At 42.5% G+C, this 72,089-nt stretch overlaps 2 protein-coding genes across 5 annotated transcripts; one reads left to right on the top strand and one right to left on the bottom strand.

Moving 5' to 3' along the window:
* The first annotated feature begins 6,406 nt into the window (after positions 1–6,406).
* LOC115787711 (uncharacterized) lies at positions 6,407–8,949 on the top strand. The gene is made up of 2 exons (XM_030740489.1): positions 6,407–7,726; positions 8,132–8,949. Exons 1-2 carry the CDS (start codon positions 6,532–6,534, stop codon positions 8,947–8,949), a joined length of 2,013 nt encoding a protein of 670 aa, XP_030596349.1. The 5' UTR covers positions 6,407–6,531.
* Positions 8,950–23,106: 14,157 nt separating this feature from the next.
* Positions 23,107–64,211, bottom strand: LOC115788113 (CMP-N-acetylneuraminate-beta-galactosamide-alpha-2,3-sialyltransferase 1-like). Of its 4 annotated transcripts, none has more exons than XM_030741025.1 (8): positions 64,080–64,211; positions 44,961–45,237; positions 38,794–38,993; positions 38,423–38,590; positions 36,800–36,845; positions 36,295–36,414; positions 26,313–26,476; positions 23,107–23,677 (listed from the first exon to the last, which is right to left on the bottom strand). In XM_030741025.1, exons 2-8 carry the CDS (start codon positions 45,204–45,206, stop codon positions 23,596–23,598), a joined length of 1,026 nt encoding a protein of 341 aa, XP_030596885.1. In that variant the 5' UTR covers positions 45,207–45,237; positions 64,080–64,211; the 3' UTR covers positions 23,107–23,595. The 4 variants fall into 4 exon arrangements, with proteins under 4 accessions (XP_030596885.1, XP_030596887.1, XP_030596888.1 ...); XM_030741027.1 differs by having other exon boundaries at positions 23,107–23,596; XM_030741028.1 differs by lacking the exon at positions 26,313–26,476.
* Positions 64,212–72,089: the final 7,878 nt, after the last annotated feature.

Genomic DNA, 72,089 nt, shown 5'->3' with positions numbered 1-72,089 from the left:
GACTTGAGAGAAGAACTCAAGAAACAGAGATGGGATTAAGTCTATAAAGATGATGTGAATATTGCTTATGATTCATTTTTGAATTTGTTAACTGGTTTATATAATAAGAATTGTAAGTTAATCAGAATAGTAGGTAATACTAAGAAAAATAATATTAATAAACCTTGGTTGACAAATGGGTTAAAAATGCTTGTAAAAAAAAGAATTACCTATATAGAAATTTTTTAAAGTTAAGAACAAAGGAATCAGAAGAGAGGTATAAAACATACAAAAATAAATTGACGTGGATCATAAGAAGACAGAAAAAGGAATACTATAGTACATTATTGGACAAGAATAAAGATAGTACAAAAGAAATATGGGGAATAATCAACAGAGTTGTAAAAAAGGAGAAAATGCAACTTAAAATTCCAAATCATTTTGTTCTAGATAATAGAGCTGTCTATGATCAAAATGATATAGCAAATGATTTCAATGCATTTTTTGTAAATATTTGTCCTAAATTAATATAATAATATAATTATTATTATAATTATTATTATATTATTATAATAATAATAATAATAATAATAATAATAATAATAATAATATTGATAAAACAAAGTTTATGATATTTTGTAGTAGTAAAAAAAGTATTGATGTTCGATTATATGTTGAAGGAGTAGAAATACAAAAAACAAAAGAAATTAAATTTTTGGGTATTTTTATAGATGAACATTTGTCATGGAAAGCTTATATAAACTATATTAAAGTTAAAATATCCAAAACTATTGCTGTCTTAAATAAGGTAAAGGAATTATTAAATAAAAAACCTTTGTATGTTTTGTATAACTCACTGATTGTTCCATATCTGACATATTGTGTGGAAGTGTGGGGTAGCACCTGTAAAACTCATACAGATTCGATTCTTCTTCTACAGAAGAGAGCTGTTAGAATTATAAATGGAAGTGGATATAGAGACCATACAAATCCAATATTTATACAACTAAATTTATTGAAATTTAATGAATTGATAGAATACAATTTTTTAAAAATAATGTACAAAGTGCATAAACAAATATTACCAATCAATATTCAACATAGATTTGTTAAAAGAGAAAGTAAATATAATCTAAAAGGAACTGAAATTTTAAAAAAACCAAGATTTCGAACAATGACTATGGAAAGATGTATTTCAGTTAAAGGTGTCAATTTATGGAACAATCTTGACAGTGAGATAAAGCAATCTCAGTCTCTTTCTATATTTAAAAGAAAATTGAAAATTATTATGATGAAGCGATATGGTACTGAATAAGTTGATGTTTTGTATTTTTTGTTGTGTATACTGTAACTGTATATTTGAAGTAAGCCACTAACAGTCTTCCAAGCTGAACAGCTAAAACTTATTTTTGTTTTGTTTTTTTTTGGTTTTTTTTGGTGTCAGTGTGTTTGTGTGAATGAGGGGCAGATATTATAAGTTTATACTTCTTTCTGCTCCTTTTCATTCATGATTTTTTCTCTTTGGTTATAAAAATTATTTATATGTTGATTGAATGAAATAAAAATGAAATGAAATGAAATGAAATAGTCACCTCAAGACACTTTGTATTGTAGGTAATGTCAGTGCGTGTTTTTTATTTGTGAAGGAAGACACCTAAAACACTTTAATTAAAAAAATAAAGCATTTAATATATTAAAGAATAAGAAGATATTGCATGTACAGGTGGGCTCTTGGTTCAGGGAGACAGGCCTTCCCAGCCAGCTGCCTGTGCTCCCCTCCTCAGAAGAGCAAAAATTCTAGATACCCATAACATTTTTATACTGCCTGTGGCTGCCGTTAGTGGCAGTTATACAGTTTGTTAAATTCATGATTTAAGTTACCATAAATAAATTCAAGGAAGGTAAAATAATTTATGTTTATTAAAATCTGATTGTAATATGTGTTGTTTAAAATTGCACATTTAAAAGTTCTACAAGCGTTTCCAGGGTGGAACCAATGTTTAATTTGTTGTTTGGGTTAGAGCGATATTTTCAGTTACACGTCACACTCAGTAGAGGGCAACATGTCTTCCTTTTTATCGCTAAGTTAGAGATTTGGAGAAGCGTGCGACAAAGCTTTCGACTCTTGGTTCAAGAAGACATAATCCGAGATGTGTTTTTGTTAACCCTTTCAAGTTAATGCGGCCAATGAGTTCTCACGGCATCGTTGGTGACACCTGTGTCCAATTAAATGCCAGTAAAAATCAAGAACGCCTTGTGTCCGTTTTTCAACTTGGAGGGAGTTATAGTGAGAACTCAGTCTGCTTGACATGAGGCGAGGAGACGAGGAACTGTGCCATTCATCCACTGAGCAACAAAGAAGATTCATCGCACTCTAGCATCAGACAGATAAGACTGTGCAACACAAGTAAACTAAGCAGCGAGCAGTTTGAAGTTTTACATTCATGGTCCAACAAGTGATACATTTAAACAAGTTAAATGTTTAAGAAGTGGATCAGCTTTGTTAATTACCTTAAAGAGACACTGCAAGTGCTGAAATTAAGTAATCTGTGCTCTGCACATTTTCTCCAAGTTCAAGGTTCTGTCTAAGATTTTGTAGGTGAAGTTATTTTGCATATTTCTGTCATTTGGGTGCTAAAGGTGTTATACAATTAAGTGCACAGTTTCATATGGTGTTGGTTCCAGAAACAGTTCATCACATTTGTGTAATTTAAGCTGATATTCATTCGGATGTTTTCTTAAGGTTTAAGGTGCTGTCAAAGATCTTTATCTCTATCCATTCTTAATGCTTTTTGACAAGTTAATCTAAGGGGAAATTTAAGCTTGTAGCTATTAACATTTAGTTGGCTGAACTGGTTAATTGTTAATCCACAAGTCTGTCAAATATAGCTATAAGTTATTTTGGTCCAAGTAAGAAGTAAACATTGGAGAATGGAGCAAATGGCTGAGAATGAAACTAAGAATGGCGACTTACATAAAGATAGTAATGGCGCAGACTCACAGCAGTCACCTGAAACAGAAGAGGAGCTTAGAAGAAGCCAGAGACCTCGAAAGCTTACTGAAAGGGCTCAAGAACAGCACGATAATAAATTAAAAAAACTGCAGGATCGTTTTACCATTACTTATGATAAATGGAAAGCGACTGCCAAGCAAGCTAAGAAAGTGATAAAGGGAACTCCCTCTATTGAGGTTGTGCAGGAGTTGATGACTAAGATAAGTTGTGCATCGGCAGATGTGAAACATAGCTATGAAGAACTGCGCAAATGTGCTCCCCCAGGCAGTGAGATCCGTCGCAGAGCTGACACCTGTGATGCTGTATCAAAAATAATCTTGGAAAATGCATCCGCTTATCTTCACAACAAGGATGCCAAAGACATCCAGACAGAGGATTTTGTCTGGCCTGAGTCTGGTTCTGTGTTTTTGTCAGCTTCTTCAGGCACAAGTAAAGGCTCTCAAAGAAGTTTAAGCGCTGCAAGTGGTTCAAGTATTAAGTCACGTCAGTCAAACCTGTCCTCTATTAAGAGACAGGAAGCTGCAGCCGAGCTAGCTGCCACGCAGGCTGCTCTAAAGGTCCTGCAAGAGATAGAAAGTGAACAACGAGAACTTGAAAGCCTTGAAGACGAAAATAGAAAGAAGATTGCATTACAAGAGGAAGAGAATGTGATACGAAAAAAGGCACTGGAAGAGAAACGCAGACAAATAGAGCGCCTTCAGACTGTTAAGAAGTTGAGTTCGGCAAGGGCACGGCTGCAGGTTTACGAACAAGAAGTAAGCTCAGATGAAGAAATAGCAGAGTTGCTTCATAACTGTGCAGCTGAGCAACACCGATCGACAGGAGCTAAAAGAAGTCCTCATGAGCATCCTGTGACATACCAAGCAGACAGTACTGCAGTCCTTGCTGAAGCAATAGCAGAGTCTATTAATGTGAGCCGTCTTCCAGTACCTGAACCTTCTGTTTTTACTGGAGACCCTCTAAGATACAAGGACTGGAAGATGTCATTTCAAACTCTAATAGGCAAGAAAAACATTCCAGTAAACGAAAGGGTCTATTACCTTCGTAAATACGTTGGTGGACCTGCAAAAAGAGCCATTGAAAGTTATTTTTTACTGGGAACAGATGCAGCTTATGATTCCGCATGGGCTATCCTGGAAGAAAGATTTGGAAGCTCATTTGTGCTAGCTAAAGCTTTCAAGGATAAGCTTGCATCATGGCCCAAAATAGGACCCAGAGACAGTGTTGAGCTGAGAGATTTTTCAGACTTCCTTAGAGGCTGCCGGGCTGCAATGTCTCAGATTAAGGATCTAGAAGTATTGAACACCTGTGATGAAAATCAAAGGCTTCTCACAAAGCTTCCTGATTGGCTGGTAGCCAGTTGGAACAGAAAGGTGATAGAGATCGAAGAAACTTGTAATGAATTTCCTACATTCAGTCAGTTTGTGGAATTCATCACAAAGGAAGCAAAAATAGCTTGCAATCCAGTGACTTCTCTTCATGCCTTGAAGTCTAGTGATGGTGAAAAGATAAAGACAACAAAGACACGAAATGTTGGTGTAAAGGTGCTTTTGAGCAACTCTGAAGAAAACACAGAATTCAAAGGGTGCATCTTCTGTGAAAAACAAAATCATGGCATTCAGAAATGTTGGAAATTCAATGAAAAACCAGTTCAAGAACGTCTCAAGTTTGTCCAAACAAAAAAATTATGTTTTGGATGTTTACAACTAGGACATCGTTCAAAGGACTGCAAAAGAAGAAGCCTTTGTGAAACATGTAAAGGTAAACATCCAACATGTTTACATGAAGATCGTGAAAGGGCAAACAGAAAGGAAAAGGGCAGTGATGAACATGGGGAGAGTGTAAAAAACTCTGAAAAAAATAAGTCAAGGGAAAGAACAGAGCACAAACACACCACTGAACCCTCAGATGAAGCTACATCCAACAGAGTGGTGCAAGGCATGGACAGCATGTACTCCTCTACAGTTGTTCCAGTGTGGTTATCCACATCAAGTAACCCGGAGAATGAAATTCTCGTATATGCACTCCTTGATAACCAAAGCGATACCACATTCATCATGCAAGATAAGGCAGAAGCTCTGGAAATGAAAGGAGAGCCTGTGCAGTTAAAACTCTCTACACTTTCATCCAGAAATACAATCATCCCAAGTCAGAGGTTAGTTGGACTGCAGGTGAGAGGTTTTTCTTCATCAAGGAAGATTTCTCTCCCTGTAACCTATTCAAGGGAGTTCATTCCTGCTAATCTAAGTCATATTCCGACACCAAAAACTGCAAGAGCATGGCCACACTTAGAGCATCTTGCGGAAGAGATCGCTCCATTGATTGAGTGTGATGTAGGACTGCTCATAGGTTACAACTGCCCACAAGCATTGTTACCCCGAGAAGTTGTACCGGGTAAAGACAATGAGCCATTTGCTCAAAAAACAGATCTTGGATGGAGCATAGTCGGTTGTGTTAGCCCATATGTCGACTATGGTGATGCCATTGGGAGCAGCCACAAGATCATCACGAAGTTCGTGAAACCTCAACCCCAAACATCTAACAACTTCACAACCGAAGTGAAATACATATACCGAACTCAAGTTAAAGAGTTAATTTCTCCACCAGATGTGTTGAGACTGCTGGAGTCTGACTTCAGTGAGAGAAGAGTTGAAGATGCAAAGTTATCTCAGGAAGATTTGCGTTTCATAACCATAATGGAAAAAGGAATCAAAATTAAAGTGGATGGTCACTGTGAAATGCCACTCCCCTTTAAAACGGATCGACCAAATCTCCCAGATAATAAGGTATGTGCAGTTCACAGGCTCCGATGCTTGAAACGGAGATTTGAAAGAAATAAACAATACCAAAAGGACTACACAACCTTTATGAATGAAATCATAACAAATGGGGATGCAGAAAAGGTCCCAGAAGAAGAAATCAACAACAGTCCTGCGTGGTACATTCCACATCACGGAGTGTACCACCCATACAAGCCAGGAAAAATACGGGTCGTGTTCGACTGCTCGGCAAGGTTTGATGGTGTGTCATTAAATGACTATCTGCTCACTGGACCGGAATTAACAAACAGCCTGATAGGTGTTCTCTCCCGCTTTCGTAAGGGACAGGTCGCCATAATGTGTGATATTGAGCGCATGTTCCATCAGTTTCACGTCAAAGCAGAGGACCAGGACTACTTGAGATTTCTCTGGTGGGATGATGGAAAGTTCCAGGCCCAACCATCAGTCTATCGCATGCGAGTACATTTATTTGGAGCTGCGTCATCACCTGGTTGTGCAAACTTTGGGTTGAAGCATGTCGCTGCCCAAGGACAAGGTCACTACAGTGAAACAACCATTCAGTTTATCGAACGAAACTTTTACGTTGATGATGGACTGACAAGTGTTGCAACCAAAGATGAAGCTATAAAGTTGGTAAAAGAAGTGAGGGAACTCTGCAGTGTTGGCAAACTGAGAATTCACAAGTTCATTTCCAACAACCATGATGTCCTTGCATCCATTCCGGAGGATGAATGTGCAGATTCAGTGAGAAACCACGACATGGCTCTTGGAGGGTCACAAATTGAGAGAGCTTTGGGAATCAAATGGTGTGTCGTTTCAGACCAGTTCCATTTCAGAGTGATTGTGGATGAACGCCCACTCTCTAGAAGAGGAGTTTTATCAACCGTGGCATCCATCTATGACCCTCTTGGGTTTGTGGCACCATTTATTCTGGTCGGGAAGCAAATACTCCAAGAGATGTGTCGAGACAAGATTGGATGGGATGAGCCATTGTCAGAAGATCTCAAACCACGGTGGGAGTCCTGGCTGTTGGATTTGAAGAATCTGGCTGATGTCAAGATTCGAAGATGTTATCTCCCAGAAGGTTTTGAGAAAGTTGAAAGATATGAATTGCATCATTTCTCAGATGCAAGTGTTAAAGGGTACGGTGAATGTTCTTACTTGAGAGCAATCAGTGTATCAAACCAAGTCAGCTGTTCCCTAGTTATTGGCAAGGCCAGGGTGACTCCTACGAAGATTACCACAATACCCAGGCTTGAGCTGTCAGCAGCTGTTATTGCTGTTCGAACTAGTGACCTGCTTAAAAGGGAGTTGGAAGTTCAAGCCCAAGAATTCTTCTGGACGGACTCGAAGGTCGTTCTTGGATACATTAACAACAATGCTAGACGGTTTCACATATTTGTGGCCAATCGTATTCAACGTATACAAGAAGGTTCCGATCCAGATCAGTGGAGATACGTGTCCTCTGAAGACAACCCTGCTGATCATGCTTCGCGGGGTCTGACAGCAAAGGGACTAATTACTTCCAACTGGCTCACTGGTCCAGATTTTCTCTGGCATGACAAACTTCCTGCTTATGATGTTAAGGTGGGAGACTTGGGAGCTGAAGATCCAGAACTTCGCAGCACCTTCGTCCATAAGACATTGGCGACAGAAGATTCGCTGCTTAATCATTTCTCAAGGTTCTCAAGCTGGACAAGACTAGTTAAAGCCATTGCACGACTCATGCGATGTGTCAAAGAGGTCAAGGGTTTGGTGTCTAGAACCAACGAAGTCACCAGTCTTGAGGAACGAAAAGAGGCGGAGCTTTTCATCATATCTACCGTCCAAAAGGAAGTGTTTTCTGAAGAAATCAAAGACCTAAAATCCAAGAAGCAGATAACAAGGGACAGCACAAATAGGCTGCGCAAACTGAATCCTTTCTTGGATGAAATGGATGTGCTCAGAGTAGGAGGTCGGCTGAAGCGTTCTGATTTACATGTACACATTAAACATCCAGCGATCTTGCCAAGCAAAACCCACATATCACAATTATTGATTGGACACTTCCATCAAAGAGTTCATCACCAGGGACGTGGGATGACCTTGAATGAGTTGCGATCAAACGGCATTTGGATAGTAGGCTGTAGTCATGCAGTGTCTTCCTACATTCACAAATGTGTCAAATGTAGAAAGTTCAGAAGAAATGCTGAAGCTCAAAAAATGGCAGATTTACCACGTGAAAGAGTTGAAACAGCGCCTCCCTTTGCCTATTGTGGAATGGACTGCTTCGGCCCATTTTACATTAAGGAGGGAAGAAAGGAACTTAAACGCTATGGCCTACTCTTTACTTGCCTGTGCTCTCGTGCTGTGCATATAGAGCTACTTGATGACATGACAAGTGATGCCTTTATTAATGCTCTGCGAACATTGATTGCCATTCGTGGAAATGTTCGGCAGCTTCGATCAGATCAGGGAACCAACTTTGCTGGAGCAAGACGAGAGTTCTTGGAATCTGTAAAGAAAATGGACCAAGAAGGCCTAAAACAACTAGGTTGTGAATTTGTCATGAACCCAGCGTCTGCCAGCCATATGGGTGGAGCCTGGGAAAGGCAGATCAGGACGATAAGGAGTGTGCTGACGTCCATCCTGGATCATTCGTCCAAAAGACTTGACACTTCATCCTTGCGTACATACTTTTATGAAGTTATGGCGATCATAAATAGTAGACCCCTAACAACTCACCTGCTCAGCGATCCCAGTTCTCCACAGCCTCTTACACCGAATCACATCCTGACCATGAAGTCTTCAGTGGTCTTGCCACCACCTGGTGAGTTTGTGAAAGAAGACCTTTATCTTCGCAAAAGATGGCGCAAGGTGCAATACCTGGCCAATGAATTTTGGACCAGATGGAAAGGGGAATACTTGCTGAATCTTCAGCAGAGAAACAAATGGTACAAGACACAGAGAAATGCCAAGATCAATGACATTGTGATTCTGATGGACAATAGTCTACCCAGAAATGAGTGGAAGCTGGCTAAGGTCACGAAAGTGTACCCTAGTGAAGATGGAGTCATTAGGAAACTCGAGCTGTTAATGAGTGATGCAGCACTGGATGACCAAGGAAAAAGAGTTAACAAGCCAGTATACCTTGAGAGGCCTATTCACAAAACAGTTACTCTAGTTGAAGCTGAATAGTGCAAACAGTGACTTATGTTAGTTCTAAGACATCATTTACATTTATTTTTCTTGCATTCGGGTTTAGTTGGAAATCACCAGTGATTTGGTGGGAGTGTGGCTGCCGTTAGTGGCAGTTATACAGTTTGTTAAATTCATGATTTAAGTTACCATAAATAAATTCAAGGAAGGTAAAATAATTTATGTTTATTAAAATCTGATTGTAATATGTGTTGTTTAAAATTGCACATTTAAAAGTTCTACAAGCGTTTCCAGGGTGGAACCAATGTTTAATTTGTTGTTTGGGTTAGAGCGATATTTTCAGTTACACGTCACACTCAGTAGAGGGCAACATGTCTTCCTTTTTATCGCTAAGTTAGAGATTTGGAGAAGCGTGCGACAAAGCTTTCGACTCTTGGTTCAAGAAGACATAATCCGAGATGTGTTTTTGTTAACCCTTTCAAGTTAATGCGGCCAATGAGTTCTCACGGCATCGTTGGTGACACCTGTGTCCAATTAAATGCCAGTAAAAATCAAGAACGCCTTGTGTCCGTTTTTCAACTTGGAGGGAGTTATACTGCCACTACAAGCAAACAGATAGTTTGAGCTACAGTCTGGCCTTCATCCTTTGTCTATCCAGTGGCTGGCTCTCACCACTTGGATTTCTCCCATAGATAATAAAAGCCTTGTACAAGAAGAACATCTTCCTGCCCTGATGTTTCCCTAATTATTACAAGGCATTTTTATCCAGCTTAATAACAGGATGTGGTGACATTTACTCTCCTGTACATCTTAATTGTACATACTGTGGAAGAACCTTCAAGGATACAACAAACATATTTTCCTCTTAGACTGGGAAAGCCATAAATAAGATCCCAAAGGCTGTGAAGTTAGTCTGGCACTATCTATCTGTCTGCTCATTGTCTAATTTATTTATTTATTAAATTGTCAATTATTTGCTTTAGCCACTACTACTAATCAATTTCCTGGACTTTTAAACATTTGTCATTTTATTCACTGAGTAAAAAGTAAACCCCAACAGTAAAGACTATAATACAGAGAAAACCCAACATTCAAAACGACCCCCTATGAGCAACCATTTGGCGACAGTGGAAAGGAAAAACTCCCTTTTTCTTTAAAAGCCTGTCTTGTCTGGCAGGTTTCTCAATCAGAATGATGATCTGAATGCACTGGCGTTCCTCTGTCATGGAACGTACTCAATACTGAGGGCAATAAGCTGCAACCACGCCCCTCAGGATCTAGAGGCAAACAGGGAAGGACCTAGGGGGCCCGTGCCCGCCAGGAGCCCAGAAGACCCGAGGCCACACATCCTGATATCAACTGCGCGCACACCCCAGAGGAGTAAGGATGGAGACCCCAGATGGAGCCTCCACGGTCAAAGGGCAAGAGCCCAGAGAGTCAGAGGCAAAGAGCAGCCCACCCCACCCCACCATAGGCCGGCACCCTCAGCACAAGCCGAGAACGCGGTCCTGAGGCCCCAGGCGCCTGAGAACTGCCTGACACCCAGCAGAGACACCCCCCCCCCCCCCCCCCCCCCCCACACACACACACACACACACACACACTCACACGGACCTTACATGAACACTAAGTGTGGGCGAGCGTGTACCAGCACACAGCCAGCAGCAACCCAGGGAAGCAGCCAACCCATCCCTAAACTACTAGCCAGTCCATAGGGTGCTTGAAACCGGGGTGTGGGAAGACCTGCTGTTTGGGGTGATGTGTTGGGTGTGTTTGTGAGTATACGTGTCAGATGAATGTGTATGACTGTGCAAAAGCTACAGTGCTATTGAAATTGGAGGGACAGATGTAACATGAGCACTGAGTAACAGTGCCCATCGACACCACCACCCCAAGGCCTTCAATGTCTAAGATAGGGGTATTCAACTGGCGGCCCAAGGGCCAGAACCGGCCCATCAGTCATTTTGGACCGGCCCACTGCCCATTTATTTCAATTAAATAAAAAATTTAAAAGAAGCTGTGACTAAACTGTAAGCACAGCATGTAGTTTTCTCGGTGATGTTGGCAACTTTTGGAGAGCTTTTTGTTAACCTGAAATCCTCCACTATCTCCGTGTTTTGTGTACATACAGCCTTCGTACTGCGGCCATTCAGACGCTTTGGCATCACCTGGACCCCCAAGTACCGAACTGTTGGTATGTACCGTAAGTCACATGACCTTAATAGCGGAAGCGAGTCTGATCGTGTCCTCATGATGCAGCCAGCCGATACGACGCCGCATTGAGTGGGTGGGATCGTTGCTGTGAAATATCAGCATATATGTCTATGGATTTACAAATCCTGCTGACTGAAGAATGGAATTTTGTTCATTCAGTCTGTTTACATATTTTGTTATCTTACACAGCAGGAAGCACTTTGGTGAAGTCTACTTAGCTGCACTCCTCCGTGAATCGCCACCTTATCGTGGTGGAGGGGTTTGTGTGTCCCAGTGATCCCAGGAGCTATGTTGCCCGGGGGCTTGTCCCCCTGGTAGGGTCTCCCATGGCAAATTGGTCCTGGGTGAGGGTCCAGACAAAGAGCGGTTCAGAAGACCCCTATGTCTATAAAAGCAAGGGAACAGTTTACCCTGCTCGGGATAGGGTTACCGGGGCCCCACCCTGGAGCCAGGCCTGGGGAGGGAGCTCGAGGGAGAGCGTCTGGTGGCCGGGCATTAGCCCATGGTGCTCGGCCGGGCGCAGCCCGAAGAGGTTACATGGGCCCGCCCTCCTGTTGGCCCACCACCCGCAGGAGGTGTCGTAGGGGTCGGGTGCAGTGTGTGTCGGGCGGTGGCCGAGGGCGGAGGCCCTGGCGGACCGATCCCCGGCTATCAAGACTGGCTATTGGGACATGGAATGTCACCTCTCTGGTGGGGAAGGAGCCTGAGCTAGTGCGTGAGGTTGAGAGATACCAGCTAGATATAGTTGGGCTCACCTCAACGCATGGCCTGGGCTCTGGAACCAGTCTCCTGGAGAAGGGCTGGACTCTGTTCCAGTCTGGAGTTGCCCTCGGTGAGAGGCGGCGAGCTGGGGTGGGTATTCTTGTATCCCCCCGGCTTGCTGCCTGTACGTCGGAGTTTTCACCGGTGGACGAGAGGGTAGTTTCCCTGCGCCTTCGGGCCAGGGAACGGGTCCTGACTGTTGTTTGCGCTTATGCGCCGAATGACAGTTCAGAGTACCCACCCTTTTTGGAGTCACTGGGCGGGGTGCTGGAGAGTGCTCCATCTGGTGACCCCATAGTCTTGCTGGGAGACTTCAACGCTCACGTGGGCAATGACAGTGAGACCTGGAGGGGTGTGATTGGGAGGAACGGCCTGCCCGATCTGAACCCGAAGGGTTTCTTGTTATTGGACTTCTGTGCAAACCACAGTTTGTCCATAACAAACACCATGTTCGAACATAAGGATGTCCATAAGTGCACATGGCACCAGGACACCCTAGGTCGCAGGTCGATGATCGATTTTGTAATCGTATCATCAGATCTGCAGCTCTATGTTTTGGACACTCAGGTGAAGAGAGGAGCTGAGCTGTCAACTGATCACCACCTGGTGGTGAGTTGGATCAGGTGGCGGGGGAAGATGCTGGACAGACCTGGTGCACCTAAACGTATTGTGAGGGTGCGCTGGGAACGCCTGGCAGAAGCCCCAGTCCGGGAGATCTTCAACTCCCACCTCCGGCAGAACTTCGACAGCATTCCGAGGGAGGCTGAGGACATTGAGTCCGAATGGACCATGTTCCACACCTCCATTGTTGAGGCTGCTGCTCAGAGCTGTGGCTGCAAGGTGGTTGGTGCCTGTCGTGGTGGTAACCCCCGAACCAGATGGTGGTCACCGGAGGTGAAGGGAGCCATCGGGCTTGGTTAGCCTGTGGGACTCCGGAGGCAGCTGACAGGTATCGACAGGCCAAGCGGAATGCAGCTCAGGCAGTGGCCGACGCAAAAACTCGGGTGTGGGAGGAGTTCGGTGAGGCTATGGAACAAGACTTTCGGACGGCATCGAATCGATTCTGGCAAACCATCAGGCGACTCAGGAGGGGAAAGCAGTGCTCCACTCACACGGTTTATAGTGCGGGTGGGGTGCTGCTGACCTCAACTGAGGCTATAGTCGGGCGGTGGAAGGAATACTTCGAGGACCTCCTGAATCCCACTGACACGCCTTCTGTAGTGGAAGCAGAGTCTGGGGACGAGGGGGATGACCTGGCCATCACTGGGGGTGAGGTCACTGAGGCAGTTAAACAACTCCTTGGTGGCAAGGCCCCTGGGGTGGACGAGATTCGCCCTGAGTTCCTGAAGGCTCTGGATGTTGTAGGGCTGTCTTGGTTGACACGCCTCTGCAATATCGCGTGGAGATCTGGGGCAGTGCCACTGGATTGGCAGACCGGGGTCGTGGTCCCCATCTTTAAGAAGGGAGACCGGAGGGTGTGCTCCAACTTTCGAGGGATCACACTCCTCAGCCTCCCCAGAAAGGTCTACGCCAGGGTGCTGGAAAGGAGGGTCCGTCTGTTAGTCGAACCTCGGATCCAGGAGGAACAATGCGGTTTTCGTCCTGGTCGCGGAACGCTGGACCAGCTCTTTATCCTCTCAAGGATATTCGAGTGCGCATGGGAGTTTGCCCAACCAGTCTACATGTGCTTTGTGGACTTGGAGAAGGCATTCGACCGTGTCCCTCGGGGTATCCTCTGGGAGGTCCTGCGGGAGTATGGAGTGTCTGGCCCATTGTTGCGGGCCATTCAATCTCTGTACAACCGCAGTGAGAGCTTGGTCCGTATAGCCGGTAATAAGTCGGATTCGTTTCCTGTGGGTGTTGGACTCCGCCAGGGCTGCCCTTTGTCACCGATTCTGTTCATAACTTTTATGGACAGAATTTCTAGGCGTAGCCAGGTGGCGGAAGACTTCTTCCTTGGTGGCCTCAGAGTCTCATCTCTGCTCTTTGCAGATGATGCAGTCCTGTTGGCTTCATCAGGGGGTGGCCTCCAGCTCGCAGTGGAACAGTTCGCAGCTGAGTGTGAAGCGGCCGGCATGAGAATCAGCACCTCTAAGTCTGAGGCCATGGCCCTCAGCCGGAAAAGGGTGGAGTACCCTCTCCGGCTCAGGAACGAGTTCTTGCCCCAAGTGGAGGAGTTCAAGTATCTCGGGGTCTTGTTCACGAGTGACAGGAGAAGGGAGCGGGAGATCGACAGACGGATCGGGGCTGCTTCTGCAATAATGCGGACGCTGCACCGGTCTGTCGTGGTGAAGAGGGAGCTTAGTGTAAAAGCGAAGCTCTCGATTTACTGGTCGATCTACGTTCCTACCCTCACCTATGGTCACGAGCTTTGGGTAGTGACCGAAAGAATAAGATCGGGAATACAAGCGGCAAAAATGAGTTTCCTTCGAAGGGTGGCTGGTCTCTCCCTTAGAGATAGGGTGAGGAGTGCAGCTATCCGGGAGGGACTCAGAGTAGAGCCGCTGCTCCTCCACATCGAAAGGAGCCAGTTTAGGTGGCTCGGGCATCTGATTAGGATGCTTCCTGGCCGCCTCTTGGGTGAGGTGTTCCGGGCATGTCCCAGCGGGAGGAGGCCCCGCGGCAGACCCAGGACACGCTGGAGAGATTATATCTCTAGGCTGGCCTGGGAACGTCTTGGGGTCCCCCCGGATGAGCTAGAGGTGGTGGCTGGGGAGAGGGAAGCCTGGGCTTCTCTGCTTAGGCTCCTGCCCCCGCGACCCGGCTCCGGATAAGCGGAAGAAAATGGATGGATGGATGGATACTTCACTGCAGACTGGCTTTTAAAAGAATCAGTCAGCCTTTGCTATTTTTGCTCTGTATCTGTTATGTTTACATTTTAATAGCACAGCTGGGAGTCTCTTGTTATGGAGAAAAAAGCATTAATTTATTTGGGGAGCATTATTATTTAAATATGCCAGTGGTTTATTTTTGAGCAATTTCTCATGTACATCTACAGCTGAATGTTAATAAAAGTGTCTGTGTGACATTTGGGACATGTAGCTTTGACTCAGAGTTGCCTTTTTGTTTATAACTTTGGGAAGAAAAAAAATATCAAGATATATTTCATATATATGTTTCATGTACATTGTATATAGTGTTAGTATTCATGTACATTGTATATAGTGTTAGTATTAGTAGTATTAAGGTTAATCTTGTTTGTTGATTTTATATATATATATATTCTTTTCTTAATAGTGTAAATTATCATATTTTTATTTATATTTATAATAACTGCAGCTGCTGTTACACCCAAATTTCCCCTCTGTGGGACAATAAAGGCTGTTTCTTCTTCTTCTTCTTCTTCTTCTTCTTCTATATCCCCATTCAGGTAAAAAATATTGAGATATTATTTTGGTCCATATTCCCCAGCCCCAGTAGTTCTAAACATATTTTTTCTTCACTTTTTGTCTCTCCAAAGATGTTATTCCTCTCTCCTACAGCCTCGATTGCAACTACGTACAAATAACCAATTATGCAAATTAGGTGATGATGTCATATAGCGACTTCTAGCGACTTTTAGGACATCCAATAGCTACTTTCCTTGCTGAGGAGTTGGCGGGAGGCCAGACAGCAGTTTCTGATGAAAACGTCACATTCAAAAGAGAAGAGACGTAAGGTGGACAGCGAAAATAGAAGATTTAACGACAACTGGACCGATAAGTATGCACAAGAGTAAGTGCCCCAAGAAATGTGTGGCCCACTGGCAAATAGCCTCATGACAATTTGGCCCATAGAAAAATGTAGTTGAATACCCCTGGTCTAAGATGTCAGTAAAATTGAGGAGCAGGCAGCAGTGAACAGAAATATGGGGCCACCTCACCAGCTCCACCCACCAAACACTGCATGACACACCTGCCCCCCAAGGCCCTATGTGTACCATCACATGTGAGCCATATGATGTAATTAAAAAGGAGGAGAGGGACATCATACAGCACAGCGAGCAGAGTCATGGAAGTGGACGTACTCACTGTGGCACGAGCCCCCCTCCCCCAAGACCCTATGTGTGTGTAATATGATGTTTGATTGAGTGGGAGGAGGGGAAGGGCCAGGATGACCAGGAGGTAGAAGACTACCCCTGAAGGAGAGATCCAGCTAACTACTGGATCACTAAAGACCCCAGTTGCCTACACCCAACCACACAGCAGGGAAGGCAGATCCAGGGCCTGAAATGGTCACACACAGAGGGTACCACCATGCTCAAGGCCAGCGCCTACCACTCATACCTGGTGGCGCTGTCACTTGGTGTTGGCTCTCACTGCGGTATTGTATCACTTCCTGTTCCTGTTTCGGAGCACAGCGTTTTGCTGTCTGTTAGCTGTTATATCTGTATAACTCGATTTATCTGGATAATAACATATTTTAGTGTAATCTTCACCTACTTTAAATAGCATACTCTTTGCTGAATCACCTGTATTCACATTACTCACTTTATTTGTTTTTAGAAATTCGCTAGCTTAGCTCAGCTAGTAGTTTAGCCCTTAGCCGACTCACTACCAGCATGGCTTCTTCTCCTGTCTCTCCTGCACTTTCCTGCTCTGGGTGTCACATGTTTAGTTACTCCTCGGCCTCCTTTAGCAGTAACGGTACTTGTAATAAATGTAGTCTGTTTGTAGCTCTGGAGGCCAGGCTTTCTGAATTGGAGACTCGGCTCCGCACCCTGGAAAATCCTGTATCTAGCCAGGCCCCTGTAGCGGGTGCGGACCATGGTAGCTTAGCCACCGTTAGCTCCCCCCCAGCAGATCCCGAGCAGCAGGGAAAACAGGCCGGCTGGGTGACGGTGAGGAGGAAGCGTAGTCCTAAGCAGAAGCCCCGGGTACACCACCAACCTGTTCACGTCTCTAACCGTTTTTCTCCACTCGGCGACACACCCGCCGAGGAACAAACTCTGGTTATTGGCGACTCTGTTTTGAGAAACGTGAAGCTAGAGACACCGGCGACCATAGTCAAATGTCTTCCAGGGGCCAGAGCAGGTGACATTCATGGAAATTTGAAACTGCTGGCTAAGGCTAATCGTAGATTTGGTAAGATCGTTATTCACGTCGGCAGTAATGACACCCGGTTACACCAATCGGAGGTCACTAAAATTAATATTGACTCGGTGTGTAACTTTGCAAAAACAATGTCGGACTCTGTAGTTTTCTCTGGGCCCCTCCCCAATCAGACCAGGAGCGACATGTTTAGCCGCATGTTCTCCTTGAATCTCTGGCTGTCTGAGTGGTGTCCAAAAAATGAAAAAATGAAATCTGGCCAAATTTATTAACCCTCCTAAAACCTGACTACCCAGGGTTGAGACCAGGAAGCAGAGTTGCAGTCTTACACGCCTCTCTGCAGCTTCTCTCCTCCTGCCATCGCCCCAAAACCCCATCCCCATAGAGTCGGTGCCTGCTCCCAGACCACCAAAAAACAAAGCTAAAATCAGCAAAAAGCTATTTAAGCATAAAAATTCAAAAACAATAAACAATACAGCTTCATCAACTGCACCAAAAAATAAAACAATTAAATGTGGATTGTTAAACATTAGGTCTCTCTCTTCCAAGTCCCTATTAGTAAATTATTTAATAATTGATCAACGTATTGATTTATTCTGCCTTACAGAAACCTGGTTACAGCAGGATGAATATGTTAGTTTAAATGAATCAACACCCCCGAGTCACAGTAACTGTCAGAATACTCGGAGCACAGGTCGAGGAGGAGGATTAGCTGCAATCTTCAATTCCAGCTTATTAATTAATCAAAGACCCAGACAAAGTTTTCATTCTTTTGAAAGCCCGACTCTTAGTCTTGTTCATCCTAATTGGGAAAATCAAAAACCTGTTTTATTTGTTATTATCTATCGTCCACCTGGTCCTTACTCAGAGTTTCTGTCTGATTTCTCAGACTTTTTATCTGATTTAGTGCTCAGTTCAGATAAAATAATTATAGTGGGTGATTTTAACATCCATGTAGATGCTGAGAATGACAGCCTCAACACTGCATTTAATCTATTGTTAGATTCAATTGGCTTCTCTCAAAATTTAAAGGAGCCCACCCACCACTTTAATCATACTCTGGATCTTGTCCTAACATATGGCATAGAAACTGAAAACTTAACAGTATTCCCTGAAAGCCCCCTCCTGTCTGATCATTTCTTAGTAACATTTACATTTACTTTAATGGATTACACAGCAGTGGGGAATAAGTTTTATTACAGTAGAAGTCTTTCTGAAAGTGCTGTAACTAAGTTTAAGGATCTAATTCCTTCATTGTTATGCTCTTCAGTGCCATGTGCCAACACAGTACAGAGCAGCTACCTAAACTCTGCTCCCAGTGAGGTCGATTATCTCGTCAATAGTTTTACATCCTCACTGCGTATAACTTTGGATACTGTGGCTCCTCTGAAAAGGAAAGCTTCAAATCAGAAGTGCCTGACTCCGTGGTATAATTCACAAACGCACAGCTTAAAGCAGATAACCTGAAAGCTGGAGAGGGAATGGCGTCTCACTAAATTAGAAGATGCTCATTTAGCCTAGAAAAAGAGTTTGTTGCTCTATAAAAAAGCCCTCCGTAAAGCTAGGACATCTTACTATTCATCATTAATTGAAGAAAATAAGAACAACCCCAGGTTTCTTTTCAGCACTGTAGCCAGGCTGACAAAGAGTCAGAGCTCTGTAGAGCCGAGTATTCCTTTCACTTTAACTAGTAGTGACTTCATGGATTTCTTTACAAATAAAATTTTAGACATTAGAGAAAGAAAAAAAAACAAAAAAAAAACAAAAACAAAAAAAGGGCAGCACGGTGGCGTAGTGGTTAGCACTGCTGCCTCACAGTTAGAATACCATCTGGAAGGCCTGGGTTCGATTCCACCTTGGCCCAGGCCTCTCCCTCTCTCTGGGTGGAGTTTGCATGTTCTCCCCGTGCTTGCGTGGGTTTCCTCCGGGTACTCCGGTTTCCTCCCACATTCCAAAGACATGCACTTACTGGGGTTAGGTTAATTGGCTAATCTAAATTGCCCATAGGTGTGAATGAGAGCATGAATGTGAGTGTGAAAGGTCGTCTGTCCCTCTGTGTTGGCCCTGCAACAGGCTGGCGACCTGTTCAGGGTGTACCCTGCCTCTCGCCCTATGACAGCTGGGATAGGCTCCAGACCCCCCGCGACCCTTAACAGGATGTGCGGAAGCGAATGGATGGGATGGATGGACATTAGAGAAAAAATTATTCTTAACCATCTCAAAGATTATTCTTCATGTTCGGCTGCTTTCAGCACTGCTGGTATTTGTTTAGACTCTTTTGCTCCAGTTGATCTTTCTGAGTTAACTTCAATAGTTACTTCCTCCAAACCAGCAACATGTTTATTAGATCCTATTCCTACTAGACTGTTCAAAGAAGTCTTTCCAATTATTGATGCTTCAATCTTAAAAATGATCAATCAGTCTTTATTAGTTGGCTATGTACCACAGACCTTCAAGGTGGCTGTAATTAAACCTCTACTTAAAAAGCCATCACTTGACCCAGCTGTCTTAGCTAATTATAGGCCAATCTCCAACCTTCCTTTTCTCTCAAAGATTCTTGAAAGAGTAGTTGTAAAACAGCTAACTGATCATCTGCAGAGGAACGGTTTATTTGAAGAGTTTCAGTCAGGTTTCAGAATTCATCACAGTACAGAAACAGCATTAGTGAAGGTTACAAATGATCTTCTTAGAGCCTCTGACAGTGGACTCATCTCTGTACTTGTCCTGTTGGACCTCAGTGCAGCTTTTGATACTGTTGACCATAACATTTTATTACAGAGATTAGAGCTTGCTATAGGTATTAAAGGTACTGCACTGCAGTGGTTTGAATCATATTTATCTCATAGACTCCAATTTGTTCATGTAAATGGGGAGTCTTCTTCACACACTAAGGTTAATTATGGAGTTCCACAGGGTTCTGTGCTAGGACCAATTTTATTTACATTATACATGCTTCCCTTAGGCAGTATTATTAGAAAGCACTGCATCAATTTTCATTGTTATGCAGATGATACTCAGCTTTACCTATCAATGAAGCCAGATGACACACATCAATTAGTTAAACTGCAGGAATGTCTTAAAGATATTAAGGCCTGGATGACCTCTAATTTCCTGCTTCTAAATTCAGATAAAACTGAAATTCTTGTTCTCGGCCCCACAAATCTTAGAAACATGGTGTCTAACCAGATACTTACTCTGGATGGCATTACTTTGGCCTCCAGTAACACTGTGAGAAATCTTGGAGTCATTTTTGACCAGGATATGTCCTTCAATGCACATATTAAACAAATATGTAGGACCGCTTTTTTGCATTTGCGCAATATTTCTAAAATTAGAAACATCCTTTCTCAGAGTGATGCTGAAAAGCTAATTCATGCATTTATTACTTCTAGGGTGGACTATTGTAATTCATTATTATCAGGCTGTCCTAAAAGCTCCCTAAAAAGCCTTCAGCTGATCCAAAATGCTGCAGCTAGAGTACTGACAGGGACTAGAAAGAGAGAGCATATTTCTCCCATATTGGCTTCTCTTCATTGGTTCCCTGTTAAATCTAGAATAGAATTTAAAATTCTTCTCCTCACATACAAGGTCTTGAATAATCAGGCACCATCTTATCTCAAAGACCTCATAGTACCATATCACCCCAATAGAGCACTTCGCTCTCAGACTGCTGGCTTACTTGTGGTTCCTAGGATACTTCAGAGTAGAATGGGAGGCAGAGCCTTCAGCTTTCAGGCGCCTCTTCTGTGGAACCAGCTTCCAGCTTGGATTCGGGAGACAGACACCCTCTCTATTTTTAAGATTAGGCTTAAAACTTTCCTTTATGATAAAGCTTATAGTTAGGGCTTGATCAGGTGACCCTGAACCATCCCTTAGTTATGCTGCTATATTCCTAGTCTGCTGGGGGGTTCACATAATGCACTGTTTCTTCTCATTCACCTTATTTACTTTGTTTATACTCCACTCTGCATTTAATCATTAATTGATATTAATCTCTGGTTCTCTTCCACAGCATGTCTTTCTCTCCCCTCAGCCCAACCGGTCGCGGCAGATGACTGCCCCTCCCTGAGCCTGGTTCTGCTGGAGGTTTCTTCCTGTTAAAAGGGAGTTTTTCCTTTCCACTGTCGCCAAGTGCTTGCTCATAGGGGGTCATTTTGACTGTTGGGTTTTCTCTGTATTATTGTAGGGTCTTTACCCACAATACAAAGCACCTTGAGGCGACAGTTTGTTGTGATTTGGCGCTATATAAATAAAATTGAATTGAATTGAATTGAATACCACAGACAAATACGACACACACACACACACACACAAAACTCCCCCATGAAATCTGCAAATCCATTTTTTTAACTAACCAGCATAGAAAAATTGTGGTGGTTCTGTTGCAGAGTATCGAAATAAAATTTTAGCAATCGGGCATTTCCGGTTTGTTTGTATCCCTTGAAGTGACATAAGTTTTCTTAATATTAGAGTGCTGCAGAATGTGATGTCAAAATATTGTTGCACAATTTACCATCCTACATTGGAGCCTGTTAATTACTGTTACCTGTTTCCATCATAATGACTCTGTCTGCCAGACTGCCACCACAGGCCTACATTTAATGTACACATGTATGACTTATATGTTTTTCTGATTACAATTAACAAACTGCACCTGTCCTGTTGGGAAATTACCAAATATCATCTCTTAGTTTGCGACCTTGTCCTAAATTGTGCAGCTCTTGAGGTATTGTAATATTATACAGTAATCCCTCATTTATCGCGGGTGTTACGTTCCAGGACCACCCGTGATAAGTGAAAATCTGCGAAGTAGGGACGCTAAAGTTATTTTAATACTGATAAAATAGTGTATAACTACTAAAATAAACTCCCCACACTTATACACCAAATATATACATTACTGTACAACACGTACTACGCATGTGAAGAACGAGTACCGCAAAAACCCGCGAAACAGCGAGTCAACGAAAAGCAAACCAGGAAGTAGCGAGGGATTACTGTACCTGTGTTTAGAAAACTGTGCAACTGTTCTAACTCACCCGCAAAACTGACCACACCTAGCATTATTTGGGGATTCTGTTGAGTAAATTGGGCCCTATGTCTTGTTAAGTGAGATTTGAAATAAAGGTTGGTACCAAAATAGCTGTTTCCTGCTGTTACAAGTGTTTATGCAAACCTAACCAGCTGCTAATTCTAGCCTCTGATTTAACATTCATGTAACTCTCCCACCCACACTGAAAAACTGCTTTGTACATGAATGAGAAAGTGAATGTTTTGTTTATAACGTACAGGGATGGCCATCTCCCCAAACCCCAAAACAACAAATCAATCATGTAAGTCAGAAAATTGGCAAACACTCTCTGAAGTCACTTAATTGACAGTAAACAGATGAGGGGCTTTATAGTAGGGATGCGCCAATCCGATATTCACTATTCCTGACCTAAATTATTGGATCGGATATCGGAAAGGAATAAAAAATGCAATCTGATCCGACCCGACCCACATTAGCTGCGTTACAGTTCTCTGTCATCGTCTTCTTCTTGTGGGTTTGCGGTAGACCAAACCAGCTTAGAGCTGCATTACTGCCACCTACTGGAATGGAGTGGATCATAAACACTGATGCAACAACAGCAGTCAGGTGTTTTACGTGCAGTCTGTCTGCACAAGCGCAAAGAGGCTAAACTGGTGATCGTGAGCTCAGGTGGAGTGGAAGGAAATGTTTTTCTAGTGTCGAAAACAAGCTTTTTCCCCTATAACCACCATTAAACCTTAACTGGGAAACAGCTGGAGGTCCTTCATCAACCACCTGATCAGTAAGTGAAGAAAATAGAACTTTGTAGCTGCTCCATCCACCCTGTTTGTTTCACACAGGAAAAAAAATGCAGTACAGAAGTTAAAATATGCAGATGAACTGTTAATACGAAAAAAGTATTTCTTATCCAGTTACTTGGGTAATCGATGGCATAATTGATAGAATACTTGATTTTTAAAATAATCGATAGTTGTAGCCCTAATGACATTTGCAACAATCCATAAGCCAATGCATCACCTTCTCACATAGGAGCAACAGGATTCAGCTGAAAAAGTGTTTGTTGTAAGTATGTGAAATTTTTTTATTTAGTGTTTTTCACAGACAAAAAGTCACAAAGCACTGTACAATAATTAAAACACAAGATCAAAAAAACCAAGATAAAACACCATTTTAAAAACATATTAAAATTACCATATTAAAAGAAAAATAATAAAAATAAAGTCAACAGAAAGCCTGGTTAAACAGAAAAGTTTTCAACTATTTTTTAAGACGCCACAGTGTCAGCTAAACGGAGATGGAATGGTAAACAGTTCCAGAGCTTTGGCACCACTGCCTGATAAGCTCTGCCCCTTCCTGGTTCTTAGTCTTGTACGTGGGACAACTAAAAGATTTGATTTTGTTGTGTGAGAGACTGTTTACTTATGTAAAATATATCCAGGCATTTGAAATCAATTGTTTGTTTGTTTGTTTGTTTGTTTTTTAAAAAAGATCGGATTTGTATCGGTATCGGCAGATATCCAAATGTAAAATATCAGTATCGGACCTAAAAAAAGTGGTATCTTGCCATCCCTAGTTAATACACCCAACAACCAAACATTTTGTCTTGTCTGCTTGCAACTTCAGCATAACTGAACTTGGACAACAAAATCACTGCAAGAAAACAATGGTGGATTCATGAAATCTGTAAGCTGGAAGTCCATGTCCTTGTTCAGCAGTTCCACAGCAAATACTGTGAAGTAAGAGGAAAGAAGACGTAACAGGGAATAGAGAAAACTGAACAGACTGACAAATTATGACCCAAAAAGAATATAAACATATATATGCAGCACTGGGACAGAAGGTATTTAAATTTCCTGAACTACTACACACTCAAAGTACACAAAAAAATGTGTTTAAGGGCTAAAAAAGTGGCTTTTGCATGATATGTCTCCTTTAATGGACCTCTGTATGTCTGTCAACCAATGCTATAATTTACATACTAAATTTATCTCCTGGTGTGTGATTTGTAGTACCCAAAGGTATAATTCATTAACAAATAACCCTTTAACATTTTGTTGTTTACACTTGTTTATCCAAACACTCCATTTCTTTATTATAAATGGCATTGTACCCACTCATCCCACTCACTCATGGGGTGGCTGTAGCTCAGTAGGTAGAGCAGGTCACCTACTGATCGGAAGGTCAGCGGTTCGAATCCTGGCTACTCCAGGCTACATGCCAATGTATCCTTGGGCAAGATACTTAACCCCAAGTTGCTCTCCGACCGTTCTGTCGGAGTATGTATGCGTGTGAATGTTAGTTAATTAAAAAAAGCACTTAGCTTTGTAAAAATGGAAGTGCTTGTATGAATGGGAGTGCATGGGTGAATGCAAAACAGGTTGTATAAGCGCTTTGAGTGCTCATACTGAGTAGAAAAGTGCTATATAAGAACTAGTCCATTTACCATTTCATCCAGGTGCTCAATATTAAATCAATTAATTCATGGAGTAAAAAGTGCTAAACACAAAACACCTTTGTATTTTGGGTTTCTTGTTGATTTGGAGGAAACAGGTAGATGAGAGTATTATAATGGTACATATTTTATTTGTGGATAAACACCTGTTAACAGAAGCTTCTGTTACCTCTCTGAGGTCTAAGTCATTATTAGTGACAATCCCAACCCTTGCTCTGAACCCTAAGCCTTTATTTTGGAGTGAAGCAGAAAGTCCTTTTTTGAAAATATGTACAGATTTTTTGATGCATGTCAGAATTTTTTTTTTCCATTTATATATTCTTGTGACACAGGATTAGGTTTACTACTGATGAGTTCCCTCAGATAAAGATGCAATTGTAAATAGCAAGCGGCGTTAAAGGCCCTCGCCGCCTGTGCGCCCGCCAAACCCCGCGCAAGCCGCCTGTGAGCCCCTGCGAGCCCCCAGCAAGCCACCTACAAGCTCTGCAAACCCCCAGCCACCCGCCTGCGAGCCAGGCAAACCCCTAGTGAGCCGCCTGCGAGCCCTGCAAACCCCAGCGAGCCACATGCAAGCCTCACAAACCCCCAGCAAGCTGGTTCTTCTGCCGAATGTAAAACTGGAGTTAGACCTGTAACTGCACGTGTTTCCAGTAGGTGGCGCTGCAACTGGCATTCAATTATGCCATGTGCATGTGTTCAGGAGTGGATCCTTATCACACTTGTGAAGTTTGGTGCAGTTTGGAGAATGAGTGTTTAAATGAGAACAACGTCCTCTTTCCAGTAGGTGGCGCTGTCACTGTCATTCAATGTCATATGGATGTGTGCAGGGGTGGGTCCTTATCACAGTTGTGAAGTTTGGTGCAGACTGGGCAATGACTGTTTGAAATAGAGCAACTTCCTGTTTCCAATAGGTGGCGCTGTCGCTGTCATTCAGTGTCACCTGGATATGTGCAGGGGTGGGTCCTTATCACACTTGTGAAGTTTGGTGCAGATTGGACAATGAGTGTTTGAATTAAAGCAACTTCCTTGTTCCACTAGGGGCGCTAGAGTGACATTCACTAATGTCATGTGGATGTGTTCAGGGTTCGGTCCTTATCACACTTGTGAAGTTTGAGGGCAATTGGACAAAGTATATGAGAATGAGAGGCAATCGAAATGTCATGGCGAAGGATCGAAGCACGCCATGGCACCATGGCCACGCCCCTCTGCAGTGTAACATCATCATAGGTTTTACTGGAAATGGTTGTGGTCATTATACAGCTCAAAAGACGTGAATGAAGTGTCATGGAGAAATGTTAGGTTTTCCATTGAAAATGAATGGGGAATTTGGGGCGTGGTTACAGGGGTGGGGTGCAAAATGAGGCATGGGTGTGATTGACTTTTTTGATCAGGGTGATATACAGAATGTGTAAACCAAATTTCAGAATTCTAGGAGTAACTAAATTATTTGACCTCCATGCAAATTTTAGTTTTATTATGTAGGGGGCGCTATTGCAGGAATTGCCATTGTTTTTCCATTTATGGATACAGAGTGGGACACTATATAAGTTATTAAAGTTTGGGAGAAAAGCAAAGCATGCACGAGTGATGACTAGCGAAAATGGTGAGTTTTCGTATATTTTTCAGGGGGTCAAATTTGCGATCAAAGCCCAGAAAGAAAAAGAAGAAGAAGAATCGGAATAAAGAATAATGAAGAACGCTTACGATTCCAATTAGGCGCTTTTCCAGTCACCCTCATATATACCTTTTCGGAAAGGTCTCGACCTGGCGCACGTCCCCATGAGGTCAGGGGTCACTTGCGACCGCGTCCCATGCCACCACCCCCATTTTTGCGCCCACGCCCCTTGCGATCACTATAGGCTCCTCACCGACCCTTCGGTTGGCTCGGGCCTAAATAGAAAAAGAAAATTACCATCCTTTAAAAAACAAGATTTTCTTCCTCTTGTATAATTTTTCAATCAGTTCATATTCGTAGTTTCCTGGATGAGCTCCTGTTTTTAGTTGTTTGTTTCTGAGGAGGCCAAAGTAGTGGCTCCAGTTTCCTTCGCTGTCTGCTCCAAACCCAAATACACTGACCTGGGGAAACAAAAATTATACACTGAAGTTATATTAAGCCCTTTAATGTTAAAGTAATCTTGCAATTAATTACTTTTTAGCAATCCATATACCTTTTAGTATTACTAGTACTTTTTTTGAAAATGAAAATTAGAATGTATCTCATTAGATTTTTTTTTTGGTAAATACACATACAATTTACACACACTCATCATGGGCATGAATTTCACGGCAATTGAGGGCTTTTAATTATTTCCTTGAATTGTTCTTTTTCCAGGGTGGAATAAATATACACCATACATCTTCTCTCATCCACACAGGCTCACAAATATACACTGCTCAAAAAAATAAAGGGAACACTTAACACAGTATAACTCCAAGTAAATCAAACTTCTGTGAAATCAAACTGTCAACAAGAAGTGGAAGCATTGTTCCAAAAATGGAAACTGTATGCAGTAAACCACAGAAAACTATGATGGATTTGGCCTATTTTCATCTATGCTGGCCCATTTATTTGTGCATAATCTGGTGATCGGCGTCCAGTACTTTTACCAAATTTTGTACAATAAAATTTGCTGTCGGCTGTCTCAAAAGTTGCTAAAGGATGAATTGAGGTCCAGGGGTGTGTGTGCTGTCTCCCTTGGTGCCAAACAGAGGTCCAGGCGATGCCACGAAGGGACGCAGTACGAGCACTGTATGTACACATAACACGGTGACAGTGGAGTTATCAGGTTTCCGGTGTTGTGTCAAAAAATGATTGCTTTTTTTTTTAATAAATGTTTTTGCTTTGCTTATATCGGGAAATATACTGGTGCACAGGATTTATAAAAGGCTTATATATAAAATGAAGAAATGACTTGTTCTTTCCCTCATTAATAAAGAATATATTGTAGCGTCGGTTAAGATGTTGAAGAAGATGGCGAGAGTTTGCCAGCAAAAGTTGCCCTTTTATTAACAATTAAATGGTTGCTGTGTGCCACAACCACGCCAAACCACGCCTTCTGCACAGAACCATCTAACTTTAACAGAATCGTTACAATATGAAAGTCATTTTGCCAAAAACCGACTGCAGCTTCTACCATGTGACAGAAATGTTCTTTATGACTAAAAATGAAATTTACAACAATATAAATACCAGCAATAAGTTTTTGAGCAAATAACAGAAATCACTTTTTGGCACAAGACCGGCTATTCCGATGACAAATTGCTCCACTGCCACTCTGTACAGTGTGGCGGCATGTACATTTTTCGTACATGAAGTGCAGTACACATTCACATTAAAATTCAAATCAGTTTTTCTGTTCATTACAGGGTGTACCCTTATGGGCTCGACACACGGGGAGCGACAAATGACAGCGACAAATGGGCCTCATCGCCACTGGGGTGAAACTGAACACACGGGAGGCGATAGCGACGGCAGCATTGCGAATCGCGCTCTCATGTCGCTCATCTCCAAGAAATGTGATTGGTTAGACATTTTCAAATCTTGCTGTTAAGTCTCCTCTACAAAAGAAAAATACAACCTTGGGTTCATCCTATATTATCACAAAAGTCCTCTCTATCCGTCTGTTTAACGTTGGTCTTGCACTAACACGTTCTCATATGGCTGCCTTTATGTGTAACTCGATAATCACTGCGTGAAGTGTCATATAATATAGGAAAGTCAAACACAGCTAAAACGATGCTTTCCTTCGTGCTGAAAGTGGTTGCAGACTGCAGCGTGTAGCATACTCTTCGCTCATTGGTCAGTCAATGAAACTCTTGCTGATTGGTTTAGTGCCACACGACAGCGACAAAAGTAGAACATTTTCCAACTTTGTTGTGTTGCCTGGTCGCGTGTGCACGTCTACGTGTACGAGCTCGAAATTTCACATGCACGAATGTCGCCGGTCGCTTAGCTGGAGGAGGGCAAGCGATTGTCGCCTCATCGCACAAGCTCCATAGGAAATGAATGGAGAGCGAGCGACGTCGCTCCCCGTGTGTCGAGCCCGTTAATCTCGCTGTGACAGCTGGCACAGGCTCCAGCCCTCCTGCTATCCTGAAAAGGATAAGCGGAAGAGAATGGATTGATGGATTTTCATTAGTGCAACAATACAATGTTTTAATAGGTAGGAAAGAGTATATTTAATACCAAGATCTACAGAATTTTTCAAGACCAGGATGTGTTTTACAGAACCTCGCAAGGGATGACATGAAGACGGGAGAAAAAAACGAGGTAAAAAAGAGATGTACTTTTTCACATGCACACACTCAGCTCGAGCTTTTATTTTATGACTATATATATGATAGACATAAACGTGTGTGTCCTCCATCACTGTAGTTGTTTATGAGCTGAGTGGCTGAGAGGAGAAGGGGCGGGGCAGCGCGGTGTGTATTTGTGGTGATCAGTGAAGCAGTGATGGCGTGAGAGCGAGACAGTCAGTCAGGTTCATTCCTTCATGCCTGTACAGTTTTGGCGTGGTTATGGCCAACAGGAACCATTGAATTATAAATTAAAGGCAACTTTTGCTGCAATCTCTCACCGATCCTTTCAACATCCTGATGGATGCTGCCATATCAAGATGGGACTCAATTAAAAAAATTAATCTAATTAATTAGGAGCTTTGTAATTAATTAATCGAAATTAATCGCATTTTAATCACATTTAAATATTTAACATGATAAATATTAATTTAAGTTTGGTTGATGAATGAATCAATATACATAAGCTTAAACTTCAAAATTTTATTTTCCCACCAGTCTACTACACAGACCAATGAAGGGTGGAAGTGCTCCTGTGATAAGCAAACTCCTGAAATTAAAGTTAAACATCATAAATGGATAGTTTTATTCAACATTAATGTCTCACTTAATATAGTTGGAAATTAATCATTAGCTCAGCTGTATTCCTTGATGTTGAAATGTGTTATGCTTGTTTTAACAGCTTATTTTGAATTAAAGACTTAAAATTAAACCACAAAAAGGAGAAAAAGTTCGTTTTCCCTTTAACCAGCTGCTTTTACACAGCTGTGCTTCGAACTCACGGTTGCTAGGCGAGATGAGCTACACAGAGGCGAGGGCAGGCGACGCTGATATGAAGGCTAGCCACTCTCTTCCGGCCTATGCGGTCTTCGTGGGCTGCGAAGGACGTGGGCCGGGTCCTTCGAATTTTTGACATCGTGCGTCGATATAATCTGTGTGCCGGGAACTCGTGCACTGAAAAACGTTCCGGTGCAACGTGCGATTAAAATGCGTTATTCGTTAATTTCCCCGTAATTAATTAATCGAAATTAACGCGTTAAAGTCCCACCCCATTCCTAGTACATTACAATACTAAAGAACCAGGTGAAATTAAATGTCATGAAAAAAGATCAACATTTTCTTTGTACTTTTTTTTTTGTTTTTTGTTTTTTTTGTTTGTTTGTTTTTTTTGGGGGGGGGGGGGTGAAAAGAGTATGCTTTGTACGCTCTGGAAAATGTTGACATTCGTGAATGACCCCTAAATGTAATATCGAGAATTTTTTTATGGTCAGACGAGGTGAAGATTGGGTTATTTGGCCACAATGACAAGAAATATGTTTGGAAGACTTAATGTGAGGCATTTAAACCGATGAACACTATAAAGTCAAGAGACATAGAAAACCTTCTGGCAGTGGCACAAACCGCTGTAGGGTTCAGGTATAGCCTCATCCTACCAGTAGTGACTAGTGTTGTAGTACTCGAGATCGGTCTTGGTCTCGAGACCACTTTTTGATGGTCTCGGTCTTGTCATGGACTCGATCGCATTTGGTCTCGGTCTTGTCATGGACTCGGACATTGCGGACTAGGGATTTTATTTCAAGACCAGTCAAGACCACAGCTCACTTAATTGCCAGAATACTGTCCAATTAATTTAACATCTTGCTTTTTAATTAGCAAGCTAATACTAACCGCTAAAAGCTGCTCCCGATTGTTAATTGAGTGAAGGGGCCTACACATGTAACCAGAAAGCACATCTAAAGCCTAATCACAGTCTTTGTGAACCTGTAATTACATTTCTCGAGGTGCATGTCATTTTTCTTAAAGGCCTTTCACAGCTCCACTGGTGCTGAAAACTAATGTTTGACTATGGCTTTCTGAATACAGCCATCGATTATTTTCAGAATCGAGTATTGTATCGATTATTCCATCAATTAATCAAGTAATCAGATAAGAAATAATTTTTCGTACTAACAATTCATCTGCCCATTTAACTTCCGTACTGCAGTTTTTCTCTATGTCACATGTGTCAGACTCAAGGTCTGCGGGCCACTTCCGGCCCACGATCTAATTTTATACGGCCAGCAAGATGATTTCATATAGCTATTATTAATAGCCCACGGGTAAATGTGCTCCCACCACTTATACTACAAATTCCACGCACTGCAGCAGCTGCCGGCAGGCCAAGAACTGTGCGCTAACCTATGTTCCCTATTGCCGATTGATCAGTGATCAGCGGATAAAACATCGGTCAGCACTTTTTACAGTGACATCTAAGCTGCCTGACTCCCCAAAAAATGACCAAACGAAAAGTGGAAAACAGGGATTTTCCAAACAGGTGGGAGGCAAAAGACCTGAAGGCTGACATCGGAGGTAAACCATCTGTCTCTTTTCCTCACTTGCGCTGCGGGGGAAAGAGCGGATTGGTGGGACAGATACGGAAAAGATGAAGAGGGAGACCTGCACAGGTGAGCTGACAGTGCATCACTGCGTCACACAGCAGGAAACGCTGCGCAGCAAAGTCCTGAAGACAGAACGTGTCATAAACACCGAAACACAGACAGGGAACTTTATAAGAGGCAGTTTCAGTCTTTTCTGGAGTAAATAGTTTCTGAATTTGGTGACGCGCCTTATTACACAGGTGCGATGAGCCGCCTGAGGAAATCTGTCAGTTCATAGAAAGTGAAGGAAAAGCCTCAGCAGGGCTCCAGGATGAAAGGTGGCTGAGAGTCGACTTTTCTCATGAAGCATTATAATGCGTCCCTGCAGCTTTGGGGACTGGACCGCATGATAACTTGTCTCCACCGCTGTGTTTGCAGCTCCGCTATTTGCTGATAAACTGGACACACTGCGCAGTTTATGCAGGGTTTTTCCGACTGTGAAGCGCAGAAATTCACATTACAGTTTTTACCTGAAAAATTTGCAACTTTTCATCAGTTTGAAATATATTCATTTTTCCTAATGTGATTTTTGAAGAATAATATAATTTTATATTTTATTTAATGTGTTGAGGAAAAAAGCTGCTGTATTCTGACCATTCAAATTTATTTTACTGATTTAAATAAATCCTGTTTGCTAAATGCAGAGACAGCAGAGCTCCGAAAGTGAAGCGTCTCAGCCTGGCGCGGCGCCTTGCGATCAACCGCTAGCTAGAACACTACACACACACACACACACACAAAACGCATCTTCTCAACATTTACTGTGTTCATGTGAGCAGATCACTTATTCATGGACTTATAAAATACAAGACTTCTATGACATAACTTACGGACTGTCTTTAAATGGGACAGGAGGGGAGGTGAAGGAGCGCAGGGGTGCCTAATCAGCGCAGCACCTCTGTTATTGATCATGTCATATGCACAGCTGTCAAATACAGAAAATGCAACTAGAGAAATATTTTCCCACATCGTTTTGGCGCCCCCCTCTTGTGCGGCGCCCCTATGCATTGCATATAGTGCATACCCCCTTTTTGCGCCACTGGTCATGCGTGTGCTGCATAAATCGAAATAACAACTGGCTTGAACACGAAGAGAAGTGAGAGGGAAAATGAAGATCAAAGGAAAATGTCAGGCTTCCGATTCAGCAAAAAATATCCCAGCATGAAAGGTAACTAGAAAAAGCATTTCCTGAAGAAAATGCACTGTGAATGCTGCAAGCTAAAAGATTGCAGCTGAAATGCTAAGAAATGCTTGAAAGAGCATTTCTTAGCATTTTTGGAGTAAAGTGGGACCTGCTCTGTCTGTTTCTTGTGCATTGATGGTCCCCTTTTCTACCACTGAGCCAACAGTAATGTCACACAAGCAGTGAGGTTTGCAAGCATACATATTGGAGAGCTCTCCCAAGCTGAATGCTTGTAAATGCGCCAATTGAAAACACCTGCCAGGTGCACTGCTTACCTGCTGAGATGCATGCACTCTGTCAAATTTTCCTCGGCGCACCTGTCAAATAACTGCTTCTAAGTGAAAAACCGTAGCTCCTATCAAAATCATCTTTGAACTGTGAGCGTCACAAGGACCTGCTCTAAACAGTGGTGTAATTTTTATTTTCCTGGGCTCAAAAGTGTGGCCGTGGGAGCAGTTTGAAAAAGGTGCTCATTTCTGCTTTGGAGAAAATCACCTCTCTGAAATTACTGTGGAGGTTAATGAAGGAGTTGGAAGGTGCTCCCTCTGTTTGAACGCTTACAGTTTAAAAAGTGTACATTTGACAGGGTTTAGAGACACATTGTTTGAAAGTAGAGAAGCAGCTCTACTAATCAGTCTCCCACTCTAGCAAACGCAATACACAACCATTATAAACTCTGAAACGGCTGAAAAAACACCTTAAACTTAAACGCTCACTGTGCTTAAACCGTAAAAGATTCTTACACCAAGTAAGAGCTTGAATAGCTGAAAGGCTTGGCTTCATTTTAAAGCTTAAATGGTTTTTCTAGCTGAAAGTATGCTGAAGTTATTAGCTTTTAAATCCTGAAAGGATTTGAAAAGGATTTGAAACTTCCCCATTCATTTTGAATGGCAAAAATGAAGATTATAAAAAGTTCAATATCTTAAAAAGTATAAAGGTTACAAAAAAGAAAAGTAATAGCACAAATCTCCAGAACAGGCTGAACGTTTTGATACCAGAACGTTGTCTGTAGCCCAAACGCTGCTTGAGTTTTTAGCGACCGAAGGTTTTTGGAGTACAAGAACAATACTGTGAATGCTTTGCAGCATTCACAGTAAATACCAACCTTCATGTATTTTGATACACAAACTAAAAATTTAATGCAAGTTTTAGGGCTGCGACGATTCTTGGAGTAACGCAATTCGATTATTAAAAATCCTCGACACAAATTTCTTGCTTTGATGTTTCGTTTCAACTCTGCAGCTCAGTGTAAGCGGAGCATTTCCTCCACATTAGTTCTCCATCACTGTAACGGATTTTCGTCATTTGGAAAAAAAAACAAAAACCACCCTTTAACACGAGTGGATCGCTGAGATATTTGCCCCCACTTCTCTGTGCTGTGAGCGTGCATGTTTGAATGTGCGCGCGTTGTGCAGAGGATGTCAGCTGTTATTTTTTCTTTACGTCAGCTGTAGCCACCAGAACAGACCTATAACCACAGTGTACTGGGGAAAGGGGGGCTGCGATTAGCACTAGCAATCGTTCAGAGAAACATCTGCAGTACGGAAGTTAAAATATGCTGATGAATTGTTAAAATGAAAAATTATTTCTTATCCAATTACTTGATTAATTGACGGAGTAATCAATTGAATACTTGATTACTAAAATAATTGATAGTTGCAGCCCTACTTGTATTCAGAAAGCCATAGTCAAACATTAGTTTTCAGCACCAGTAGAGCTATGAGAGGCCTTCAAGAATAAAATAACTACAGTTCCCAGCAAGATGACGTCACTTCCTATTGTTGCATTAAAAACGTGATAGTTTATGCTCACAACATGGTGGCTGATATTCAAATGTAGGAAATGCTTTTAGCAGCTGATTGTTAAAAAATCTGGATTATGTTTTTGTTGTGTATTTTTTTATGTGATTTCTGCAAACACATTAGTGGAAGGAAACGGCACTCTGGGACACATTAAATGCTTGATATATAAATGTAACTTTTCTGGATTATATGCAAAAATTATCATTCTATCAATCTAAAAAGGCCTGATTTAGAGTTCTGCATTGATCCTTTGTGTATAACTGAAAATCCTCTCTGAACCAAACCTGACAAACATCTCGAGAAATGTAACTACACGTCCAAAAAAACTGATTACTGCTTTCCAGTTACATCTTAGGCCCCATTACTCAGTTAACAAGTGGGAGCGGCATTTAGCGGTTAGCATTAACTTACTAATTAGCATTAGCATTAGCGCTGGAGTGAGAAATATTTCTTGCTAGAACCCTGAAGTTACCATGGCCACCCTCAATGGTAACGGCAGAGAAGTAAGTTGTTTCTGAAACAACTTTTGCTATGAAACATTTAAAGCAAATTTAAATTTAAATTTGTAGAAAATTAGTGAATGAAGGGAAATTTTTTATTAAATTTTTTTATTATACTTTCTGAACAATCTACCTGGAAAAAAAGTTTGCATTTGTTCTTAAGTGATGATTTTGTACACTTCATTTATGAAAAAAAAATTCCAGACATCAATGTATGGGGAAAATTGTTTTGTTAATGTTCTATTGTTTCAGAACGATAACTTTTATTTTGATAAAGTATTTTCTACTTACATATAAACTTTGCCCAATTCAGTTCTATTAACTAATTAATGATCCAAAGGAAAAAAAAATCTCAAACCAGTTAAACTTCATGGAAATTCTTCATAATTATTAAAACGTATAGGTATCAGTATCGGTGATAATGGCCCTGTGTTTACTTGGCATAGGATCAATACCAAATCTTGAAGTATAGCACACAACTACATTGAGCAGCATACACGAGGAGTGATTGACAGTGCTAAGACCCTCCTCCTGGCTCTGATTGGTTGTTTTTGCCTGGGAGCGGTTCAGGGAGGAGGTGGAGGAGCTCCATTTTTTTCGCAGATTATCGGTCTCATACTGTCGTGACATGGTGACAGTTTTAACAAATATGTAAAAAACAGATTTTTTATAAAAGTTACATCCTGCAGCGTTAATCTGTATAAGATTAAAGGCTTTAGTTCTTACTGTCGATGAGTGTTTGCCATTTTTTCAGTTTTACACATTTGCCTATGTGGTTTTGAAATAGCACCCATTTTTACAAAGATTGTTGTTGGTTTAAAGACAACATAACTTTATGCATTGTTTATGAAAGGCAGAGAAAAGTTAAGACTATTGTGATGAATTATGAATAATTGTTTTACATTCTGTGATAAATGATGGAAGTCACCCAGGAGTATTAAATAAAGATGGTTATATTTATTTGAGCTCTGAGTGTTTAATATCAGGATGACTTTATGGGAATGTGGATCTTTCAGATCAATTTGAGAAGTAATTTTGATCATGTTTCACATTTTATTGGGTCATGTAGCGTCAGGCACTGGTCTTGGTCTGGTCTCGGTCTCAATACACTCTGGTCTTGGTCTTGTCTCCGTTTTGGGTTAGGTGGTCTTGACTACAACACTAGTAGTGACACTGACTCTAGCAAAATGCAAAATTAGTGAAAAAACAGTCAGAAAAAATGAGAAGGGGAAAATGTCAGTGGCCTCCACCTGAAAAACCATTCATGTTTTAAAAGTTGTCTCATTGGTGCCCCTCTAGTGCACCTGCTGTTAATTTTATGAACACCGAAGCAGCTGAAAGTGGTTAATAGCACCACTTCTACTTAACTGTCCAGATCAATATCCCAGTTTAATTGACTTAATGCTATACTCAGATTAAAAAATGCTATTTTTAATATTTTTTATGATACATTCAGGTCATAAGTCATGTCACACTGGTCTCCTCTACTTTACAGATAAAAAGCTGCCTTTAGAAGTTAAAAGAATTGGTAATTATCAGCAATTTTGGTGCTGTATTTACTTGGTATTAGTTCAATTTAAAGTTTTATCAAACACACCACTAGTAAAGCCACTTTCAACTGTTTTTCAGGAGATTAACTAAAATAATTGCCAATCACATGCATAATGTACACATACATTGTGTAATATAAACATACCTCATCACACATCAGTAAACTGAGAACCACAGTCAGAAATCCAGTGGATGGATAACGTCCGATCTTTCCCAGCCAGACTTGATGAACATATTTCATGAAAGCCGGATGGAGGATCATTATCTGGTATGAATCAGAAAAAAGCCTTTCATTTATAATCTGTACTAAAAGAAGTCAATATTAATTTTTAGTGGTATTGCTCTGTTTGGAATCTGCATGTGTTTCCACATACTTAAATGTCATGCATGAGTTACTGGAAAAAGAGCTGGCAACAAATAATGCAACAAAGGAAAAGCAGACAAGGCGGTGGCTTACAAAATGGCTTGCAAATCTGCAGCAAATGAGGGCAGGTTAAAACAGCTTAATAGTGTGATTTGCCAGCTCAAGATGTAAAAAGGCATCAACAAACTTCTTAACTTGCCTTAAGTAATGTTAGCTCATATGTATTATAAGATTGTTTAGATATCATTATATGTCAGTTTTGTTTAGGTCAACTTAAAATACTCACCAAATCCTTGTTGACTATTTTATTAGCATGTCGAAAATACCCTTCCCTGTTAAAATTAACAGATATTGTTAAATTTGGTAGAGAACTTGATGATTAGCAAATATCTTTTAATAATTACCCAATATTTAAGATTCACAATAAAATGTTCAGTTTTTATTGTAAATTCATGTGGGCTAGTCCAAAAAAATATAATTCTCTATAGTTATAGCTATGTAGCTATGTGGAAAACTGATACATCTTGCTTTTCTGTTTTTTCAAACAACTTTTACAGAAAGGATGACCTGATTCACAAACCTAAAATTTTGTAATTAAATGTTTAAAAATTGTGTTTTAATATTTGTTTTTTTCTTTATTAGTGTGGCATTTTAAACATGACACACCAAAAATATACCATATATAGGGCATCATTCCTGTCACTCCTACTCACCACTAATTATAATTTTCTGAGGGAACTATTGCTAAATCTGTGAGGTATCTGTTTCATTGCTGAAAAGTTAACCCCTTAACTGGCAGCAAAAAAATCACCTGAAACAACTACATAACACCCTCTGGTTATTATTGGCTATGAACAACCCATTTCATAGCCTATTAACCTGTCGCATCTGGTCCGTGGGAATGAAGTGCATTTATATGGCAGGCTAGACCCGCCCATTTTGATTGACACCTCATTCGGCCAATCATGGTAAGAAATGGGTTTCCCAGAGCCAATAATACTCAGAGGGCGTCACGTAGCTTTGTCAGGTGATTTGGTGCAGCCAGTTACATGATTGGCCGAATGACGTGTCAATAAAAATGGGAGGGTCTAGCCTGCCATATAAAAGGGACTACAAACGGCCCGTCACTGGGCCCTGGACAGTTAAGGGGCTACGACTGAAAATTGCTAAAGCTGGTGAACAGGCAGTTAATAAGGACTGCGCTTCTGCTTCAGCTTCTCACTTAGATTATTCCTATTAGTCATAGTTCCAATTAGAGAGGAACTCCTATAGGAAACTGTAGTGCAGGGCTCTTCAACTCCAGGCCTCGAGAGCCCCTGTTCTGCAGGTTTTAGATGTGTCCCTGATCCAGCACACCTGAATCAAACGGCTGAATTACCTCCTCAGTATGCAGTCAAGTTCTCCAGAGTCCTGCTAATGACTTCTATATTTGACTCAGGTGTGTTGAAGCAGAGACACATCTAAAACCTGTAGGACAGGGGCTCTCGAGGCCTGGAGTAGAAGAGCCCTGCTGTAGTGGCTGACACAGGTAAAGGTGATCTGAAGCTGACAGCCTGCCAGGAAATTTACTGTTTTGGTTAATTCAGTTATTTCATTGTCAGACTCAAAAAGCAAGATCAAGCTTATACCTGCTTCTAGCTAATTTATAATTCTGCTGTATTCAGAAGCAGTCATATACTAATAGGTTATTGTCCATTCACTGAAACACACTAGCTATAATTAGCTAAATAAAAGGAAATGGTGCAATTCTAATGCCATCAATCTGAGCTCTTTGGGTTTTAACAACAATTTTGGTCTTTGTTTATTTTGCTGTTCAAACAGATAAAACTGGACACCACTCTGCTATTAAACTCTGAAGTTTCATAGTGGCAGAGAAACATTATTAAAAAAATCCAACTGTTTACCCCACCCTGGATTTAAGCACTTGTAGAGCCACTGAAAGTCATGTGTTTTGAATGGAAAAAACAAAAGATGAGTTGTGTTGTCCAATTTAGTAGAACTTTCTGGATACATGACACGATGAGTTGTTTTGGTTCCAACATCTGTTTCATAGCCTTTGGTAGGGCCGTAGTTGATTCTAAATAGTACACAGACAGACACATTTAGCTTAGTTTAGTTTTTAGTATCAATAATAATTTAAATCACATTACATGCACACTCTACAACACTATATTTTTTTGTGTGTTATTAAATGTATGCTTTTCAGATCTTTGTTAGTGTCAAGAAGGAATTACATTTTTTTTAAAAAAGATGTCTGCAATGTTGTTTGATGATTATTACCTTATTACGATATCATGGAAATCAATCAGAGCTCCATAACGTGATCCTTTCAAATTTCCAGAATTCCCCACTACAGCGCAACGCTTGCAGTGATCAGGGCTGGGTTCTGTAACATCTGCAATGGGTGTGATTATCTGAAACACCTTGTCTATTGTTTGGTTGTAGAAAGTGAAGTTTTGATATCTTGCCCCCTGCAAATTCTGGCAAAGAAGAAGAAAGTAATTGCAGCTTCAGATCACATCTCTGGTTCAAAGCACATTTCAGTCCTTAACACTATCCCTGCTAGTGACAAAATAGTCCAACAGTGTTTTCAAAATATGCAACAATTGTATTAAAAATCAAACTTTCTGCCCTTTCTCTGTCCCCCTCATAGATAGATAGGAGGAAAGACGTGGGCTCAGGAGGTAGAGCAGGTCACCTACTGATCGGGAGTCAGCAGTTCGATTCCTGGCTGCTTCAGGCTGCATGTCAAAGTATCCTTGGGCAAGATACTGAACCCCAAGTTGCTCTTCGACGCAAGGATTGAGAATGTGTGTGTGAGTGTTAGACAATAAAAGCACTTAGCTTAGTTACTCGTGGAAGTGCTTGTATGAATGGGTGTTAGATATATTTCTTTTTTTATTGCACTCATTGAGAAGTTATGTTTTTGTTAAATGAAAAGTTGTAAATTGTCATGGTCCGGGGTGTTATGCCCAGCATTTTGTGTTTTCGGTTGGATTTTCTGCTGTGCTCGGGTTAATAAATAGTCACCCTCGCTTGCTGCAGTCGCCTACCATTGCCGGCTGGGTTGCTTCAGCTGTCCATATGGAGGCACAGATTACTTACTTACTTTACTTTATTGATCCCACAATATGGAAATTACAGTTAACAGAACACCCATCCAAGAAGACAAACAGAACAAACATGGGGAGATAGGTGAACTGTGGCCATGCTGCCCCCCTTCTGGAGGCGCTGCCATTAAAAAGACAGAAACAATAGTGAAAACATATAGGGATGAGTGAGGAAAAAAATCATCTCATACTTTGTATACATGCACAGTATGTGCGTTGGGCTACTGTGGGGCTGACTCAAACTCCCTCCTCAGCTAACAGTTCTGATAAGATGTAGAGTTCATCAGCAGCTAGGTCAGGGAGATCAGTCCAACACAGGTCAGAAGAAGACAGGACAGCGGGGGGGGGTAGAGCATCTGTTTAAAACCATCCTGGAGACAATTTGATAAGCGGCAGTCCAAGGCCGCCAGGGAGCCAAATTTCTGATTCTATGACTCGTTTTGGGTACAGACTGTGCTGATTAATTTGTTGACAGCCTTCAGTCTTTCTGGCACCTCTCTGTGGCAAAAAAATCCAATTCATCCTAATCTTCTTGGTTCAGTTCTTCGCCGTGCAGAAACAGATACATACATCTCTAAGATCTTACCCCTCTGAATCAGCTCCAGATATACAGAGTCTGAGTTTGAGTCTGTACCTTCCTGCATTCCCGTCATAAGCAGCCTTACCAAGGCCAGACAGCTGCCTAGACTTCCTTAATTGCAATGACAAGCCAGGTATCTCCAGGTCCAATTCAGAGAAATCCCAGTTTCAATAAGCCAAATGTGTGTGTCCTCCATTGGCAATATGGCCAGGCACGTCATCTTCCACACCACACAGGAATCCATAACGTAGCCAGATGGAATGTCAATCTCCTCATGGTGAAAATTTGATCAAAACAATGGCGTTGAGAGACCAGCTGACCAGATCCATAATTATAAATTCCAGTTCAGAAGTTGTGTGAAGAGAGGCTCTAAAGCAGGGGTCTCAAACTTGCGATCCGCGGGCCACATCTGGCCACGCCCCCTACTAACGGTCCGCGATTTGATGTCAAAAACATGACAATTTGGCCCTTTAAATTACTTTTTTGACATTTTGCTAACTCCTCTTAATTGGAGAGGAAAGCGAAATGTCAAAAAAAAAGTAAGTAAGACCCCTGCTCTAAAGCAACAAAGCAGCAAAGCAGGGGAAAAAGGAAGGGCTGGGGAGAGAAAAAAGTGCGAGCGTCTCCGCTGAGAGCTGAAGGGGGTGCTAAGGAACTGAATTCATTGTTACCTGGTCTCCCTGACTCTTATCCCGCACCTGCTTGTTTGCCCCGATATACTGGCACCAGGCTGTTGGAAAATGTGCTTGCAGTGAGTGAAAAAGTCCTTTTTCCTAGTCAGTAGCTAAGAACTGCGAACAAGACTGTGGTTACAGAGGCTACAGATACTCCAAAAACTGTTTCTAATAAATCGGCATATGAAGAGACTGTGGGTTTAAAGACTGTAAGTTGTGCTCCTGTGAGGCACGTTGCCTCAGCTCCACCTGCACCACAGCCCCTTAGCGCCGCCTCAGCCTGCACCGCAGCCCTCAGCTCCGGCTTGGCCTGCACCACAGCCTGCACCACAGCCTGCACTTCATCTGGCTTTACCACCACCACCAGACTCATCCAAAAATTACACAAGCCAGCCCCAGTCATTGGAGGAGACGGCTGTACACCCTACAAAGCAGCCCCAGCATGCGCATCTAGTGTCCGATCGTTCGGAGGGTCCCGCTCAGTCCGAGCGTATGGAGGGTCCCGCTCAGCCAGAGCCCACGCTGCTAGGTCCCGCTCAGTCCAAGCGTCCGAAGGGTCCAGCTCATCCCAGCGTCCGGAGGGTCCCGCTCAGCCAGAGCGTCCGGAGGGTCCCGCTCAGCCAGAGCCCACGCTGGAAGGTCCCGCTCAGTCCAAGTGTCTAGAGGGTCCTGCTCAGGCAAGCCTCTTTCTCACCAACAGGGTTCCAGAGCCGGTGCCTTTATTTGAACCGTTAGGTGGGTTTTCCACTGCGGAAGCACTCAGTGCTCGGCCAAAAAATGGGTTCAACTCCGGCCCCGCAAACTAGCTGGTCTCGAACCAAGAACGCGTGACGAAAGCGGCAGAAGGGCGTGACTCTGCCATCTCAACATCAGGTTTTCTACCATATTACATGTGTATTACATGAGAAAAGTGAAGTGATTTTCACGGCTATGAATTAGGTTGGGCTCTAAGGCTGAACTTGCTGCTTTGTATCAGTTCATATCACAGATAAAAGGACACAAAGTGCGTACTTGTTGTCTTGCTCTAATCGCTGTCTGTGTTTACCTCTGTGCTGCACACAGATGCTGCAGTAGTTGGGTTTGGACCATAAAACGTATCTGCAGCACAAGAAAGGGGAGCGTGTTCTCCCACGTTTGTGCACTTCGGCTTCCGTGTCCAGAAATGGACCTGCCCACACGTAAAGGATCAGTTCACAGAAACGTAGTGGAAATGCGGGCCCGTTCTTAAGCGTTTTGCCGGTTCATTGGGAACAGCACGAGCACTGGCACGCAAACCGGCTCCTCAGCGGTGGGAAAGTAGCACCAGAGCCCGCGCTGGAGGGTCCCGCTCAGCCCAAGTGTCCGTTGGGCCCCGCTTAGCCAGAGCTTACGCTGGAGGGTCCCGCTCAGTCCGAGTGTCCGGAGGGCCCTGCTCAGCCAGAGCCCGCACTGGAATAAAAAGTTACACATACCATGGATCACTTTCAGAGTACAGCTGTTCGTTCGCCGGATTTTGCAGCGATAAAACCAGTTGAATCAGCGACGAAATCCTCTAATAAATAATAATCCACTCTCGTGAGTCATTTAGTCACTTCGTTGAAAAAATATAGCCTGTTTTTGATGCATTCTGACATTCTGTTGGCGAGAAAAACTATTGTAAACACTGTTTACGCACGACAGCGCACACACTCTTACTTCCTGCTCAGTTTCACGCACGGAGGATGCACTGAATACGCATGCGGTGAAAACCCACCCCATAGCGCCATATACCCACGCCATATACCCACATGTCAGGAATTTTATTGGCTATACATCTGTGGTTTTGGATTTTGGGTCAGACTCGACCAATCAGAACGATTGGGGAACATTTGGGGGCATGTCCAGAAAAGTCACATGACACTGTCTGGTTATTATTGGCTCTGGAAAACCCGTTTCATAACATGATTGGCCAAATGAGGTGTCAATCCAATTCTGAGGGTCTAGTCTGTCATATAAAAGCATCTTAAGGGCAGACTGCAGCGTTACTGTGACTCTATGAGGCTTCAAAGTCGGAAAGCACTAAAAATGGCCCGCGGGCAGGTTAATAAGTTAACCAGCTACTAATTGTTAGGCTGCACACAGACTGGAGGCCTGACAATCCACCAAGGATACTCAGAAGGGTCCAATCCTACTAACGGCCAATGGCCTGCCTCAGCATAGCCTGGAAGCTCCTATCAGGAATCAGTGGGCAAACATAAACAGGTACATGCCTCAGTAGATGAGCGGGGCCCCGAAAGGAACTGGCAGAGACAGCAGAGCAAAACAACGTCTACTGGAAGATAGACTGTAAGACCAGACTGACCAACCTGTGCACTACCTGGATTGATTGCAAGAAAGCTTATGACTCAATGCCTCACACATGTATCCTGGTGTAAATAAAAATATCTGCATATTTTTTTTTCCTTAGACCTACTGACCATGAGGAGTGATCATTCAGGTAAGGTTTAAAGGATGCTAAGAGGAATTAAAAACTCAGTAAGTATCACTGTAAAATTGTTTGCAAAAAAAAAGTGAATAAAGCAACTCTCTAAGAGCAATAAAAAAGGGATAATTTCCAGTGAGTAGTCTAGCAAAGCCAGGTTGCTTTGTCCACATGACATGATGGGTAGTCTGATACAAGATGCTAACCCTAAACTACTAACTGTTACATCTTACAAAACCCTGACCTAGTGCTCTGCATCAGGGAATCCAAGGCACTGGACCTTAAAATCATAGGTGAAGAGGGTCTCAAAAATGAAAAAAAAAAAAATCCTTCTATCCATTTATCTTTTTCAGGGCATGATATCACAGGAAGGCTAGGGGCTTGCCTCAGGTGTCAAAGGATGAGAGGCAGGCCAACATAACCCCACTAACAGCATGTCTTTGTGAAGAAATGAGAGCATCTGGAGAGGACCCACATAAACATGGGAAGAACATGTAAATTCCAAATAGAAATGTTGCAGCCAGTTGGTTGAGTTGAAACCAGGGTCTTCGTGCTATGAGATTGTAGTGCTAAGCACCATGCCACTGTGTTGTTTTCTGTTATGAAAGTACTATTTTGGTATTTTTGTGCTCCAAGTTACGTTATCATGCTCAATCCAGAATAAAAGGTAAATGAAAGCAGCATTTTCTTTATTCCTGTCATTAAGAATGATGTTAAAAAACAGTGTTAAAAATTATGTTAAGTGTTATTTTGCATTATTGTGAAATATACCTATATACAGTATATAACATTATTATTATTATTATTTTTATCAGTGTTTACTCAAAATTGCAGGGTAGCTTAATTTTGCAATAAATTTATGACCAAATTATCAGACATTTTTTATGAATCTATCCCAAATTACAGATCTTGATTCATCCCGATTCAACCCTTGAAATTTCAGACTTTTATCTTTATTAGTTTTTGAGCTATTCAAAATTATACACTGATTCAGATTTCTATGTGCCAAAAAGGGAAAGGACAGGCTTAAAAAAGCAATATCTGAAAAACTTGTAAAAGTATTTGATATATATATATATATATATATATATATATATATATATATATATATATATATATATATATATATATATATATATATATATATATATGAAGCTGAAATTCTAAGCAGTCATAATATATGCCAGTTTTTATAGTTTATTGTAAAGTTATCTCAAAAATTTCTAAATCATCTAAAATTTGCTGATTTGAAAAGCAGTGACCCAGGTCATATGTGCATATTAAATAAAATTATCTTCTGAGTTATAATTAGAGTGCCATTTGGAAACTTTAGAATTTTATTCTTTTTGAATAGCACAATCTACTGATATTTGTATTAAAAACCTCTCTCTCCTCTCCCCTCCCCTTTCTTTTTTTAAATAGTTTTTAAGCCTTTTGATTCAGATGTGATTTTTTTTTTGTTATTTTAATAATATATTTAAGGTAAATCAATGCCTGTATTATTCTGCTCTCCCTTTTTCTCCTGCTCTCCCTCTATTCACAGCAGTCATAAAATAAACAAAGCTTGAGCAGTTAAAATAACTTTAATGTGACCGTATTAGCTAAAAACAGTTTATTGTGACATGTTGAGTTTTTTTATTTACCTTCCACCAGTTGAAATCATCCTCTGAGAGTTGATATCTCCTTGACAAAAATGGTTTAGGAGCTTCTCCTCTGATCCATTTAAACCAAGGATCACCTTCATCTGTTAAACACTTGTGACAGCCACAAAGGCTCGATTCCCGATGACAAATGAAATATCCAGAAAAATTCCATAAAAGGATGGAGATTGCTGTGATTGTTAGCAGTGGGAAAATGCAAACCCTTGATTTTCGCAGTCTCAAATACATCTTGGTAGCTTAAATGAAGAAAAGATCCAATCTGTGGATACAATGAATGGTGGAGAAAATGAGAAAATTTAATTTTCATTTACATAGTACCAAATCAAAACAACAGTCACCTCAAGCTGCTTTATATTGGTGGTGGCGTTGTGGGAGACTGCTGCCTTTCCAGTAGGTCTGTAAGGTGCTACTAGAACTTTCCCTGATGCTTTCCCTTCCTAAAGGGATTAATGAAGTTTAATCTCATCTACTGTAAGATAAAGACCCTGTAATAATACAAAGAAAACCACAATAATCAGATAACCCCCTTAGAGCAAGAACTTGGTGACAGTGAGAAGGAAAAACTCTCTCAGGATCAGGGAGGTAACTATCTCCCAAAACTGGTTGGGAGTGAGGGTACACTGTAACGAATGGCTGTAAAAACTACAGCATGATAATACAGTAAGGCGGCTGTATTTTGAAAATACAGCTCTTTGCTGTAAACTGAAATGCCTCTGAAAAGAATATCGAATTTAATTGGACCGCTGGATCCCGTGCATAGCTGTGCTTTAAATTTTAAATGTACAGTTGCATTGTGGGATATTTACCGGCTGGAGGCGAATGCTCGCGGGCTAGAGAGCAGGACCAAGGAGGATTTTCACCGGGTAAGTACTTTTTTAGGATTTAACACTTTTATTGCAGTTTTGTGTCTGTTAGTGGGCAAAAAAAATATCTTATGTGGTGAGCTACTCTCGCTTCTGTCACAGTCTTCTAGCTAGTGGTTGATCGCCGGGCGCTGCGCCTTGCTGAGGCTGCTATTATCGCCGCTTGCACCTTTATCATTTCACTGCAATTTACAATCTACCACAGAGCAGGGGCAGTTTCATTAACTATGTGCACATTTGTTCTCACTATGGTCGTGCTGCTCTTGATTTTGCGGCTACAGAAATGGAAATGACAGCTGGCATGAATGGAGGAGAAGTAAGAGGAAAAATGAAGATCAAATGAAAATTTCAGGCTTCTAATTTAACCAAAAAGTCCCAACATGAAAGGTAGATAAGAACCTTATTGTATTTTGATACACAAATTGAAAATTGAATACAAATTTTAGGGCTGTAACAAATAACTCAAATAGTTCTTCTATTAAAAGTCCTCGACACAAATTTGTTGCTTTGATGTTTTTAACTCTGCAGCTCAGGTGTCTCCATGTGGAGCATTTCATCCACATTAGCGACATTAAAGTACTCTGTCGCTGTGGCGGATTTCCATCATTTGGAAAAAACGACTCTTTACACGAGTGGATCACCGCTGACAAGTTTTTCCACGCCCCTACTGCTCTGTGCTGTGTGTGTGCATGCGTGCGTGCTGTGTAGAGAATGTCAGTCTTTACTTCAGCTGCAGCCACCAGGACGGCTGCTATAACCACAGTTTGCTATTAGCACTAGCGAGTATCTGGTTAGACACCATGTTTCTAACACTTGTGGGGCCGAGTACAAGAACTTCAGTTTTTTCTGAACTTAGAAGCAGGATATTAGAGGTCATCCAGGGCTTTTGTCTTTAAGACATTCCTGCAGTTTAACTAATTGATGTGTGCCATCTGGCTTCATGGATAGGTAAAGCTGAGTATCATCTGCATAACAATAAAAAGGTATGCAGTGCTTTCTAATAATACTGCCTAAGGGAAACATGTATAATGTAAATAAAATTGGTCCAAGCACAGAACCCTGTGGAACTCCATAATTAACCTTACTGTTTGAAGAAGACTCCCCGTTTACATAAACAAAATAGTGTCTATTAGATAAATATAATTCAAACCACTGCAGTGCAGTACCTTTAATAGCCATGGCATGCTCTAATCTCTGTAATAAAATGTTATAGTCAGCAGTATCAAAAGCTGTACTGAGGTCCAACAGGACAAGAACAGAGATGAGTCCAACATTACTGTAACCTTCACTAATGCTTTTTCTGTACTGTGATGAATCCTGAAATCTGACTGAAACTCTTCAAATAAACATTCCTCTGCAGATGATCAGTTAGCTGTTTTACAACTACTCTTTCAAGAATTTTTGAGAGATAAGGAAGGTTGTGTTGGAATATTTTTATCACCCCAATGCTGATATTTAAAGTTATTATTCCTACTTCTGTTTATTTGCAACTACACTGCTTTCTAGAATAGAGAATGCCTTTATTGTCATTATATAGGATGTACAATGAGATTGGAGGGCCACTCCTGTTCAGTGCCATGTAACAGAAAATCAAACTCTCTAAAATGAAAATAAAAATATTATAAAAATATTATAATCTAGTATAATCAATATGATCAAGAGATATACAGAAAATAAACAATGTGTAAAATATACAAAAAATAGAATGTATAAAAATATATACATACATACCTACATTGGTGCATCTGTACATTGTAAGAAAGTAAATGCATGTATACATATAATAATGAAGATGATGAATATTGCACTTGGTGAATGAATATTGCACTAGTGAATGAATACTGGATATTACACAATATAGGAATGTTAGATATTGTTCAGTATGAATAATATAATATTGCACAGAGATGTGGGTGTTGCACAGTTACAGTGGGTGAGTGTGTGAGTTCAGGGTGGTGATTGCTCTGGCGAAGAAACTGTTCCTGAGTCTGTTTGTTCTGGCTTTGATGCACCTGTAGCGCCTGCCAGAGGGCAGCAGGTCAAACAGGTCAAAGCCAGGGTGTGAGCTGTCCTTGATGATGTTCCTGGCTCTGCTGATGCAGCGGGAGGTGTAGATGTCCATCAGGGAGGGGAGAGGGCAGCCAACGATTCTTTGTGCTGTCTTGACTACCCTCTGAAGCCTGACCCTGTCTGCCTCAGTGCAGCTGCCGTACCATACTGTGATACAGTATGTCAGCAGGCTCTCAATGGATGAGCGGTAGAAGGTCAGCAGCAGGTTTGAGTCCAAGTTGTTCTTCCTGAGGACCCTCAGGAAGTGAAGTCGCTGCTGAGCCTTCTTGATAACAGCTGTGATGTTATCTGACCAAGAAAGATCAGCAGAGATGAGGACACCGAGAAACCTGAAGGTGTGGACCCTCTCCACACGCTCGCCATTGATGTAGAGGGGAGCTGGGTCAGTCCTGTGCTTCCTGAAGTCGATGATGATCTCTTTGGTTTTCATGGTGTTCAGTACCAGGTTGTTCTCTGAACACCAGGCTGTCAACTTCAGGACCTCCTCTCTGTAAGCTGCCTCATCTCCCTTTGAGATGAGTCCGACCACTGTGGTGTCGTCAGCAAATTTGACGATGAGGTTGTTATTGTGGGCCGGACTGCAGTCATGGGTGTAGAGGCAGTACAGGAGGGGGCTCAGCACACAGCCCTGTGGGGAGCCAGTGCTCAGTGTGCGGGTGGAGGAGAGAGGGGGGCCAAGTCTCACAGTCTGGGGCCGGTTGGTTAAGAAGTCCTTGATCCAGGAACATGTGAGAGGGGGGAGGCCCAGGGTGTGCAGTTTGGTGGTGAGAATGTCCGGGATGATTGTGTTGAACGCTGAGCTGTACTCCACAAAGAGCATGCGAGCGTAGCTCTGCTGCTGCTCCAAGTGGCTCAACACAGAGTGGAGAGCTACAGCGATGGCGTCCTCTGTGGATCTGTTTGCACGATATGCAAACTGATGGGTGTCGAAAGTGGGGGGCAGATGGTCTTTGATGTGCTGGAGAACCAGCCTCTCAAAGCACTTCATGATTACCGGTGTGAGGGCCACAGGGCGGTAATCATTTAGGCTGGTGACAGATGACCTTTTGGGCACGGGGATGATTGTGGCTGTTTTTAGGCAGGGGGGGGTGACTGCTTGGGCCAGGAAGAGGTTGAAAATCCTGGTGAGAATCAGGGTGAGCTGGTGGGCACACGCTCTGATCACCTTGCCAGGTACTCCGTCTGGTCCGGCAGCCTTCCTGGGGTTCACTGCCAGGAGCACGCGCCGTACCTCATGCTCCTGGACAGTGAGTGGGGTGCAGCCTGGTGGGGGGGGGGGGCGGGGCGGGGGCAGATGGGTGGTCCTGAGGCATCTCAAAGCGAGCAAAGAAACAGTTAAGTTCCTCTGCTAGTGACACACTCAGGTCTCCTGCAGTCACATCACAGCCTCTAAAGTTTGTGATGTTCTGAATGCCCTGCCACACCTCCCGTGTGTTATTGCTGGACAGATGGGACTCTATTTTCCTCCTGTAGTCCGTTTTGGCTTTTTTAATTCCTCTTTTCAGGTCAGCTCGAGCAGCACTGTACAGAGCTCTGTCGCCTGACCTGAAGGCAGCATCACGGGTTTTGAGGAGTGAACGGACCTGGCTGTTCATCCAGGGTTTCTGGTTAGGGAAAACCCGGATGTTTTTGCTAACAGTCACATTTCCGATACAGAACTTAATGTAGTCCAGTACCGTCCCTGTGAATATTTCTAGGTCCTCGTGTTCGAATAAGTCCCAGTCTGTGTATGCAAAGCAGTCCTGTAGGTCGGAGAGTGCGTTTTCAGGCCAGGTTGTAATGGTTTTTACAGTAGGCCTGGCTCTCCGTCTGAGGGGGGTGTATGCTGGGGTGAGCAGCAGGGAAAGATCGTCGGACTGGCCGAGGTGGGGGAGGGGTTTGGCTCTGTAAGCGTGCTTAATGTTGGAGTAAACATGGTCAAGAGTGTTCTCCCCTCTTGTGGAACATTTGACATGTTGGTGGAATTTCGGGAGTACAGTCTTTAAGTTGGCCTTGTTAAAGTCTCCCGCGATTATAAGAACACCGTCGGGGTGGACCCGCTGCTGTTCGTTAATGGCGTTCAGCAGGAGAGAGAGCGCCATGCTAACGTTAGCATCGGGAGCTATATACACAGCTGTGACGATCACTACTGTTAGCTCTCTGGGTAGAAAAAAAGGCCGACATCTTACAGACATGTACTCGAGGTCTGGGGAACAATGTTTGTCTATGATTGTTCCGTTGTTACACCAGTCCTCATGCACGTAAATACAGAGACCCCCTCCCCTGCTCTTACCGGAGTCCTTGGTCCGATCTCCACGTAGCAGAGTGCGGCCTGCTAGCTGCACGCTAGCATCGGGAATGTGGGGGTTTAGCCAGGTCTCGGTGATAATCATTACACAGCAGTCACGAACATAGCGATTTACAGCCAGCTCTAACTCTAGGTTGTCCGTTTTATTTACCATGGACCTGGCGTTGGAGAGATACAGGCTCGGCAGAGGAGGCCAGTGTGGTTGGCATTTCAGCTTCAGCATAAAGCCGGACCTGCAGCCCCGCTTCTGCTTCCTCTTCCTCCGCCGTCGGCGCCGCCTTCCAGACCCGATAACAATCCACGGAGCACCCGGCGGTCTCACTATAGCGTCTGGGATGTTATGAGTGTAGTGAAAATCACTCGATACTGATATCTTGTGCCGGTAGCCAATGTCCACAAGATCCTGGCGTGTGTAGCAGTTGTTTGCAGAGGCAAATGCACCAAAACTAACAAATATGAAATACAAAAAGTACAAAAAAGAGCACCGAAAGGAAGAGCCGTGAGCCGCTGCATCTGTGCGCGCCGCCATCTTGCTTCTACACTGAAATAAAACACATATTGTGTGTCTAAAAGTAGTAGGAAGATTTGAGGCCTGTTGGAATTGCTCTTATTCATGTTCAGGGCCCCAGAAGCCCTGCTACCCCTCCCTAGCAGGCCACTGTGGCCAAGCAGGCCCTCTCAAAGCATTCTCAAAGCACACTTGTTTCTGCTCTAGCCCAGTGTTGAACCTGTTGCTCATTCAAATTCATGCTTAGGGGTCTCAGCTCATAAAACTGCCCTTCTCTGGTTCACGTGCAGGACACCAGTTTTCCTGTTTGCCTATTTATCAATTTTCACTGTTGATAGGGATAAATCTGTCCAGTAGACCTAGCCATAGACTGTCTTGGCTATGTAGTGCGCCCAAAGATTCTAAAAATGCAAATCAAAAAAGTGTAAATCTGTCTAAGCAACAAGTCGAGGGGCAAATTGGGCCCCACTTTCTCCCTTATATCTGGTCTGTGTAAGTGTGAGCAGTTGTAAATCCTTCTTAATGAGTACTACAGGATGGCCACAAGGAGGTTGTTTCTGACAATTATTGTGATGAATTTTTCTTACTGTCTTGGATGTTTGTGCCTTTTTAGATAATGTGGGAAGATTAATGAAAACCCCTAATGTATGCTTACAAATCACTGACCCAGCACAAATCTTAGACAAAGAAAGGGGAAGAGTATAAATACCATGCTTAGAAGAGGAGTAAAAAAAAAAAAAGGAAGAGAAGATGTAGCGAAAGTCTCTGTCCATGTTGTCCATTCTTCCAGTAACTACTAAGGCACAATCTCCCAGGAGGGCTTTTTGCTTTTTACTTTTTGTCTTTTGCTTTTGTGTTTGTATATTTCTGAGTACTAGTAACTTTTTGCAACAGAGCTTGCTCATCACCATGTATCATTTGGACAGTTTGATTTTATTTGGACTCATACTTAATCTCAGCACAGGCTTTCCTAAGACTGAGAGTCAGGCTTTCAAAAGAATTTTGTCTGGGTCTTTAATTAATTAATACGCTGGAATGGATGATTGTGGCTACTCCTCCTCCTCGACCTGTGCTTTGAGCATTTTGACAGTGTGACTCAAGGGTGTTGATTCATTTAAATTAAATCCTGCTGTAACCAGGATTCTGTAAGGCAGAATAAATCAATATGTTGATCAATTATTAAATCATTTACTAACAGGGACTTGGAAGAGAGAGACCTAATGTTTAATAATCCAAATGTAATCATTTTATTCTTAGGTGCAATGAATGATTTGGTGCAATAAATGCTATATTATTTATTGTTTTTACATTTTTATGCTCAAATTGTTTTTTGCTGATTTTAGCTTTGTTTTATTTGGTGGTCTTGGAGCAGGCACTGTCTTCATGTGGATGAGGTTTTGGGGGGATGGCAAGAGGAGAGAGACTGCAGAGAGGCACATAATACTGCAAGTCTGCTTCCTGGTCTCAACCCTGAGTAGTCAGGTTTTAGGAGGGTTAATAAATTTGGCCAGATTTCTAGAAATGAGAGCTGCTCCATCCAAAGTGGGATGGATGTCATCTCTTCTAACAACCAGGTTTTCTCCAGAAACTTTCCAATTATCTATGAAGCCCATGTGGTTTTTTTGGACACCACTCAGATAGCCAGCGATTCAAGGAGAACAAGCGGCTAAACATGTCGCTCCTGGTCTTATTGGGGAGGGGCCCAGAGAAAACTATAGAGTCTGACATTGTTTTTTCAAAGTTACACACGATTCAACATTAATTTTAGTGACCTCTGATTGGTGTAACCGGCCTTAGCCAGCAGTTTCAAATTTCCATGAATGTCGCCTGCTCTGGCCCCTGGAAGATATTTGACTATGGTCGCTGGCGTCGCTACATTCATGTTTCTCAATACAGTGTTGCCAATAACCAGAAGAGACAGGAGAAGAAGCCATTCTGATAGTGTTGGCTAAGAGGTAGGCTACTAGGTGTGCTAAGCTAGCAAATTTCTAAAAACAAAGTGAATAATGTGAATACAGGTGATTCAACAAAGAGTGTGCTCTAGATAAAGCAGGTGAAGATTACATTTAAATATGTCGTTATCCAGATAAATCGAGCTATACAGATTAAACAGCTAACAGATAGCAAAACACCACTGTGTTCCGAAACAGGAACATGAAGTGATACAATACCGCAGTGAGAGCCAACACCGATTTAGCAGTGTGCATTCTATCCCCCTCAATGCTCCTTACTAGGAAGTCTTGCCTTCTCCCCCCATCTGGAGAGTTCCTGAATAAAGACCTTTACACCAAACAATAGAGATAACTCCAAGCTCTTTCCAACCAGTTCTGGAGGTGAGAGTATTTGCCCATGTTACAGCAAAGGCAGACATGGACTGAATCACGCAGAAATCTCCAAGTTGGTGACCTAGTTCTGCTCAAAGATAAGCAGGTTGGATGTAACAGCTGGCCCATGGAAAGGGGTGCTGCAACATTTCCAAACAAGGACAATCGAGTAAGAAAGACTGAAGTAAAGGCATGGGATCAAGGCTCTGTAAAGACATTTACACGCCCAGTTACAGAAGTTATTCTCCTCATGCCAAAGGACTAAATGTGTATTGTATTGTTTAGTATAGTGGCCTCACAAGGCCAGGTGGGGACTGTGTTGCCCTTAAGGCATTTCTCTGAATAAATAAGTTCATAGGTTTAAACAAATAATTCTAAAAATATTTCTGTTATTGAGAATGATTACAAGGCATTTAGATGAACAATTTATGCTTCATGTAAGTTTTTGTTAGAAAATGTTATCTGTAAATTCTACTTCCGGTTCCAGCCCTGCACTTGTAGTTTTTGCTTGTCAGCAAAAGATCCACATGCAAGAGGCAGTATGGAAATGTGATTGGATGCCATCCACACTGAATTATCAGGCAGGAATGCTGTAAGTTGCAATTATTGAACAGCTTTGGGATTTAGGAATGGTGTGGCAAGCAGGGTGGACCCAAATGCAGAACTCCAAGGCAGACTGAACTAAAAAGTTTTTTTTTTTTTTAGATAACGTGAAACAACGCAGAGAAATGGCACTGTAACAAAACTCAAACTGCATAGAAATCAGAACAAAACCACACCTCCATGAGGGTGGACGCAACAGAGAACAGTACAAACCCAGGGGCTTAAATACACACAGGAGATGGGAGACAAGAAACAGCTGGGGAACACAGGGCACAAGTGAAACAAATCTAACAAATTAAAACAAGGGAAGCAAAACTAAACATGGCACATAAGAACACTGGACTGTAAAACTAAAACAGGAAGTAACTAAACAAGAAAACTGATAAACACAATCAGAGATATAATTTAAACAGAACAAAACAAACTCAAAACACTGTTTTTGAGTTCCTTTTTGTTTAGTTCTGTTTTGTCGTATTTTTGGGTTGTTTCTTATAGTTTGGTTTTCTCAGTTTGTTGTTTCTTTGTGTAATGTCTGATCCCCTTTGTCATGTTTTCTGTGTGTTATGTTGGTCACTTCCTGTTTTATTTTGGTAGTCTCGTGCTCCTTGTGTGTTGTGTTCAATTTGCTTCCCCTGTGTTATTAGGTTCATTTGTTTCACCTGTTGTTCCCTTTTGTTTCCACTCTCCCTGATTTCTTTGTGTGTATTTAAGCCCTCAGTTTTCCTCTGTTCTTGGTTCATGTCCTTGTCATTGTATACATCCAGGTGGATGTGTCTGCTGTGTCCTTTAAGTTTTGTATTTTGAGTTTTTCGGGTTTTTGTGTAGCTGGCTCCTGACCAGCCATGTTTCAAGTATATATAAAGATTAAGTACAACTTCAGCTCTCGCCTTCTGTGCTGCTCTGAGGTCCTCCCTGCCTTGCTAGCCGCAGCGACCGTAACAGACATAGACAGGGGCGGTTCTAGGGGCGGGGCCACAGGGGCATTGGCCCCATCTGAAATCTGATTGGCCCCCTGAAGTGCCCCTGTCCTGTCACTCATCTGTCCTTCGCCCGAGAGCGAGGATCACATTATAGGTGGATGCAATTCCATGCCGAAACACCAGTAGCGCTAATGAGCCAAAACAGAATGCTCAGCGTGAATAAAGCTTGTGGAAGAAAAAGAAGATTTGAACGATCTCGCGGAGAAACCTTTTTAACCAACAACCAGTTTACATTTTGAGGAGTTTGTTGGTAATGATAAGTCATAAATCCCTTTTTACTTACAGCTGTCACATAGCATAAGTCTGACAAACATTAATTTAAGAAGCAAAGTTAGTTGCCCTACTTGTGTTTGGACATGAACGTTTCGCATTTCGCTAATTCATGTACTTCTTTGTAATTTGCATTTGTGTGTTGACATTAACTGTAATGTTTGGCAGTGACAGAGAAAAATATGAAAAGAAAGGGTCAGTCTCAGGTAGGAATTCAGCAGTTTTTGAGCAAAAGAGTGAGTCTGCCAGCTGAAAATGAGTAGGGTGAGAGGAGGGAGAGAGCAGCAGAACACAGTAGACCAGAGGCTGGTCAAGAGCAGGACACCTCCAGTCCCTTTTCATCAGTTCAGAAATCATTTAGGGAGAGCAACAACAGTTAATGCTGTAATGTATGAAATGTCTGATATTATTATTTAGTGAAATGGCACATTTCCTCCTTACATTTGGTGATAAGATTTACCATAACTTTAATGTAATGGCTTTCATTTTTATTGGTCCGTATATCACCACATCTACCACAAATACTTGGCCCCTCTATGAATACTGTGGCCCCCTTGATGGCCCCTTACTCAGAAAAATCCTAGATCCGCCACTGGGCATAGACATATATATATATATATATATATATATATATATATATACGTGGACGCGTTGACTGGGTTAGCCTGCTGATGTTACATAAATGTGTGTCCGCCATATTGGAGGAGGCAAAGCTGCGCTGTGAACTAATACAAGTAAATGGACTGAACTTCATAAAGCGCCTTTCTACAAAGTTATTTAAGTTAATGCATTCATTCACACATTCAAATATGCACTAATATACACTGGGAAACTGTTAGGCACAAAAAAAAAATATTTTCAAAATGTTAGAATGGCCAAATATGATTAAAAACAATTCGTCAGTCTTACCTGTGAAAGGTAATCCCATGTGATCCCATTTTGACTGTAAAATGGTTTGAACAACTCCATACAGCACAAAAGTGCAGCATGTCTCTCATGTTATGTTGGCCGTTTTTGTCCCCTACAATATGGCGGCGATGTTGATGTATGAGTCAGCGCTCAATGCAGCGTCTAGGTGTATATGTCTATGGTGACAGGACCATGACAAGCTTAAACTGATGACTTTGGATCATACCTGTCAAGTCTCCTGTTTTGTCCGGGAAACTCCCGCCGTCGTCCCATATTTTTATTTTCCCGTAAATTTCCCTCACACTGTGAGACTCGCTCAACCCTTCATATGCGAGTCTGCTCAGACTTTTGACTGGCACTGCATTTTGTAATCTATAGTGCGATTAAATATTAATTTAAAAATCAGGATTCTCTGAGTCTAGTGATGCCCCACCTGTAAATAGCCAGCCACACTACAGTTTAAAAGCCAAATAGCCTACCAGCTAATGCTGTTTACGTTAGATACCTGACATCTCGGTATAAACAATGGAAGATAAATAACTTTACCTGATATAATATGGGCGCTTCAAACCTGAACATTTCTGATCCTGTCCTCAGTCCTGAGCGTATCCTCAGTCCAATTTTTATCAGTACATTTGATGGCTTGCAACCACAGATGCCTCTGTTTTCTCTCAAACAGCCGTGATCCCATGGGATTTGGTACAACTTCAGTCCACTTTTGGTAGAGTAGAAATTCTGACAGCCAAACACGCAACAGCCACACATTTTGATGCTGATATCACTTTTAAATCACGTTTAAACGCTCCACAGTCTTCTTGTTCTTATTGATTTGGAGGAGCAGTTCACTTCCATTGCCAAAATGTGCACACATCCTTTGATGACGTGGGCTGTAAAAGGGTCTATAATAATTTTTAAAAAGTAGTCCTGTGCTGCTCCAAACTGAATTCTGTCACTAGCCTCGCAAGAACTGCCACCTGCAGTATCCTGGGTGGCAGTTCTTGTGAGGTTAGTGCCGACAGCTGGAACCGACCTGGAAAAACAACTGGATCTCGGTTGGGCTCAGTGTTGCCAACTTAGCGGCTTTTTTTTTTTTCCCAAAAAGCGACTAGCCACCACATTCTCGCCGTGTTTTGTGTACATAAAGCCTTCTTACTGCGTCCTTTTGGCATCGGCCAGCCCTCCCTCACTTTGACTCCACCCTCCAACCCCCGAACCTTCACCTAAACACTGAACCTGCCTCCTGCCTACCTGCTTCCCCTGCTCCCACCCCTTGCTTCAGCCTTTATCAACCTTCCCTTACGAAAATCCACTATGGTTAACTATGGTTTTTATGCAGTAATCATGGTTTTACTATGGTGGCTGGTAAAACCCTATCACCACCTCCTCGCGGTGCCGGCTGGAGTCCAACCAACGGTGAAGGTCTTCAACACCAGGTGGAGCGACGCATAGGTTGAAGTATTCGCAGTCACATCATGGATATGTCCGTTCAAGCTTCGGTGAGAACAGCTAGGGCGTCCCCCGGAGGCGACACGCGTCGCCTTGCCTGAACGCCATGACAAGTCAGCAAGGGCTCCGCTGACTAAAGAAGTCAGCCCAACTTCGAATCAGTACCATCAACATCGGTACAATGACCGGAAGAAGCCACGAACTGGCCGCATCACTCAAGAACCGCCGCATCGACATCACGTGCATGCAAAAGACAAAGTGGAAAGGAGCGAAGGCCCGGGACACCAGTGAAGGCTTCAAGCTCTTCTACAATGGTGCCAACTCGGCTCGGAACGGCATGGGAATCATCGTCAGTGAGAAGCTCAAGGACAGTGTGGTCGAAGTGTGCCGAGTGTTGGACTGGCTCGTGTCAATCAAGATTGACTCGGGCGAAGTGGTCTTGCGAGCAATCTCCTGCTACGCCCCGCAGACCAACTGCACTGACGAGGAGAAGGACGAATTCTGGGAGGAGCTGGATGCTCTGATACAATCGATCGGACCCGAAGAACACCTGGTGATCGGTGGAGACCTCAAAGGCCACGTCGGCTCCACGAGGGAAGGCTTTCATCAGTGCCATGGGGGCCAAGGCTACGGCGCCCGCAACGACGATGGTCAGCGCATCCTGGAGTGTGCCGAAGTGCATAATCTTGCTATTGTCAACACCTTCTTCAGGAAAAGAGCGTCGCACCTGATCACATACAGCAGCGGAGGAAGGTCAACCCAGATCGATTACCTACTCGTCTGGCGTCAGGATCTCAAACTCGCCATAAATGTGAAAGTGATTCCATCGGAATCAATCGGACCACAACATTGCCTCCTCGACTTGGACGTGCGCCTTGACCTCGGCCAACACCACAAGCCCTGCATGACCTTGGGATCGAGAATCAAGTGGTGGCATTTACCGGAATGCAAACAACAACTCGCCAACACCATTGGCAACTTTGTAGTGGACTTCGACCAGGCGGTCGATGACCACATGGCAGTGTGGTCATGTCTGACCACACTGCCATGTGGTCAGACATGGCAGTGCGGATCCACGGTGCAGCGGAGGAACTTATGGGACGAACGAAACCGGGCAGGAAATTTATCAACAAGCAAATTTGGTGGTGGAACGAAGAAGTGCAACAAGCGGTCAAGTAGAAGAAGGTGGCCAAGAAAGCATGGTTTGCTTCCCAGGACCCTGCCGATCGCCAGCGATATTGGGACCTCAAGTTGGTGGCGAAGCGAGCAGTCGCGGCGGCCAAAGCCACCCACTAACAGCGCCTCTACAATGAGTTGAATACTCCGGAAGGGGTGAAGAAGATCTACCGACTGGCTAACTTCCACCATCAGGCCACGCTGGACATTGGCCAAGTCAAGAACGTCAAGGACGAGCAACATCGAACACTCTGGGAGCCATGCGAAATCCTGCAGCATTGGAACACCTACTTCGCCAAGATGTCCATTGAGGAATTTCCCCACCTTTCAATCGTTTCCGCCGATCCCGTCCCTGGTCCCGTCCCGGCGATCAGCACAGCCGAAGTCGAAGCTGCCACAAAGAAGATGAAAAATGGTAAAGCGCCAGGACCTGACGACATTCCCGCGGAGGTATGGAAGCTGATGGGACACCAGGGTGATGCATTCCTCACCAGCCTTTTCAACCGTATCATCAAAGACGGAGTCGCCCCCAAGGCCTGGCTGACCAGCACCACAGTGCCCATCTGGAAGGGCAAGGGCGACGTCCTGGAATGCTCCAATTATCGACCCATCCGCCTCCTTTGCCACGCCATGAAGATCTTCGAACGAGTCATCAATGCCCACCTTTGCAAGATCATCAAGACCACACCCAATCAATGCGGTTTCTTCAAAGGCCATGGAACAACAGACGCCATCCACGCGGCCAGGCTACTCGTCGAGTGCCACCAGGAAAAGAACCTGCCTATCCACATGGTGTTTCTGGACCTGGAGAAAGCCTTCGACCGAGTGCCCCACGACCTAATTTGGCACGCCCTGCGCTCCCACGGAGTGCCCGAGGCCTATGTCCAGTGGATCCTGCTGCTCTACCAAGACGTCAGCAGCACCCTCCGATGTCCAGCGGGAACCTGACCACCATTCCCAATCACGGTGGGAGTACACCAGGGGTCGTCCCTGTCCCTGCTTCTGTTCATCCTGTGTATGGACACACCGACCGCCAATCTCCAACACCCCCACCCATGGACACTACTGTATGCAGATGACGTGGACTTAGCCGACGAAGCCCGATGACAACTGGAGGCCCAAGCGCAGCAGTGGGACGCACGGCTGAGTGAGAATGGGATGCGTCTGAACACCGTGAAGACCGAGTACATGGAGTTTGGCGAGCAGACCGATGGGACCATCAGCATCAACGGCGTGCCCCTGAAGAAGACCACGGAGTTCAAGTACCTTGGATCCATCCTCAGCAGTGATGGCGGCACAGTCCCGGATGTCCACGCCCAAGTCAGCGCGGCCTGGGCCAAGTGGCACCAAGTGACAGGCGTACTCTGCAACCGCAAGATGCCCAAGCGTCTCAAGAGCAAGATCTACAAGACCATCGTACGCCCCATCGCCCTCTACAGTTGCGAGTGCTGGCCTGCAACCGCACAACATGAGCAAGCACTACACAGAATGGAGATGAGGATTCTCCGCTGGAGCCTGGGCTTGACACTGCATGAACACACGATGAACGAGGATGTCCGAAGATGGATGGGTGTGGACCCGATCACCGACAAGATGCGAGTAGCACGCCTTCGATGGTACGGACACGTCGTCCGGAGCGATGACAGCTTGGTGGCCAAGACTGCGATGCACCTCAGCCTGTGCGGGAAAAGGCCCCAAGGATGGCCAAAGAAGTGGTGGCTCGACCAGATCAAAGAACATATGAAGCACGTCGGCGTCGCCCCCGAAGTCACCCTAGATCGCGCCAAGTGGAGACGAGCGTGCAAACACGCGGACCCTGCGACTTAGCGGAAATAATGCCAGGAAGAAGAAGAAGATGGTTTTACCATGGTAAAACCATAGTTAACCATAGTGGATTTTCGTAAGGGTCTGAGACAGCCGACAGCGAGTTTTCTTACACAAGTTGGCAACAGTGGCCCAGATAAAAGAGGAGGGTTGAATATAGCTAGCAGTCGCACCCCACAGTGTTTTCGTTAAATTTGATATTCTATCGTTAAACAATACAGGACAAAATTGATCTATGTAATGTGGGTCTAGGCAAAGCATTAAAGTTATTAAGTTATTTCATAAAGTGCATTTGTAGTTCTAAACATATTTAGGGTGTTTTTTATACACTTCTTGTCTCTCCAAAGATAATATCTCTCCTACATCCTCGATTGCAACTACATGCAAATGACCAATTATGCAAATTAGGCAATGATGTTACTTCTATTTTCAGCGGCGGAAAATTTCACGTATTTTTAAATACAAAACTTGACAGTTATGCTTTAGATATTACTGCTTATTTTGCAGAAATATTATTTTAGTGAGCTTGATGCACTTTATTTGTGTAATCCTGTCTCCGTGTTGAGACTAAGTGTTTTTTCTGTCATTTCAGTTTGGTGTCACCAGCATCCTTATTGAAAACACTACATACTTATCTGTTTCAGGATGCAGAAAACAGAACAAACCTGCATAAGATTTATAGGGGAACTGCTTCTTAATTATTTGTAATAATCTATGATTGCTGAGCTGTTGAGCCATACTTCTAATTATCATTCATTTAACCTTCTCTTTGCTCACTTATTTTTTCACTTGTAACTCTTTTAATGTTTTGTATTTTTCTCATTTGCTATTTTTTGTTTGTTTTTTCTTTGCTGTAAAATGCACTTTGCAGTTCTGTAAAAGTTTTATTATTATTATTATGCTTTATTTTATTATTCTTGCTGCAGAGACAATCATGCCAGTCCACAGCAAACATTTGATGACTAATGGGGGCCCGCAAGCAAAACTGGTGACAATACAATTAAATCTTTTTCACAGCAAATGTCTAAATAAAAAAGGCCTTTTGTGTCTTTGTTTGAAATGGGCTTTATATGTAATTAACCATAAGCAGTTTTTGAATGTAAATTCTTGCCAGTGTTCCATATTTTTTGCAGTGAAATTCTGGCAACTATAGCTGCCCTGTTGATTTTTACAATAAAGTACTGTAATGTATCATACAGTTGTATCAAGGAATGTAATTAGGTTTATCTAATTTAGGTTTAAAATCTTTTGTATTTATAATTGTTTACCATGAAAAGAACATTTGTAAACTGTGTTATCTACAAATAAGCCTAAAATAATGTCTGATACATATTCACCATATATTTTACAGTGAAGTCCTAGCAATCACAGCTGCCAGTATTTTACTGTAAATTTAACTGTTTTGTGTGTGTGTGTGTGTGTGTGTGTGTGTGTACCCTAGGAGATTATTTTCAATTAAAAGCTGACATTATTTTTTTTAAAAAAGGAGCAAAAGTTTGGTCTCAGTTTAAACAGCAGTCCTACCATTATTTAATGCTTCAATCTTAAATATGATCAATTTTTTCTTTTTTCTTTTTCTTTTTTCTTTTGGGGGAGGGGGGTGGGGGGGTCTTGTTTGTTTGTTTGTTTGTTCTTTAACCTGTCTTGTCTGGCAGCTTAAGCAAGAAAGTCCCAGAGAACTGCCCGATGCTAATGAAAACAATCCTATATGTTTGTGACCTTGCTACGTGGCCATGTGTCCCAGTGTTTTAACTGCAGTGCCAGCCAACAAAACCCCCCTTTTTTTCACTTTGTTTATTCCATCGATTCTGATGGTTTCAGCAATTTCGTTTCAGGAATTTGTGAGTCCTCATTTGGATGCTTTGCTTTTTATTCTTGATTTTTATTCTCTCACTGATAAACTGACAAACTGCAGCAAAAAAGTAGCTCAAAATTCCCAGGAGGCAATGTTGAACAGGCCAATCACAATCGTTCTGGGCTGCATGGATGCCACAGAACAGATAGATTTACATACATAGACGGTGTGGCCTGTTGCTGCAATATGTCAACGTGTCCATCATATTGGGTGTGGCAGATCTGTGCTGTAAACTAACACAAATAAATGGACTGACCTTTATAAATCGCCTTCTGCAAAGCTCTATAAGTGAATGTGTCTCATCAGAGCCAGCCCCAGCCTTTAAGGGGCCCTAAGCAAAATTTGATTTGGAGCTGACTTATGTCACTTCATTGTCCAGCCTAACTGTTATTAATGCTGGAAGGTTAAAGTTGAATATAAATTTTTGGGGGATGAATTACTGTTTCAGACTGATGTGCATAAGCCCACTGAAAAACAATGTATTTCAATATGATACACATGGTAAAGCTATGTCATGTCCATGACAGTGAGGAGATTTGGACAAGTATCTATACATGCCATATCCAATCTAAAGGGCATAGACTTTTTAGAAAATATGTGATTTAGGGTGTTTGATCTGCTCTTGGACATATTGAACATTCTGTTTTCATCCAAAAGATGTTTAGTTTTGAATGACTACTCACCTGATTACAGACTAGTAAAGAACCCTGAGATATATGAGTCATAATTTTGCAGTGTGGCAGGCAGGATAAGGACCCAAACACAGGACTCGGTATGGAAAATGTGAACTCAAAAATACACAACTTTATTTCTGGATGCACATCAAGTACAAGGGAACTAGAAAACCCAACTGGAGCAAATAAGTCAGCAATTAGAAATAATAAGGGCTACTCTGAACCAGGAAGCACAGGTCCTAAGTGAAGAACAGGTCGACACAGACGATAAACACGAGGTAATCAGGGAGATAGCACACATCAGGGAGCACCAGCCTCTGGATTCTGATGCACATCTGCAAGTCAGAGGTGCCAAAAGTCTAAGAGACAAGCGTTTGCTGTTCAGCAACGTACTGCTCGATCTTGCAGTAACTTCAGTTATCTATGGGATAGTTTCTCTGATGCCACAAAACACGTATTTCCAGTTTGAGAAAAATTACGGCCGTTTTCCCGTTTCATATTCTTTGCGAATTTATGTATTGGTTTCAAATGGAATAAAAGAAATCTAATTAGTTTTACACTGTATGGATTTGTAGTTTAAAATGAAAATGAAAAAAAAAAACAAAAAACAAAAAACGAACCGTTTTTCGTTTTTTTAATCTGTTTTCAAAACGGAAAGAACGAATGACCAAACAAATACACGGACCAGACAGCAACCGCTTGTCCCATAGACCATTTCTTCGTAGCCAGAGCATTTAAAGGCTTTCTCAGCGGCTTCGGTGGTGTTCTTGATGACTCTGCTCCTCCCGCTGAGCGCTCTGTGCAGTGAGTGCCCCGCAAAACCTAGACAGCCTACTTCAATGGGCATACACCTTCCAGCCGTGTTCACGACACCATGTCACTAATTGCACCCGGTGTGTATTGCACTTTAGGTTACGTTGTAGCATTGGATCGGAGCCGTTTCGGTAGCCGCTCATGCGAACTTTGGGGTTGGTGGAGTTTTCCCCTTGAGAAGTGTTCCGCACATTTCGCCATCACCCACAAGACTTTAATTTCATGTGAAATTTTTATGATGAAATAAAACTGTACCATCTGATAAACGTATAGAATTATATCTGAGGTCAGAAATGGGATGCCATGAAATTCAAAAAGTACATTCATCACAAAGAAACATCACCTGGCACGAGAAGGCATCGTTTTTATAATTTTTGCTAACAATTTCCAAAATCTGTCTAGGAGAATGAACCTGTTGGTTGGATTAAAAAAAATGAAACTGTTTAAAAATGAAGGATATATATAGTTAATCAGTAAGCTTATTTTTTTAATGCCTTACCTCATTTCAAAGTGCGCCCAAATCTACCTCAACTATGTGAGTACAAATGCCCGACAAGGAACCACTAAGCCACACTAAGACGAAGAATAGTATGTCTGTGATAACCTAAAGACAAGAGATGTATGAGCTTTTTATTCTTGGAGAAAAAACAGAGAGAGAGAGAGAGAGAGAGAGAGAGAAAGAGAGACACAGAAGCAGACAGAGAGAGAGAGAGAGACACACACACACACACACACACACATACAGAGCGAAAGGTATAAATGTGAAAGAGATGAGATTTGATGAGGGTGGATTGTTTTTTTAACGACTTGAGATGATCACTTAGCCAGATGAGTAACATGTTAAGCAAGTACAACTGTCAGGTTATTATATAAAACAAGATGAGATAATGTCACATGCACAGTTAGACACAGTAAAATGAACAGTGAAATGTATTTTTGCAGCCAAAAATAAGTAGTAAAAAAAAAAAAAAAATCAAGAACAATAATTTTACTTGCACTTTAGCCAATCAAGTTTTTTTTTTTTTTTTTTGGGTGGGGGGGGGTGGGGGACTGACGACCAGCACTTGGGTGCTCATATATTCACAAAACATAAATTCGCCCCAACTTCCTAGGGTGGGTAGATGTGGATGGATGTGCATCTGTGTATTTGTCACAGTCTTTGTGGTTGTATTTGGGAGGGCCAGTCTGTGTGTGTGTGTGTGTGTGTGTGTGGTGGTGGGGGGGCATGTGGGTGTGTGTGAGTATATATATATATATATATATATATATATATATATATATATATTAAATCAATTGCTAAAATAATCAATAGTTGGAGCTCTAAAGAAATTTGCAACATACCATAAGCCAGTGCATCACCTTCTCACATAGGAGCAACAGGATTCAGGTGATAGAGCGATTGCTGTAAGTAAGTAAGTAAAGTTTATTTATATAGCGCTTTACACAGACAAAAGTCACAAAGCGCTATACAATAATTAAAACACAATATCAAAAAACCCCCCAAAAAACCCAGATAAAACGCCATGTTAAAAATATAACATTACCATAGTAAAAGAAAAAGAATAAAACTAAAGTCAACAGAAAGCCTGGTTAAACAGAAAAGTTTAACTATTTTTTAAAAGCCATCACAGGGTCAGCTAAACAGAGCTGGAGTAGTAAACAGTTCCAGAACTTTGGCAGCACTGCCTGAAAAGCTCTGCCCCTCCCTGGTCCTTAGCCTTATAAAAGATCAGATTTGTATCGGTATCGGCAGATATCCAAATGTAAAATATTGGTATAGGTATGGGACATAAAAAAGTGGTATCGTGCCATTACTGCTTTAAACTGAGTCTTTTGTCAAGTTTTTATAACACAATAGTCACTCTTGCACCTTGAATCTTGCACCTATGAAAATACTAAAGTATGAAAATACTAAAACTAATGAAAACTAAACAAAAACTAAGCATTAAACCAAAAATAAAAACTAATAAAAATGAGCCAAACCGCTCTGAAAAATAACTGAATTAGAAAAAAAGTTAAAATGAACTAAAATAAGCTATACTGTAAAATCCAAAACTATTATAACCCCGAGAAACACTGAAAAGCAAAACACTTGCCCAAATCAAAACGAGGGTGAAACAAAAGCAAACTAAAATGAAGGATATACAGACAAGAAAATGCGAGCTAAACCACATACAGTCAAAGTGGGTGACACTGTTCGCAGACCTGAGCATGTTTTCAAAGGATCTTCAAGATTTACGGAATCACAGACTGTCATGAAGAAAGGTGGACAAAACACATACTTAGTAAATGACAGACACAAGTGGAATGCTTCAAACCTTGCACACTTTCCAAAGAAGCCTTAACTGTTTCAGAAAAAGACAATGACACTGTATTGGATGCCTTTGCACTTCCTGGAAACTCTAATGAGTCTGCTGTTGTACTTGTACCAAGATGGTTAACAGGTTTTGCAAGATAAAGTAAAAACTAAATGTAAATCCCTGCTGTTCAGACTGGTATGACTGGTACAAGTGTTCTTTAAGACCAGTAAAGATGTACTACTATTCTGCTAAGGTATGATACAAGAAAACTTACAGGTTTAAATTGAAATTACAAATTTAATGGTTCATACTATGATGATTAAGGTTGACAGTTAAACTGCAGTTATTTTTATTATACTGCTGTCATTCATTTAATGGACCGTTGCTGCTGTAGCTAATATGATTTGTAAATTTTTCATATTACTGTTGGTTCACTGAAATGGTAATTTTTACATACTTAGCTTTCTGCAGTGAGTTATGCAGTGAAAATGTGAAATATAAGTACTTGCTTCAGGAAAAGGGAAAATTTTACATTGCACTATTTCATGAAAAGCACACAAGAGGGAGCTCTAACTGTGTATGGTGAAAGATGCTGTATGTTGGGGAATGAAGGAGTGAACAGAGAGAAGTAAAATGAGGGACTGAAGAGGATCCATGGCTGATGTCGGTTTATTCTTTATACTATTATATTTACTACTATTATTTATACTTTATACTATTTCAATATAACAACAACACAATAGAGATGCGTGGGTTTGAGCATTGGTGGGTGTGTGTGTGGACAGCTGGGCCTGGGTCTGTGGCTTCATTGTTTTCACCTCAATATAAAATTTGTAATGGATCAGATTAACTAAAAAAAATTAAATACCAAATCTCAATAAATATATAAAAACATATTTCAAACCCATAGAATCAAATCACAGTTTTTCCTTTGTTTTACCATTAAATTGTATTAACACCTTGTCCCCAGATTTGCTGGAGTGAAACCCTAGTCTGATTTTGGGGCTGAGCACAAGAACTCCAGTTTTATCTGAATTTAGAAGCAGGAAATTAGAGGTCATCCAGGTCTTAATGTCTGTAAGACATTCCTGCAGTTTAACTAATTGATGTGTGTCATCTGGCTTCATGGATAGATAAAGCTGAGTATCATCTACATAACAGTGTCCTAATGTTCTGTGTTTAATTTGGTAGTTTGCTTAGAAGCAAAAGCAGCATGTGTTCAGTAGTTGTGTCTAATGTCTGTCCACATCGTGCACAATTGTGCAAATGGCAGTTTAGTGAGAATGCCTTTAGATTTTTGTAAGAAGGTTAAATGATACTTGCAAATTGTGTCCAACTAGGTGAAAATTGTTTAAGGCTTTACCAAAAGGGTGACCGATTAAGTAAATCAATTAAGGATACAGATGATACAAAGAATTAGATTCAGACAATAACAATATTTAAGAAATTGTTTTTTAAGGAAACACGCAGTTATAGTCCAAAAGGCAGGGTACACGATGTAAGGCTTTTTATCACAGTTGTCTATATTCATCCAAAGGCCGGTGCATCTTCTGCCGTTAAGACTATCTCTGTGCAGAAGCTTCAGTCTATCCCGCCTGATGCTCCAAACTTTGTACTGATTTTAACCATGTTTCCTTTGAAAAGACATTTCCCAACTTTGCACAAGATGTAAGATGTCCCACCAGGCAGGATAAGATTCTCAACCTGTTATGGGTGAATGAAGGAGGCATAAAAATCTTTTTCTCTACCCCCTCTAGGAAATGGAGACCACAACTGTGTATAGCTTCTACCCTCATATAGATCAGTCCTGATGTGTATAAAGGACATTAAAAACTGGACAGAGGAGTCCAGACAGTGTCTGCAGGACTATTATGACTAACTACCGGGACATGAAATGTCATCTCTCCGGTGGGGAAGGAGCCTGAGGTAGTGTGTGAGGTTGAGAGATACCAGCTCGATATAGTCGGGCTCATCTCAACACCTGGCCTGGTCTCTGGAACCAGTCTCCCGGAGAAGGGCTGGACTCTGTTCCAGTCTGGAGTTGCCCTCGGTGAGAGGTGGCGAGTTGGGGTGGGTATTCTCGCGTCCCCTTGACAGTGAAATCCCCGGTAGAAAACATTTCCACTTTCAATGCATAAGCATAACATATGTGGATGAAGTTAAACACAATCACAGCAGAGATGCCAGGTTCAAAGAACTTGATTTTAGTAACTGTAGTGACTACTGCTCATTTTATTTGCTGTTGTTTATAATGGAACTACGGGCCCACTCCAGTTTTTAAACAGTTATGTTGACTGCAACTTTCTGTTTCGGTTTTAGAGAAATTTAAAAAATATGTGCTGCTTCTTGAGCCTTTTAGGTTTCTGCATGTTTGTTTATCGAACAGGAATGACACCAAAACAGCGGAATAAAGAGTCCAATTATTAAATTTATTAAAGCCATTTCAAACAGTTTTACAGATTAATCCGAGTCAGGACTGCATCTCATCCCCGTGTGGGATGGCATGAAGTTCAGCTTACAGTTTCATATAGTCGCAGCTTGTCAGTCTTGGTTACATCATATACAAAACAATATGTGGAAAACAGAATTTCACCAGCTGGGTATTCAGATGACCTCAAAGTCTCCATTTCTATCATTTATGTAGTCTCCATCAGGGGGCTGCCAAGACAGAATACTTGCGTCTGTTATGGATAATCTGTTAGTTAGAGACATACCACACAGTGATGGAGGAGGTAAGGATGGACTCAATGATGGCAGTATAGAACTGCACCATGGTCCTTGCTGGCAAGTTGAATTTCTTCAACTGCCGCAGGAAGTACATCCTCTGCTGGGCCTTTTTGACGCCAGAGGTGATGGTGGGCTCCCACTTGAGGTCCTGGGTGATGGTAGTCCCCAGGAAGCGAAATGAGTCCACTGATGGTGATGGGGGTGCCAGTCAGGATGATGGAGGGTAGAGGGGCTGTGTGCTTCCTAAAGTCCACCATAATCTCCACTGTCTTCTGGGCGTTCAGTACCAGGTTATTATGGCTGCACCAGGACACCAGACGTTTGACCTCCATCCTGTAGGCCGACTCGTCCCCGTCTGAGACGAGTCCGATGAGAGTCGTGTCATCTGCAAACTTAATAAGCTTGACAGACTGGTGGTCAGAGGTGCAGCAGTTGGTGTACCGGGAGAAGAGCAGAGGAGAGAGGACACAGCCCTGAGGAGTGCCGGTGCTGATGGTCCGGGAGTCCGAGACATTCTTCCCCAGCCTCACATGCTGCTTCCTGTTCATCAGGAAGTCAGTGATCCACCTGCAGATGGGATTAGGCACGTTCATCTGGGACAGCTTGTCTTGGAGGAGATCAGGGATGATGGTCTTGGAGGCAGAGCTGAAGTCCACAAACAGGATCCTGGCGTAGGTTCCCTGGGAGTCCAGATGCTGTAAGATGAAGTGCAGAGTCAGGTTCATGGCGTCATCCACAGACCTGTTGGCTCTGTAGGCAAACTGCAGGGGGTCCAGAAGGGGGGCTGTGAGGGACTTGAGGTGGGACAGCACCAGACGCTCAAATGACTTCATGACCACAGAAGTCAGTGCCACAGGTCTGTAGTCATTTAGTCCAGTGATCCTTGGCTTTATGGGGACAGGAACAATGGTAGCGGTTTTAACCCCTTAACTGGCAGCAAATAAAATCACCTGAAACAACTACATAACACCCTCTGGTTATTATTGGCTCTGAACAACCCATTTCATAGCCTATTAATCGGCTGCGTCTGGTCCGCGGGCCGAATGAAGTGCATTTATATGGCAGGCTAGACCCGCCCATTTTGACTGACACCTCATTCGGCCAATCATGTTAAGAAATGGGTTTCCCAGAGCCAATAATACTCAGAGGGCGTCACGTAGCTTTGTCAGGTGATTTGGTGCAGCCAGTTACATGATTGGCCGAATGACGTGTCAATAAAAATGGGAGGGTCTAGCCTGCCATATAAAAGGGACTACAACCGGCCCGTCACCGGGCCCTTGCCAGTTAAGGGGCTACAGCAGACAGGCACGTGGCAAGCCTCCAGTGAGGAGTTGAAGATGTTCGTGAACAATGGGGCAAGCTCGTTAGCACAGTGTCTCAGTGTGGCAGGTGAGACACCATCTGGCCCTGGAGCTTTGCGAGCTTTGACACTCCTGAACTGCTTTAGCACCTGGTCTTCCTGAATACAAAAGACTGTGGGGTGGGGGAGGAGGGGGACTCTGGGGTAGAAGTCCTTGATGATGTGGGCTTCTCTGAGGTGTGGGGAGTGGGGGAGGTTGGGGGGTGAATATTTGTGCTGGCTGTATTGTAGCTGGAACTGGTGGAGGTGTGAAGGCTGCTGAACTGACCATCAAAACGACAATAGAACTCGTTCAGTCTATTTGCAGTTTGTAGGTCGTCTGTGGAGTGGGGGGTTTTAGGCTTGTAGTTGGTAATCTGCCTAAAACTTTTCCATACAGAGGCCGCGTCGTTCTCTGAGATCTACTGCTGTATATTCTCAGAGTGATGTGATCTAGCAGTGGCCACTTCCTTGCTAAACCTGTACTTGGCCTTTTTGTAGCAGTCTTTGTCCCCACTTTTAAAAGCCTCCCTCTTCTCTATCCATAGCCGCTTCAGTTTGGGAGTAAACCAGGGTTTGTCACTGTTATAACTCACCCTGTTGCGTGATGGCACAATGCTGTCCTCGCAGAAGTAGATATACGAGGTTACAGTGTCCGTGTAGTCATCCGGACTGTCACAGGCAGCCCTCATTGAGTCCCAGTCTGTAGTTTCGAAGCATGTGCGGAGCTCCTCCACAGCCTCACGGGTCCACTGCTTTGTTGTCCTCACCACAGGTTTTGAGAGCTTCAGCCTCTGTCTGTACGCGGGGATCAGGTGGATCATGTCGTGGTCAGAGAGGCCGAGTGCAGCGCGGGGCACTGCATGATAAGCCCCGCTTATCGTGCTTTAGCAGTGGTCTAGTGTCTTCTCCTCTCTGGTCGGACATGTGATATATTGTTTATATTTTTGAAGTTCCTGACTCAGGCTGGCTTTATTAAAGTCCCCAAGTACGATGATAAGAGAGTCCGGGTATGTCCGCTCCATGCACAGAATCTGCTCTGTGAGCGCGCACTGGGCCTCGTGCACGTCCGCATCTGGCGGGATGTAAACAGCAGCCAGTATGAATGAAGCGAACTCCCGCGGAGAGTAGAACGGTTTACAGTGAATGAAAACATATTCCAGTGAGGGAGAGCAGTGCTTAGCAATCACTGTCACATCCGTACACCAGCCACTGTTGATGTAGAAGCAGACTCCTCCACCTGTAGCCTTGCCGGAAAGTGCAGCTTGCCGGTCTGCGCGGAGGAGATGAAATCCCTCCAACTGGAGCGCACAGTCCGGTATCTCCTCACACAGCCATGACTCCGTGAAGTATAACACACAGGATATGGAAAAGTCTCTATTCATGCTCCTCATCAGTGGCAGTTCGTCCATTTTGTTCCCAAGTGTACGCACGTTGGAGAGGAAAATCCCAGGTAAGGCTGTGCGTAATCCACGTCTCCTTAGTCTCACAAGCACACCAGCGCGTTTCCCTCTCTTTCGGCGTCTCACTTTCTGGGCCAGAGTGTGTAATAAATCCGCCGCAGATGCGACAAAAACAGGGAATAAATCCAAAGGTGTTGTGGACCTAATTTTTAAAAGCTCTTCTCTGGTGTAAGAATACCCAGAAGAGTGTCCAGACACAGAAATAACGCACAAAAACAAACAAAACAGAGTGCACCGAAGTACCAGGGCACCCATTCGCGGTGCCATCTTGGATAGACCTGTTTGCGCATGTCAACAGTGTGCTGGGACACCGCAAGAAGGACTGGCAACTTGTGTACACTCACTATACAATAAATGCTAAAAAAAAAAAAAAAAAAAAAAAAAACACCACCACCCAAGAAAGGTGAATTTTAAACCAATATCTTGCACCGTCACACACCCCATACCACCGAGAAAACCTACAGTGGCTTGCAAAAGTATTCATACCCCTTGAACTTTTCCATATTGTCACATTACAGCCACAAAACATATTTCACTGGTATTTAATGTGAAAGACCAACACAAAGTGGTATACAATTGTGAAGTGGAAAGAAAATTATACATGATTCAAAACATTTTTTACAAATAAAAAACTGCAAAGTGAGGTGTGCAAAAGTATTCAGCCCCCCTGAGTTGATACT

This window comes from Archocentrus centrarchus, chromosome 11, assembly GCF_007364275.1.
Source record: "Archocentrus centrarchus isolate MPI-CPG fArcCen1 chromosome 11, fArcCen1, whole genome shotgun sequence".
Classification (NCBI taxonomy): domain Eukaryota; kingdom Metazoa; phylum Chordata; class Actinopteri; order Cichliformes; family Cichlidae; genus Archocentrus; species Archocentrus centrarchus.
Note: the sequence above shows the minus strand (reverse complement) of the source record. Positions and strands in the feature narration are given on the sequence as shown.

What these genes read in the sequence shown, in the direction of transcription:
- LOC115787711 (XM_030740489.1), top strand. Translation starts at nt 6,532, where the DNA reads ATGGCTCTTGGAGGGTCACAAATTGAGAGAGCTTTGGGAATCAAATGG. An exon ending in GGATGTGCTCAGAGTAGGAG is followed by an intron (nt 7,727 to 8,131) that starts GTCGGCTGAAGC and finishes CTGTGCATATAG; the next exon opens with AGCTACTTGATGACATGACA.
- LOC115788113 (XM_030741025.1), bottom strand. Translation starts at nt 45,206, where the DNA reads ATGTATTTGAGACTGCGAAAATCAAGGGTTTGCATTTTCCCACTGCTA. An exon ending in ATGATTTCAACTGGTGGAAG is followed by an intron (nt 38,994 to 44,960) that starts GTAAATAAAAAA and finishes CTTCTTTGCCAG; the next exon opens with AATTTGCAGGGGGCAAGATA. An exon ending in ATCTTGTTTTTTAAAGGATG is followed by an intron (nt 23,678 to 26,312) that starts GTAATTTTCTTT and finishes CTTACTTCACAG; the next exon opens with TATTTGCTGTGGAACTGCTG.